Here is a 72,089-nt window from a genome sequence, read left to right on the forward strand (position 1 = left end):
GGATAAAATGTGAGATTCACCCTGCATGAGATAGATGTCGAGTTTACTCTTATATCTTTCATTGCTGTATCTTTCTTCAATCAAAGAGCCACAATAATACATTAAACATGATTACAGTAGTAGCCCTAACAGCTCATGAGTACCTCATAAATGTTTTTATTGCAAAGGCACACTCAGAAATTATACTCATTACGACTCCTTTTCACCAGCCAGGGCCTCAAATGAATGGTTGTAGCGACTATAAAAAGCAAGAATAACAGGGCCTGTATCATTAAGGGAGGAAGCTGCGATCATTAAACATTTTGATGTAATTACCACATATTTAGAGATTTGGCAATTAAAGCTATTATAACACCATAAACTTATGAAAAAAAAAACACTTTTCAATCCATGTACTCATCTAACTAACCTGTCATTGGCTACAGTTTATTTTGTCAGACACTTTACTCGTATTCAAAGGATGAGAGTGGCATTAAAAGGGAACTACGCCCATTTTCGTAATTCTTTTCATTTTCAAGATGCTCTAAACTGTCCAAACATATTAGCAAACATTAAAATCTCTCTCCCAAATCCAAAAACTAGAGTGCTAAAACTTAAATCTGTGATGTCATCAAGTATAAATTGTGGAATTGCTTCATAGAAAATGACTTGGGAAGGATGTTATAGGTGACACTGCGGCTCTTTCCCTCTCACAGACACACTGAAATCATGAAGGTTTCAGTTCCTCATAAATACTGCTGTAGTGGAGGCGGTGTGTCTAAGAATATGGACAGTAAACAACAGCAAGATGCTTCATTTTCTCAGAAAGGCCAATGAAAGACATGCTGAATGAGGGATTGCATTGAGTTACAGAAGCTGGAATACATGGTTGATATTTTGAGAGATATTTAAAGACGGCAAATATTCCTACCAGCTCCAGAAACATTCTTAGCAGTGGCAGCCTTGAAGGAAAATCAGTCAAGCCCCAATGTTTAACAGTACCACAGTAGACATCAGTCATGATAAAGCCCAGTAATCATAATTGTTTCTTGATTTACAACATGTTATCTGTAACAATTTGATGTATTATATTATAGTCAGATATCTTATAGTCCACACTTATCAGCCATCAAGCCACCAGCCAATCAAGCTATTACTGTTCCTACCTGCCATTTTGCTATTTTAAGGTCATTAAGTCCTCATTCATTCATACGTAAAGTGTGAGGTTGGTGAAACCTGTTAAACTTGACCGGATGAATTTGACTTACGTGAATCTACAGGACGTCCAAGGAGGCACCATGCCCTCTTTTTTCCAGTTCTGGACTCCTTTCATGTCTTCCTGTAGGAGCGGGTGAGCCAAACACGCACACACACACACACACACACTCTTATGTTTTTGGTTTGCATGTATGTGGGCAGATAGAAATGTCTGGATTGATGGAAATTGAATGACGTGTGAACCCAAAACGAATATTAGGTTATTCAAAGTTAAACAAAGTCCCTTCACTCTGTTTCCCAAACAAGTGAGACTAAATATCGATGTTATATAACCTTTAGTTACAGTAATCAGGTGATGTAATTGAGATCAAAATATATTTTGCAAGGGAGAGTACAGCAGAGACACAAACAGCCAGATAAAACAAAAGGACAAATACTGTACATACAAAGGACACAAGCAGAGAAACAAAAACTCACACAACATCAGACAATCACAGACATGATTAAATAGATTCAAAGTTAAGCGTTTAAAAATGAATTGCAAAGTAGTGGAGGTCTGTCTAAGTTCAGAATTTGCCCGAGGGGTAACCAGAGTTAAACAGGCCTGAGATCTGCTCTGGTGAGCATGCAGGAGTTTTAAATGTGAGAAGAGAAGTGATATTCTGATGGAGCTTTGCTGGAGACCTTTTTAAATAAATAGGAAATTGAAAATGAGAAAAAGAATTGTAGCGTTTGTGACATCTCCCATAGTTTATGGACATTTTGAAAGCCTGAATTTGGATTTCATTATTTCATTTAGAAAATATTAAGCTTCTAAATAAAACAAATATGTTGTTCAAAATGCCACAAAGACACGCTCTGGAAAACAAAACTACTGTCTTTGTTTTTAAAGGGAGATGATTCACTTCAATGCAGTCAGTGGTGGAAAGCATATCAATTTGATGCTACTTTATACTTCTACTCAACTACATTTCAAATTGAAATATTGTTCTTTTTACACCACTATATTTTTGGTAGCTGTAGTTACTATTTACTTTGCAGATTCAGATTTTGACATGCAAACATAACTGTAGTTTAACTACCTGACAGTATATCAAATACATTCATTTCGCTCTATACGCAGTATACCTATACCTATACCCGCTCTGCAGGTGGCCACTTTGTAGGGCTAAAGATGCCAGAGAAAGCCAGGAAGCAATGGGGACATTTGGAGAAACACCTCCACTAATAACACCGTGGGTGTGAGACACAGTATCATAATTAGGTTTTTAGAATCACAGAGCAAAAGTGAATCATTTAAACTGACAACAGTAATCGTGAAGACACACTGACAGCCGGATGTCCCAGCATTCACTGTCAGACAACAAGCCACCCCTCTGAGAGTCCAGCAGCACAGAGCTGAAGAGATCAGGGTGAGGAGACTGTCTAGCCTTTAGCCTTTACCGAGCCACAGCAAATCTAAACAATACAAGAATGGATAGATGCACATTTTTGTGACCCGGATTCAAAGTAGATGTAAAAAATGTGGGACAATATGAATACAGGAGCAAAACCCACTGTTGACGCTAGGAAAAACATGGTATTCAGTCAAAAAAGAAAATAAATAATCCAATAATGCAAACCAGCATTGCATGACTACTTCAAAAACTGTTACTACCACTAAAATGTAATGCTCTTTTGGTTGTGGTAGGCTGACACTGAGTTATTCCTTGTGTGATTTTCCAACCCGGTCTCACTCCCAACTCATCAAATACTGCAGATTGGGCAGCGCCCCTCAGGATCGGATACCGACTCACAGATGCACCCTTTAGCGACGGTACGTGACAAACCGGGCTTTTAGCTAACTCCAATGTAAACCCACCCATGGCGTTATTCGAAGGTCGGAGCAAGTGTCGTAGTATTAATAGTGTGAGAGTCCACTAAGGGCTGGCTGGGGGAGAAATGTTAAAAGAAATGTTAAATGTTACTCCAGTTCACTCTCCCTGTGAATAACGTCATCTCGACATGCGTCATCAGAGCATCTCAGAAAGACGAAAACAAAACGGAGCAGGCTGATAGCGAGGAAGCGCCAGACAAGCGAGAGATTTTCAGGGTTGCGTTTGAGGTCTAGGATGTGCAAACATTTTGGCTTTGGCAAAAAAAGGGAGTTGTCCTTGATAAATCGCTCGCTGTTCGCAGAATATGAAAAGGCCAGATGAAATACAACAGCAACACGACCAATATTTCCATGCACCTACTGAGACCATGCACTTTATTTTTTGAGAATAAAGTGCATGTCAGCATTCACCCACTGACAGGATCTGATCTAAATACTCATTCACACAATGCTTTTGGGGTTAAGTTTCTTGCTCAAGGACACATCGAGATGTGACCAGAGCAGCCGGGGATCGAACCACCGACCTACTGATTGGTGGACGACCTGCTCTACCATCTGAGCCACAGCCACCAATAAGAGCCTTCATGGACGACCTGACTGTCACTACTACATCTGTCCCGGGCAGCAGGTGCATACTCCAAGGCCTACAGAAGCTCATAAATATTTATGTTCATATATTCTTTTTTAACTAAGTTGTTAAGGTCATATTGAATATTGTTAAACGCTACACAGGCACTGTATTGTCGGGGTTGATGAATAAAAGGGTTAAGCTTTTAACATGCAAAACACATGATATTATAAAGTCTAGCATACTGTAGGTTCTCAGATACTGTGATTTGCATAATACAACATCGCTGAATTCACCATTAACTATTCACCTGAACAGTTTATGATATTGTGTATGGTATCATTGTCAAGGTTGGCCATTATTCAAACACACACACACACACACACACACACACACACACACACACACACACACACACACACACACACACACACACACACAATCAAACATAGAAGTAGACATCACCTCTTCTGTGTTACCATGTTTGGTTAAGGATATATGATGCAAAATACATAATTTGGTTATGGTGGAAAGTAATGCAGGAGGACAACCGCTCCACCTGTCTTAATCATTGCTAAGGTGCTGGAAACATCAATGAGTCCAAAAGATGATAGAAAAGACATCCACACACTTAGCGCTATGCAGTATTTCACTTTTATTCTAAGCTTTCGGTCTGTCAGACCTTCATCAGAGCATACATGATTCAACAATGGACAGGCTGGTAGAAATAACCAACCCCATTGTAATCACTGGCAGTATGCAGTGCACCTGTGCACACCCTGCTGGTAGAAGAAGAGAACTGTGAGGCATACAAATAGATGCCATATTTGTTTTATAATACAAAAAGGGGTGGAACATAGTGGATATAGAAAAAAACATATATAATCATGAAGCACCTAATAGTAATATCATACATTTTCATCACATAGTAAATGGGGCTTTGAGAAGGATCAGGCTAAAGCTATCATAAATCAGATCAATCCCCAGATCTATAAGAAAAAACAAAACTCTCTTGGATGCTCTTTTCACCTACATGATTCTAATGTTTAATTTAAAGTGAGACTTAATTTGACACGTGAATTAACTGCAATTAAAAATATTACTGGATGAATTTTTTCTTGTCCCTCCCTAATACCTCCAGGTCGACAAGAGACAGGGTGGTTCTGACAAAACCAGGCGCCGAGGTCTGGTTATGTCACGTATTACCTGGAAGGAGTCCATACCACAGCCAGCATGCAGACCTGTGTTACTGGTTCAGACAGGAAACCTCGCAGAGGGACCAGACGTATGAGAACACTAACAACACTGCGATTTAACTCAACAGCCAACATGAACAGACATTATAGGGTTTGAACATGTAAAACCTTAACTGACAGACACATGTTAACAAATTAATGAATTCCTCTTAACCTGATTTGAAATCTTATACAGTCTCACTTAAAGTAAAGCCTTTCTCTTGTTTCCCTGTGCTGCTGTTCTCTGCAGCTCACCACAGCATCAGTGTGTGTGTGTGTGTGTGTGCAGCACATGTTGGCCCACTGCAGAGAAAAAAACAGAGCATTTGGCAGGGCCTGAATGCAACAGAAACAATAAATCACCACCATCGCCATCTGGTGAGCAGCTAGGTGAGTCACAGCCTGCATGGTGTTCTCCTGCATCATTACCGCCCTCCAGTGGATCAGCCAGAGAAAAGAGCTGCAGTCAGTTGGCCTCTGCTGGATCACTCAGCTCCAGCAGCAGGATCCCTCCTCAGTTCACTGAGCTCCCAGCCAGACAGCCTGAAAGAGTTGGGCCACGTCTCTGTGCTGGTGACTGGCAGCCTGCACCAGGTGGGGGAGGAATGCTGAAACATCTGAAACATTCACTCCACTCCTAGAGGATCAGAAATCATCATCACTGTTGATCACTGTAATCAGTCCAGGTACATATGTCTGTATGAGTTTATAGTGACTGTCTCCTTGTAAGGTTTTGTTCAAACTTGACATATTTTATGATTTTTTTTATTGTATTTTCTCCTCAGTAGTTATTTATTGTGGCCTTTTTGCACTACAGTTTATGATATTTCTATATTGCTATATGGAGACATGAGCTGTTAAACTCAACAGTCAGTATAGTAAGAGTAAAGTTATGTTATTTTAGAGAAAACATGGAATATTATATATATTTTTTGAGACATTATGTATAAGCCATATCGCCCAGCCCTAGTGAGGATGACATCTGAGCAAAGCGAACAACGTTACCACGGTTTTGCACTTGGCGGCGCTCAAGTCTGTCCTTTATGACAATTACAACTCAGACTCCGAATGAATGTTAACTGTTTATTCTGCGACTGTAGCACGTTTCAAAGCAGCATGGCTGACAACAAAAAAACGGAGCATGAAGGTTACCCATAATCCCTTTGCGCTCCTAACTGCGGAAGTCAAATTAGCCTGAAATACACAACACAGTTGGTTGCAATCTGCAACCACGCCGCTAGATGCTGCTAAATCCTACACTCTGTACCTTTAAGTTAACTTTTATAAACTTCATTCTCATTTATGTAGTGTTGCATGTTAGACATGTCGCGTTCTCTTATGACAGATATATAGCAACTACCATAAAGAGCCCTGTAATAGAGTAAAATTGCTGCACCCAAACAACAAAAACACGTCTGTCTAGCCTGTCCTGCTCCCCTGCTGTGAATTCCTAGTAGTAATGTCAAAGCTAAGCTGACAGACGGACACAATCTTAAAAGCCAAATGGAATGCAATGTTGCTCTATTATATATTGCCTTCCAAATATTACTGGAGGATGTTTGCTTTGATCCTTTCCATCTCTGTTCAAATCCCTTTCATTACTTGAGCATTTGAGTTGGCATACTTCAGACCAGGTTTTGGGTGATGAAGGGTTAAAGTAGGATGTTTTCGAAGGTCGCGGGACCCACTGGGGGGGCCACTGCAGGGAGCAGATGTCTTTCTGGCTTATTAGCCCCTCATCAAGATTACTGCAGGCAGGGGGACGGGACAACAGATTGAGGCCTGACAATCTCTTTATACCATACAGAGAAAATATCATTAGAGGAGAGGTCAGCTGTTTTTCTGAGCTGCAGACATTCTCATGTTGAACTTGGAGATCTAGCTATACACCCGCCTAGTTTATTGGAAACAAAGCAGATAGTAGTACAGTATGTTGCAGACTGCTGTCGAGCGTGGATGACATCTTAATAAGAGCCCAAAGAGAACAAAGACCCTCACGTATAGACAGGTAGCGAGAAAAGGCCCCAGTTGGCGTGTAAATCACTTTATTGTGCTAATCAGGTATTAGAGACAGCCGGAGCAATTAGTGAAGTCACAATCTCAACAGAGATTTGTTTTATGCAATCCACTGTCGGGCAACAACGTTTCTCCCTCAATGAGAAACCTCAGGGATTTGGTCATGTATCTTGTGCCTTTGCTCTTTAAGATGCTTGAACAGACCAGAATCCTCTTACAGGGACTCCCACTATCCACACTAATTCCCAGTGGAGGAGGTGGACCGCTGTGTTGGAGTTATCACCGCCTCTTATCATTCAGCTGTCAGACCGCTACAGTGAAACTCGCTTTCATTTAACCTGTGTTTGCACGGGGAGGCTTTGGTGAGTAACATGCCCCTTTTAAAGTGACGTTCATACAGATACCTGCAGTCACAGCTGCAGGTAATTTCTATTGGAATAACTATTCAATAACTTCACTGTTATAAAGTGTAGTGCCACCAAAATGTCGTCACACATTAATGGTCTCTTCCTGGTTATGCTACAATACTTATTTTGGAAAAAAAAAGTGCTTTTGCATGGATTTTGTGAATTTTTAATGAGAATAATATTCAAAAAATACACTGTTATAAAATAGTGCTATCGTAAAATTAAAATAAAAGTAGAATGGACATCCCCATTTAAATCAACATAGCAGGATGGTCAGATCATCCTTATGTGTACCGTTGCCATAGAGACCATTGTAGCGGGCAGACTTCCGTATAAACTGGTTCAAATCTGGCTTGGGGCCCTTCTGTGTGGAGTTTGCATGTTCTCCCCGTGTTAGCGTGGCTTTTCTCCGGGTTCTTCGGCTTTGCCCCGCAGTCCAAAGACATGCAGGTTAGGTTAATTGTTGACTCTAATTGCCCGTAGGTTCGAATGTGAGCGTGAATGGTTGTCTGTCTCAATGTGTCCTCCCTCTCACATTTCTGAGACCCCAGGACTTTTCTTGCAGCGTCACCATTTGATCAAAGATTCCACTTGAACACAAGAAATAACAAACTTAATATGAAAAAAAACACAGAGATCAGAAAAATGTACTGATACTACTGAGCACATTCATGCTCTTCAGAAGATGGACCCTGGAGACTCACTGAGCTAATCATAGGACAAAATTTAAAGTCTGTCAATAACATATTATTTCAGGCAGTTAGATTCAACCATAGGCCAGTACGCAGGCTTTCTCATAATGATTTTTAGTCTCCAAGTCCAAGCCAAGACAGCCCTGATGACATCTCTTCTTGGTATCGCCACCCTTAGTGCAATCAATGTGCTGTTTGTTGTTTTGCAACTTTGGGTAGGTGGTGTTTTCATTGCCTATTTAGCCACAGTGGATGTCACTATACATCCTGTGTATTTTTCAGCATTCATAGTGATATGGTGATATACCAAAACAAACCACTTTCTTTGCACCACATGATTTTTTTGGGGTCGGAAAAACTCTATGAACAACATATAAAAACACTTTCATGAACTGTACAAAGGAAGTTTATCACACTTATATTTACTACGACATCACTGGTGAATTTATTTTCAACCAGGCAACTTTTTCCAAATGCATCAAAAGAAACACTTACATTTAGTTTAATACAGAGCTGAGTGAGGAGTCGTGGACAAGTGAACATGGACGTGAGTAATGGTGGATTGGTTGTTAAATGGAGTTTGAATGCCTCCCCATCTGAGCTTTAGCAGCATTCTTTGTTGGCAGAGTTTAGAAGAGGGGGAGTGAGGGGGTGAAGTTAAGGGTCACAAGGCAATTGGAGCTCTTTTGAGATGCCATTGTTGAGGAGGGTCAGACAGGAATGGATGTTAAGATGTGCAGGGGAGGGAAACGTGTGTGTGTGTGTGTGTGTGTGTGTGTGTGTGTGTGTGTGTGTGTGTGTGTGTGTGTGTGTGTGTGTGTGTGTGTGTGTGTACGCAGGGGAAAGAGAGAGAGAGAGAGAGAGAGAGGATGAGATGGAGTACCCACAGCAAATCCCCTGTCTGGAACTTTAGAAGGAACCACATAAACAGCCCTGTCGCTCTTCTCTCAAGAGAAGGTGGGAAATGTTAGCTGAGATTTTTCTTGAAGAAAACACAGAATGAGAGGCATGACACCTTTTGAACTATTAACCTTTCATTCCAGGTGCTTTACATTGCTTAAAAACTTCAGAAATTAAGTTTGTCAGAGTGTTATTTGGACTTCAGCATACCGCTGTGGTCGGTGTGTTAATGGATGCAATGATTGACTGTCATAAACCTCTATTACCATTCAATAGCAAAATTAGCATTGGCTGCCCATTAGCAGACAGCTGCTGCTCCTCACACTGCTTGTAAAATACCACCAACAGTGTTTTCTCTTTATCTGCCTTGTACCAGTGGAAACTTGAACAGACAGAGATACAGACTCAGGAGCAAGTGCATTGTTCATCTCAGGGATTATACACAGTTTAACAGAATGTGAATATATATGTATATATATATATATATATATATATCTCAACAGTTCATATACCCATTGTACAACACAGTTTTAGATGTTTGTGAAGTTGTTAATCTGTGAACTAAACCATCCTGTTGCACTCTCTGTGAATCTCTCTGTATTACCATACAGTACAGGTGTAAAAGAGGAGGGCGCGTGTTGGCATCCTGTTAGTAGCTGTATTTTTCCAGGCGTGAAGTTTATAATTGCCTGCGACTGTATTGTGTATTGTAAGCATGCTTGCTTACCCATACAGACCACTTATAGCTTCCAGCAGATCCTCCAGACCCCTACTGCTCCATATGGTACCATGGGTAAATAAGCTGCAAATACGGACTCGGAGGGACGGATTGGGGTGTTGTCTGTTACTTCGGACTGTATTTTTTGATAGAGATGATGACCCCCCCTGTCGTGGTTTGTCTGCATCCTGGATGAAACTGGATTTATCTGTACAACTGCTCTGAAAGGAATATACCAATGGGTTGAATTGTCACCCAGGTGGTTAAGTGATGAGAACATGCACACCTAATTCATCCTCATGTCACCTGTAGATCATTAGATTATCCTTAATAATTAATGATCTTATTAAAATTGTTTTACATAAGAAGGAAGTGAAGTCAACCTGGAAGATTTTATCACTTGATTCTTAAAAAAAAAAATCTAATAATAGGCTACTCAGGATTGGATAACTGACATCAGAAAGAGAGTGTTTCATAATTATGATTATGATTTAGTGTCTAATAATTATGAGGCACTAGATCATATTGATGCCATTCTTACTTACTCTACTAGCTCATAATGATGACATTTTTTCCCTCATAATATAGCATTATCATTATATGAGACACTAATTATGATATTATCTCTCTATGAGATAGCATTATGAAATTTTCCCCACAATATGAGAATGATTCATTTCTATTATTTTGATTCCCCAAATATATATTTACAGACATTTTACAAAATTATTTCAATTAACAAAAGTCCTTGAACTGTGAGATCAGTAAATAAGGTCATGGGTGTTTAGAAAAACTGGGAATTGTATTACAAATGTTACATAATTTGTGGTATTTTGGGCACGAGTCTCCTGTGATATGTATGTTGAATATTCTGGTATTTAATCTCCCTACTTTTTGTTTAATCTGTGTTGTCAGTTGTGCATAGGTTATGTTAATAAGGATTTTAGTAAAGCAATTAAAAAAAAAATCATTGGAAACCATTTTAATCAATGATTCAATGAAGCAACTTATTCTTGTGCTCCAATTAGGGAATATACCTTATCATTTTAACAAATAACTGTTCATTTAGCATCAACATAGTGCTACGTGAAAACTTAATTTTTGAAAGTAAAATATTGTTCTCTTGTGGATGTTATTTAAGTATTATATTATGTGACTATTCATTGAACGGTAAAAAAAGAAAAGGGTCTCAGGTAGTGTTGGCTTGTTTAACTGTCGTAGGACAGAATTTTCCCTCAAATTCTTTAAAGCTAAAAGTTGGAAACTTTGAGAAAATATGATAAAAAAAAGTTATTTTTATAAAACGGTCACTATATCAAACTGTCAAACTTGAGAGCGCCGAGAACGTTTTTTGACCCGGCCATATTGAGATCTCTTCAGGGAATACCAAGCACCGGTCACATGACTGGAGCACAGCCAATAGGAACGCTTTCTCTCTGAAATGACCTGTGATTGGTCAAAGTCTTCCATTAGAGGCTAGATTTTTTAAAGCCTGAAAACAGAACCGCGAGGAGGTACAGAAGTCTAGTTTTCTCTCAGAACACTTGAATTACAATATGCTGAAAGGTTATTATGGAATTTTAGCCCAATGATGCCAAAAATATTCTACCGACTGCCACTTTAAGAGGTCTTGGAACTCTGTTTACAATGGAAACACAATGACTAGTGGGGAGCCACAAATAATAAAGCAATTAGACTTTACAATTCAGGGAAAACATGACAGCACAGTATATATTAAATACATTTGTATATCTCACTTTCCCTTGACAGAAAGACAGACCTATAGACAAGCAGAAAGACTGTCAGCATCCTCAGGCCTGGCTGAGACTCCACGTCAGCCTGCTGTCTGTTTCTCTATTGTGTTGCTGCTTTAATGCTCAGCAGCCAGTCACTGAGGAATGTGAAGCCGTGGAGCTGCTGTGACTCACTACTTCACACATTTGCATGTCGCTTGTTGAAGGCCACCCGTACCCCCCCCTCGACTGCCCCTCCTCCTCCTGCCCCACCCCGCGCCGGAGTGTTTAATTAAACTTTTTTTGTTGTTGTGAACGCAGCAGGTTGGAGTTTAAGCCCGACGCTGGGATCATGGCCAGGAGATGTGGTTGGGGGTGGGAGTGTGTGTGTGGGAGTGGGGGTGAGTAAGGCATTCGTCTACCTACCATAGAGGCCTCCTCCAACCAGATAGGTGCTGGGTAAGCTCCCTCTAACCCTGCTCCCAAAGGTGGGGGTGGAAGTTGAGGGAACTGGGGAGCAACAATCCACAACCTACACTTGAAAGTGCAAATTTAGGGTACTTCATGAGAAAGTTGTCTTAGTTAAACACTGAAAAGTCGATAACACGGTGTGTTTACTTTCTCAATATTTAGCCTAAACTAAAGTGTTAGTGTGGTCAGCCTAAACCCAGTCTCAAACCCATCGGCTATCGGTCTGCCGACGGATAAGCCTCTAGGGGCAAGGGGCTATATTTCTGGGGTTCTGGTGTAGCCAGTGGATATCCACACCAAGAGTTCCTTTTCTGTGCCCCAGCTCATTGTTTAGAGTCTGCTTACAACTTGAGAGGCAAGACTAGGAGTTTCGAAAAAGAAAAAAATACCTGTAAAGTGCCTAAAATGGCGTATTGTCACATGACCTATGACATCATCGTTTGAGGTATCGACTATTCCTTCGCAATTTAGCGTTACATCAGTCGGAGGGTTATACCTGCCGAATTTGAAACAAATCTAATAAACCCTCTGGGAGGAGTTTGAAAAAGATTGCACAAATGTTTTAAAATAAAAAAATTATAATTTTATAGACAACACTTCTGGTTGGGGGAAGCTAATGAAAGTCAAGGGAAATATGTCCAAAATGATGAGCGCAATGTAGGTACCAAATTTTGCGAATATCGGAGAAACTATGTCCCAACTAAGGCCTTTCACCCGTTAGGGGGCGCTATGGAGCTAAACACGCATGAACCCAATCGCTGTACAATATATTCTCCCAAGGTTCACAGGTTTTGGTGTGTGTGCTAAGTTTCGTGAGTTTTCGAGTATACCAAGGGTGTCAAAAATGTGTTCATAGGCTAAAAGTGATTAGGGGGCGTGCCACGCTCAAGCCCAATTGTGTCATCAAATTGAAATAACTACTGGTTTGAACATGGGTGCAAAGTTTCATAAGTTTTTGTGCATCCTAAAGTCCTCAAACGTGTTTGTCAAATGAAAATTAATGCATGAAATCCAACATGGCTGACTTCCTGTTGGGCGAAAAAAAAATGTTAATGTGTTCTTAAAGATGAGAGCAATGATCCCACTGAATTTCATAAACATTGAACAAACTTAATCCCAACACTGGCGTGCGTTCGGAGAGCTATGGAGCCTGCTGGCCAGGCCCGAGCCCAATCACCTCAGACCTGTGCAATTTTCACCCGTACTGAAGTGTGTGCCAATTTTTGTGAGTTTTCGAGCATCCCGAGCCCCTCAAAAATGTGATTGTGCAGCAGAATAATAATCTCTACAAAAACAATAGGTTCCTCGGCAATAGGTTCCTTCTTTCAGGGCCATGAACCGTTGGGCCCCAGGCACTTTCGTGTTCGGTCCCTAAATATAGAAATAATGGCAGTGATCAGTGAGTCCAGTTCTCAACATGGTGAAGAGAGAAACAGATAAGCAGTGGTGGAGTCCAATCCAGTATTCCAGCTCATGTCTTCATCCCCTCACTCTCTTGCCGGGGCGATTACTCTGCTTTACTCCAGCCCCGCTTGGTCTCCAGAGAGACTCACACACACTCCATAACACACATTCACACACACACACACTCAGTCCAGTCAGTCCCAGGGGTCAGGCATGTAGGTGCCGGAGCTCTACTCTTTAGCGGCAAACTTGGAGCAGCCTGGATGGAGCGCTGCAGTGTGCTGGATGGAGAACCTGTGGAATGACAGCATCCTTGTATACACTGACTGTTTGTGACCCTGTTTTACCATGGAATTTGGACGAGCTTGGTCCAGATATCAGAGGACGGTGCTGATCACTATGATGATGTTCAAACTGGGTAAGGCTTCAGCATGTGCAGTTTACTACTACTACTGCAGAAATGTAAACACATCACCTTAATATCTACATTCATGCCATACATACACGAGTAGGAACTTTTAGGCAGTTTTTAGGGGAACAATTCACAATTCCATCCACAATTGTAACTGTATCCTTTGCTTCTGTGTGAAGTTCACAACATTACAGCAGTAATACAGCAGTATACAACATTGTGTTCAGTATGTGTGCACATGTATGACCATGATGTGTGTGTTTAGAGCCACTACAGGGCCATCCCGTAGAAGTAAATGGTTTGGTAGGTTTGGTAACCTTTTATTTTATGGGTCTGTACTTTAATAATTTCTAAGAAGTTTCCTGGAAAGAATCATGTATTTTTAAATATAGGGAACATATAGTCAATGTTCAATTGGTACACATCAATAATAATAATGTTCTCTAATGAATTGCTAGCATAACCTGGTGGGTCTTTTAGTCGTATAACATACAAATATGTGAAATTTGTCAACCATTGCACATATGGAGAAAAATACAATTAGTAATAAATAAAGAACTCAATCATAAACGATCAATGAAATACATATTTTGCCTGTAATTAGTATTACAAAGTTCTTTCCAGGCAACTTCCTAAGAAATTATCAGGATTTTTTTCTAGGAAATTCACAGGTAGTTTTACTTATTTATTAAATAAAAGCATCAAAGTTTACTTTTAATTGCAAAGCAAGAAATCCATGTTTTAACACCAGTTTAAGCAGTATCATTGGTTTTGTATACACTATAGTGTAATGATAACAGTGTGTGTATGGAAGTGATGTAATCAATAAAGCTATGATTTCTAAAGATATTTGTTTTTATGTGTAGGTTAGTCAGTTCTCGACACAAATCACAACTCCCTGATTCCTAACAGATAACGAACTAATTTAACAGGATCTAATTAGTTTCGTTATGACTCTCTCATGTGTGATGAATCTGCAGCTAGTCCTGGGGTGTGTGTGTGTGTGTGTGTGGGAGGGGGTGTGGTTCGGGGGGGTTCTTGGTCGACCCCACCACCTTATGAAACCCTGTTGACCTATTTTTCCCGCGACCTTCATTTGTGTGAAGCGTCTGAAGCTCGTTTAAACGGTGGCGGGATTGGCTGAGGGTGGCATTGTTGGAGATCTCCATGGTAACGAGCTGAGCGTCCGGCTGCACTGCTACACAGCTTTTTTTGTCTTTGCTTTGAATGGAAGGAGTGATGGGTATTAAGGAGCATGGCAAGAGACCTGGCACTCTGAGCTCTTGAGAATTTAAAGAAAAAGATGAAAACACTAACGGGAAGCAGAGTACATGTGATGATGAAGACGAGGTGAACAGGAATTTTAAGATGCAGGGTTTGCCTAGTACTTTATTCAAGACTTCCTTTTAAAGAAAAGTACACAAAAGAACATCCATAGCATTTGCCAAACAATTTACTGAAAGGAAACTGCTTAAAAAGTTACGGATTTAAGTGGAAAAGGTCCAAAAAATGCAGGACCTTTATAGCTTCAATCAAACCAAGCCTGAACAACAGCAGTTTTAGGAAAGAGAAATGATTTGATTTAAAACTGCAAGTAGTAGTTCTAACAAGAGTTGGGAACTAGTGACCCAAAAACATTAAACATATGGGAGTACAAGCATCCACACTAAATGTATGCAAAAGCTAAACCTAGTACTTAAGTATTCCCCTTTTTAAGGAAACAAGTTTTAAAATCAGTGAAGAGCCAAACTCCTCATTAGGCCTACTCTTAATACCAGAAAAAGCACACTGTGATTTTGAGATCATCGTAATTTTAATGACTGGTCCTATGACTCTATAATTTGTCAAATACAAGTTAAAAAGAATCACGTATTTTACCCCCAAACTAGACAAAAACATTGTGTTGGAAATGAAGCAGTCTTTGAGGCAGCTCACACAGGAGACAAAAGGATGTGCGTCTCTGACTCAGTGTGTAACTGTGACTGATTCAGAGAGGATTTGTGCATTTTTTTGTATAAAGCAAAGCAGCCACCTGCTGTGGAGCCTCCGGAGCACAAAGATGAACTCAGGCAGAGCTGCTAGTCTCTTGTGGTGATTCAATAAAATTCCTCTGAGCCCAACTTGTGCGTTAGGCAGGGGCTTCCCTTTCTCTGTGATTCATAGCGCTGCTGCTTCCTCTGCCCTTTAGCGAGTCTCTCTGTTGACTTTGTGTCGCTGTTTTCGTGACTCGGGGTAAACACTTTCTCTGGCTCTGGCCCTGCTTTTTGCACCTGCCAAGAATGAAAGAAGTCCTATCTTATTTAAGAATGTCTTTATCTCATTTGATATGGTATTTTAAGACATGCGGAAGCTCTTAAAAACTCTTTAAAAGCACAACTCTCACCACCAAGCCCTTTGATTTCTACTGAATCATTAAAAACGGTTCACAAATATAAAGGCTCTAACTTCCTAAAACAGCTGGTCACTGTAGTTTTTTATCACATTAATGCTCAAAAAGGAACAAATTGTGCATTTGTTGGGGACTAATTTCAGCGGTGGATTAATCCAAGTTTAGTGCTCTAGTGAGTCTTTGTGGAAGCATGACGGTGTATGCAGGACTGAGTCAAAATAAACTAAAGTCTGTGTGTTCATGGTAATGAAGGAACATGTCACCCAGGGCAACAGGTGGCTCAATGGTGTGTTTTTAATGTTTTTTGGACAACAACAGCGCTCTAATTCTTTAAAAGATTGTGTGAAGTTTAAAAGTTATTTGTGTTAGCAACATGCACCCTATCTACTGCACAAGCCTATAGCATTATCTTGAGACTCTTAACGTAATTTCTTACACATCTTGCAAATAAAAACACAAATCTTATTGAAGAGTATTTTGTTAAAGTTTAGGTTGAAGTTAAATTTGCTCAGGGTGTTCCTAAATGTTAAACAGTGTGCAGTTTATGTGCTCAAAGATGACTCAAGTGTGTGCTGCTGCACAAAATCTCCTTAACATTAGGCTGCAAACAGATAAAATAACTTGAGTTGGAGGCATGAGCCATTCAGATTGATGAACATGCAGTGTAGACTTTATTCCATAACAATGTGCTTCCTCAGATCTGAAGATTAGAGTAGCAACTGAATGTACAAAATAATCCATATAAATATGTCGAATGCTCGGGTTGACCCTGTTAATGCTTAGCTTAAATTTATGTCTGTCCTACTTTTACTAGTAAGGCAAATTAACCCCAGAATGTCCTTTGTTACCACTGTTACTAATGTATTGCATAATATGAATTGTTTGTATTTTTATTCAACATACACGTTTATCTATATGGATTATAGTTCTACATATTTTTTGCTCCAGAAGAGATAAATAAGATGTCACAGTGCTTCCATTTAAAGCTTTGGAGATGGTGTGTTGTCAGTAAAATGTCAGTCAGTGCTATGTATCCTGCTTCCTTTTCAAGTTATCATACTTATGTGCTGTTGAATGTAAATATATATATATATATATATATATATATATATATATATTAATACCAAAAACGTTACATAAAGTTGGGGTTAATGTTCCTAAACTTTGGTAGTTTCTTGGCCTGTTCATACTAGTGAAGATGAACAGTTTTTATTTGGAATCAGGTTGGTTTTCCTGCTTTTCAACTGGTTTTAAGATTCATTTTAGGATTTGATTTTTCCAAACCTGCGTATACATTTCACATAGCAAGTAGACTTCATCAAAGAGGGATGAAGCAACAGGATTACATGTGAATTGACTCCCTCCTTTGCATCAGAGGGAGTAGTGATATGTCTATGTTAATGTTCTGAAGAGACTCTGTGAGGTCTCTGGAGCTCTGGAGTCCCTTCAACCTGCCAAGAGTCAGTGTCTCTGCTCAGTGTTATTGTTAAACTGTGATGCTGGTACCAGTCAGTGCCAGGGATCGACCCTGTCTGGCCATAACCATGATCTATGAAGTGCTGAGTAACGGGGAGGAGGGGTTAGGAGGAGCTGTTATCAGCGCCCTGGAATGTGTGAAGGGTTGATTGGGTTTAGATGCAGGGGTGAAGAGTGAGGAGACGCTCACTGTCTCCGTCAGCCCTCTCCTATACAGGATTCATGAGATTACAGGTAGTGCAGGTTAAAGTGCACGGTTTCCGACTGAGTTCAGCTTTAAATCCCAGGCCAGGGAAAGATCTCGGCTCTCTTTGACAAGGGAGGCGAAAAGAGAACAATAATGAGGAGATAGTAAAAGATGATCTCAGTACATGTGAGAGCCAAGAGAGGGAGGGAAAGGAGGGAGGTGATGCAAGACAGAGGAAATGACACTTCTGAAAAAGACATCACAGCTTAGGTTGAGATAAGGAGGAAGAAACAGGCAAAAACATACCATCAAACCTGTGTCAATTAACACATTCTGTAGCATTTGGCTGTGAAAATAGTAGATTGAAGGATTTACTGCATTAACATCCTTTATAAAAGAAAAAAAGAGTCATCCTATCGCTGTGTAAACTTTCATAGTTCTTAGAAAAAACACAGTTTGCAATGTTATTGTCAAATGCATGTTCACACTTCCATATAAATTCATGTTGAAGTTTCATAGCGGTTCTCTGTTGGTCAGAAGTGTCACATGCTTTACAGTTTACATGAATAAAAAGCAACACTTACATTTGTTGGCAGCAGGAATAATTGCAGGTAATGTGTTATACTAATTTTTTATTGGTGACCTGTTGACAACCCATTCCAATTTATCCCACCCATCTAAGTGGGTAGATATGGAGTCTCGAGTGTGTCACTGCAATAATCATAGACTTCCTCAGTGTTTCATTATTATCAAATATATTGAGGAATAAATAAATAAAAAAATAAATAAAATTATATATATACATCATTTATCACCAAACATCAGCATGTTAGTATACAGGGTGGCTGTAGACTTTTAGTCGTGTTTGGTGGCACACTGCTTATATGTCTTTAAATCAAAGACAGACAAACTAATTGTGAAATCGAATAACATACATTTGTAAATGGAATAACAAAAAGTAACCATTAAAAGCCTTTTGAGATTTTGTAGAGTAACTCAGCATTTAAAGATAGAATAAGGAATCATCATCATCCTTTGACTGCAACCGTTCAATGCAAATGTGATTTATTAGTTAAATGCAAATTACTTTTGATAAATGTAGCAATTTTTCAATTGATTTCAATTCAACTGAAAAATGTCTACAATTATTCCAGCGGCACACTTTAAACTCTAGTCTATAGATTGGGAGTTAGCAATTCAAAAAACATTTCCACTCCTCATAAATTCCCTTACTGAGGCCTGATTGCACTTCACTGCTACTCATTCTGACAGTGTAAACATCAGCTTTTAGGTTATGAACAATGGGGCTTATTACCAGCATTCAAATTAAAACAGAGGAAGCACAAACAACGGATTTATCAGGTATGAGGATGGTGGGAGGAGAAGTGAGAGGCTGATGTGAGGAGGAAGACTTGGTGTTAGAGCAGAAGAAGGAAGGAAGTGTTAGCAGATGCATGTGAGAGGAACTGGAGGGTGTTAAAGTGGATGCAGTGGGAAATGAGAAATGTAGGTGTTGCAGTGAAGGTATAAACACATTGTTACTCGCATGTTTTTGTTGATGACTTGCTAGCTGATTCCATGCATTTCTGATTATGGATGCTTGTGGCACCTTGTTACGAGACACAGGGGGAAAAGGTGTCAGAATTGGCCTAGTTGACATACCTGTGATTCATCTTCCTTAGAGTGGATATAGAAGATTTTGTAGCAGTACTATGCAACTTTTGAAAGAAATACTTGCACAATTTACCTCTTACAAGTGAAAAGCTGAATTCATAAGAGATATAATGCACCCTAGCCTAATAATACACTCAGGAGTTTTGCTGCCACGGCCTTACTTGGTCTGGTATGATCATTATCTCATGGTGGTCGTACCTCTCCAGGAAGCATGTTTGGTGTTTCCTGCTCGTGGTCCACTTGCTCTCATACCATCATGTAATTTCCACTTTTGGCAATAGTCTTAGGCAATAAATAAGTAAATAAATAAATAAAATGAGTGAGGCTAAACTTTTGACCACATAATGGTGCTACACCACAGGCTATTGAAATATTCAAGAAGGTTCTCCACCTGTGGAACATGAATGCATTTAGCGAGTGCATTGTGTGAAGTCAGAACTTTAGTGTAATAAAGATGCAAATGCCAGGCCATGTCAGTATGATCCATTCTCTATGGGCCACGATTAACCAGAAATAATTCCCTAGCAATTCAACCATCAGATACCTTGAGTGCAAAGTTAACAATTTGGCATGGGGACAGCTCAAGAAGAGAGTTCATAGAGTTTCCAGGAGGGTTCATCCTCTGGAGACCATGACGTGTTAAGTCAGATCTCTTATGTGTACAAGTAGATACAAGTGGTGATAAAGAATGGTCAGATAGTTGTGAACCAGGGGGAGCATGAACATCCACTACACCTAGGCCAGTAGTTGTTAATCTATCTTGCTCTGAACCAACATGTTGGACAGATGGACCAACTGGTGGTCAGACTGGAAGCAACTATGCGGTTCATGTTTTGTGTGATTCTCAGATAATCATTGCATTTATCAGGTTAGTAATATCCCTATTGTTCTACACATCACAGTCTGAAGTCACAAACTGTGTACAAACAGCAATGAGTGAAACTCTCATTGATGACACTGACAGCTGTTAGCTTATTCTCATAATACGTTTACTTTTAACACCATCTGCTGTGACCTTAAGTCCAGAGGAAATATAGGGTCCTTTCACCTTCAGCACCTAAAGGTCAGCGTTATAGGTAGACCACTGTATAAGCCGCAGGGTAATGCAGATAAAGCTTACAAGGGAAGGGCACTGTATACTTGTGGGCTCATCACAATGAGCAGCCTGTGTCACATTATACATAGTCATTTTATCAATTTAAAAAAAAATCAAAATATTGATTGGAGCAATTAGAAAGCTTCATTCTGTTGTACATTTAGATGCACATCAGCAACCATCAGAAATGGTCCACCTTGAATGGTCTTGACCTTCGTGTGGCAGTGGGGAATCAAGGCTCTGCATCAAAGAATGAAGCTTTAAACATATCACAGCCAATTTCATTTGCATATAAATAAAAGCACACAACATTATTAAACAACTATAAGGGAATAAAATGACTCATGCGTAATATACACACCAGATGTTTTGGGCAGTATGATGCATGTCAATCATTTTTAATTGTGTACATTTACCTTACACAAAAAATTGGCACCTTACCTCTCTCTATCCCCTGTCTTGTAAGAAAGACATATTTTTTTTATAGAAAAATGTTGCCTATTCCATCTTTAATTGCAATTCTCTCTTCCATTCCAGGTCTACTGTGCACAGCAGCAGCAGACAAGTGTTTGTCATTTCCTTGCAACAATAATGCCACATGTGTTGACCACCACGGTGACTATGCGTGCCTGTGCCCCAAAGGACCGGTGTGGTACATGGGCAAAAACTGCGATGAGCTGTATGACGCCTGTATCATGACGTCACCTTGCACCAACTGTACTAGCGAACCTGGCACAGACAATTTTACCTGCCACTGCCCGGACGGCTTCACGGGGCTCAACTGCACCCTGGATGTAGATGAATGTCAGAGCAACCCCTGCGAAGGTATCCATTCCAATTGTGTCAACGGAGTCAATGGCTATTCCTGCCACTGCCCCCTGGGGTTGGGAGGGGAGGACTGCCAGGATAATGTGACCACTTGCTTAGAGGAAACATGCCAGAATGGTGGCACCTGTATGGACATCCCTGACGTTGGGCACAGGTGCCAGTGTGCAGCTGGGTACCAGGGGGTGAACTGTGAGGAGAACATTGATGAATGCCAGTCTGAGCCCTGTCAGAATGGAGCCATCTGTAAAGACGGGGTTAACGCCTACCAGTGTTTCTGTGTGCCTGGATTTCAAGGCTACCACTGTGACTTGGACATCAACGAGTGTGCCTCCCAACCATGTCAAAACAATGGCACATGCCTGGATGAGTCGGATCACTACAGGTGTGACTGCGTTCCAGGCTTCAAAGGTAAGTCACTGTGTGTAGGGTTCGATTTTTGAAAGGTGAAACGTTTGTTGTTGGATGGAGATTCTTGGCAAATTATCTTTTGATATGAATATAGTTGACCATTAAAACAGCAATCCAATTATGAGACACTTGTACTCACCATTTAAACGCAAGGCTGGATTACCAAGAGGATAATCCCCCAGACCCTCGGGGGGTTAGCGTTAAAAGGCCAATTCAATGTGTGGCAATAGATTTGTGGTAATTTTGCTGATTTGATTTAAAAACATATATTTTGGTGCTACCAATACTAACGGACACACAACAAACCTGGGATAGGATAGCGTTGCAGAATCGGAGTTCTTGTTGGATTTGCCATTGCAATCCAATTATCTTTAGGAATTAGGTCCATATTGGATGATTCAGCACCAATACTAATGTTCAGGGCCAATAAACAAAGTGGTGTGCCCATTATGCATAGACTGTATATGAGAAGTGGACACCGTGATGTCACCCATTGGTTTGTGGACTACTGTTTTGAAACCTTGAGTTCCCTGCATTCCAGTCATGTAACCACAATCTTTGTTGCATGAAAGCTGCCTAACCATAACCATACCGTAACCATACTTTATTTGCCATAACCATGATCTTTCCCTAATCTTAACCATTGGTTTGGTCATTCCTAACCTGTTTGACTTGCAACCCCAGAAAACAAAGCTAAGTCTGCTTGGGACTCCTCATTTCATAGTTTGCATAAATCAGCAGGTTTTGACCAGTTCACCCAAAGACTGATTCTGGCCTCTGAGATTGTTTTTTTTTTTAATTGAAGACATTTAAAGAAACCCAAATAAGTAAAAGTGTTCAATAATTCACAAGAAAGGCTGACAAAATTAGAAATAAATTGCAATATGTATGAGAAACATTTTTTTTTCTGCCTTCCTTTTCTGTTAAACATCTCTCAACCTGTCATATAAACCATAAACATTGGCATTGGACGTAACATTTTTTTTATTCAATAACAATGTCTTTGTCTGGTGAAAGGGCTGGCAGTCGTCTCGATTCTTAAAACTTGTTTTGAGGTTGTTTTTGGTGGGTTTGGAGTAAGATTTGATTAAAATGGTCATGGCATTACTATTATGCTGACCATGCTGTTATGCAGCATTCAGTGACTTTAAATATGAGAGTTTTCAGGAGTATGATTCAAACAAATCACTAGATCTTTGAATGAAAATCATCATTCATGTTTGGGCGCAGAGATTAGTCAGTACAGATAGTATGCTTTATTTGTATCTTTGTATAAGGGGTCAAGCTTTTATACCATTAACTACATGATAAGAGGTTGCATGGCTCTGTTTAAGTAGCATTAGTCTGTGTGTTGCTGCAGCTGAGTTCTTGGCAGCTCCCGTGTTATTGTGTTGTGTCTGTACGTGTGCTAAGATAATTAAGTGGGTTGCCAATCTCCCTCCTTGGCCCACTGCCATCCCTGCTCTGTCCCCTGCAGGGATTAATTGTGAGGTGGAGATAGACGAGTGCGAGGTGCATCCCTGCCAGAACGGCGCCACCTGCCGAGACCACGTCGCCACATACACATGTGAGTGCATGGCCGGCTTCCAGGGCCAGGACTGTGAGGTCAACATTGATGAATGTGCCAGCATTCCCTGTTTGAATCGGGGCAAGTGCATAGACGGGGTCAACAGGTAAGATCACACACACACACAACCACACATGTTTATACAGCCTGCGCATACCACACACATACAATTTTAGTGCAGTTAGAATGATTTGGGGTTTTGAAACGCAATACCTCATGGATAAACAGTTACATTGATACATACCTATGGACTGTACATTTGAGGTAGAATGCAAATCACTCATACATTGAGTTAGACTGGTGGTAGTACGTGATTATCGTTATTATATGTTTAACCATATTGGTTTAAAATTAGTGCACATTTCTATATGACTTTTCTATACGCCCTCTCATGTTGAGCCTGGTAAGGCCGACGTGTCATCCAGGGTCTTGTGACAGTCTGAGACTCCATGGCAGACATTAAAGTTGATCAGGGATAATAATTAATCCACTTACTGTCGGTAATTATGATGAGTCATTAGACGGCTAGAGGTGCTGAGAATACCTGGTAGTAACACAGATTGGAACAGCAGGGAGTGCAGATGATGAGTAGGATGTTATATTTTACACTCAGGGACAAGATAAGTGATGTAAAATGGTCCAGAAAACAGTAGATTATAGTGCAGGTTTGGACAAGAAGATGAAGTTGTTTGACGACACCCAGATCAGCTGATCATACGTCTATGCAATTTCTCTTGAGGTTTTCTGCTTTTAATCGCAGTCTTTGCAACGACGAGTGCCGTCATCTCTTTAACCATGTTTGTTTCTAAATATCATTTATCATCGTTGAAGATTCCGAGCAAGACTATGTAACTTGAAGAAGAAATTGCACATTCTTCGTTTTATAACTGAAAAGATGAATTCATAAGGAATGACCATTCTCATCCCAACTCGTCACATACTGCCGCTTTGTCACAGCCCTTGGCGTCGCTTAATTAGGTTTAGGAAAAAACAACATGGTTTGGCTTTAAACTACAACGTTTGGAAAGTGAAAATGAAACTGAACGTTGGGACACGAATGAACAGTTGATTGTAATGGGAAAGTGAAATTTTATGCACAGGACATGAACAGCGGTCTCCTGGATGAAAGCCTTGTGTTTGTTGGGCCCATCCATTTCCCCTCCCAACCGCTTTGTGTGTGCCTTTTCACTCTTTAAACTACGACAACTTTACTGTTGCCACAGATGATTTTATATTGTAGTTGATGGAAAGCCTGGTGCGTCTCATACCGGCACTAAAGTGTGTCTTGTCTGCTGACGGCCGTGACAAAGCGTTGGTTTTAAGGCTGTCAAAGTTAGCACAATAATAACACGATAATAAAACATTAACGCAACTTGCGATTTTTAGGTTGTAGCGGGCTCAGATTTAAAGCTAGAGTGAAGATACTGATATCATATGAAACTAAAAAAGCCAATGAATACATTGGTACCAACCATGTCATACCAGCTTGTCGGGAAGGAGGATAAATAACGCTCCAAACTCACACAAAATTTTGTCTGGCAAAACCGGCATGGCCATTTTCAAAGGGGTCCCTTGACCTCTGACCTCATGATATGTGAATGAAAATGGTTTCTATGGGTACCCACGAGTCTCCCCTTTACAGACATGCCCACTTTATGATAATCACATGCAGTTTTGGGCAAGTCATAGTCAAGTCAGCACACTGACACACTGACAGCTGTTTTTGCCTGTTGGGCTTAAGTTTCCCATGTTATGATTTGAGCATATTTTTATGCTAAATGCAGTACCTGTGAGGGTTTCTGGACAATATTTGTCATTGTTTTTGGTTGTTAATTAATTTCCAATAATAAATATATACATACATTTGCATAAAGCAAGCGTATTTGTCCACTCCCATGTTGATAAGAGTATTAAATACTTGACAAATCTCCCTTCAAGGTACATTTTGTATATATAAAACATATGCGATTAATTAGCGATTAATTGCAATTACGGACAATCATGCGATTAATTGCGATTAAATATTTTAACCAATTGACAGCCTTAGTTGATATTTGATGCCCTGGGAATGAGAATGGGCAGGAATAACACACCCTTGTTCATTTCAATACACTCAGGGGGTTTGTTACTACTTGGTCTGGTATGAGCAGTAACTTATGATTGCTAATGTTAGCAAAGTTTAGGTTGATAATGTTGTGTACATGAACTGACATTACATTATTATCTCTTCTCTGTTTGTTTACTGTTGTATCATGTCACAGATGAACATTTTAATGGTTTTACATAGTAAAACAAAATAACCCACCACACCTCACCAAGAGACATATTTGTTGTTTCCTGCTTGTGATGCCATTCCACTTGCTCTTAGTCAGGTCACCTAATCCTGTAATTGCCACTAGTGGCCACAATGGCTGCTGATCACCAAGATTAAATATCCTTGCAATCCATTTTTATCAACTTTACATTCCATTTGTCTTTATATGTCCTTCCTCCAGCTATGAGTGTGACTGTGAAGGAACAGGCTTTGTAGGCGACCACTGTGAAGAGGATATTCCTGAGTGTGCCTCTGACCCCTGTCAGCATGGGGCCACTTGTTCGGAGCTGATCAACCAGTACGACTGCCTCTGCTGGCCAGGTACACATGCATTACTCTTCTCTGGGCACCAACTCGACACCTGTTATAAACCAACTCTCAAACATTGAAGCAGTCACATGTTAACCCTCTGCTTTGTTATATAGCTATTACACTGAACATAAGATAACTGAAATCATAAAAGAATATGCATGTTGACATTTTTTAAGGTATAATATGCAACACTTTCACATAAAATAAAGTATAGACTTATACAAAAATAATCCTTCTCATCACTTATGCTATCACCCACTAAAAGTGTGTGGTGGTGTCTGTATCCACAGAGACCGTGCCTCTGCCTGTGTTTTATTTTTTTTGTTTTGGAGCGGCGCTTTGGCTGCATTCATTCAAAATCCGTCGATATGGCACCTTCCCGCAGGGTTGTGCGGAGGTGTGTGTGTGTGTTTATTTGTGCTTTACAACATAACCGCAGTGCAACAATCAGAAAATACCGTTTTATTTCTCAGATTCACTGCTTCGTCCTTGCTAACGCCGCTCCCTCTCTTCATTCACTCTCTAGCTCACTTGACCAATGCTGCTCTCTCTCTCTCTCTTTCGGCCCATTGAGCCGGGAGGAGGAGCCAACTTTTAATGCTGTGTATTTACAAACACCAATGTAATGATGCCTGCATATTAGACCTTTAAGAAAAAGACAAAAAAACTACCAAGAAGCTCACAGACATAAAAAGTGTCCTCAGGCTGGAGGTTTCCCACACATAAATCAAACCGAACAAAGGATGATCTGATGTTTGATTTTAGAGGCAGGAGGAGGCTAAAGAGCAGGGCTGTGCTTTGCAGCATTTATGGGAGAGCTATATAAAAAACAGCAGACTTAAATCCGTCAGGGCTGTGACGAATTATGAAAAGTGATGCATGAGCACACTGCGACAGAGAGAGATGCAGACGTCAGCGGTCTTTATCTGATTTTTGCTGTTATTGTGTTTTGTTAGTATGTGTGCGCGAGTGTTGTTGTATGCATGTCCCAAAATTACCTTGTACAGATTTCACGGGTGGATTTAAAGACTGAAAGAACAGGTTCAGATCAGATCATATTATGTATAGTATAGATATTAGTCACTGTAATACTGTCCACACTGGCTATAAGCAATTATGATCAAGCCCTTGTGCAACAAAATCCACAGTCCTTGTTAGTCTTGCCAACTATTATCAATGGAAGGTAGCTAAAGCATGCTTGGAAAGTCACAAGATGACTTCACATGCTAAAGTGCACATCAGTGCCCAAAGAGTAGCTTTTAAGAGGCTCTTAAACGTCACCAAATTTAGCTAGAAATTGTCAAGTTGATACAAAAATGCATTCCAAAGTTCAACTGAAGCAAAGATTTCAGCAGTCAAAGGTAGTTGAGGTAGTCAAATCCCTCTTTGAGTTTCTGTGAACAGCATTTCCAGCTGCAGACGGAGGGATACGTCCTGGTAGTTAAAAGACAAAATGTAAATTTTCAGCTTGCTTTATTCAGACAAATCTGACATCTGAGGTGTTTATGCAGCCCGTGTTTATTCGATTCAAATGGCCAATGCAGCTAACGGTAAATGGTAAATGGACTTGCATTTATACAGCGACTTTCTAGTCTTCAGACCACTCAGAGCGCCTTACACTACATGTCAGCATTCACCCATTCACACACACATTCATGCAGAGGCTGCCATGCAAGGTGCCAACCTGCCCATCAAGATCTAATCTAGATAGTCATTCACACACCGATGCCACAGCCTTCGGGAGCAATTTGGGGTTAAGTATCTTGCTCAAGGACACTTCGTCATGTGGACTGGAGGAGCTGGGGATCGAACCTTCCGATTGGTGGGATCACTTCATGGCCTGTATGAATAAAAGAAATGATGCGTATTTGTGTTTATGTGTGCATGTGCATGTGTCCAGGTTATGAGGGAGAAAACTGTCAGCTGGATGTAGATGAGTGTGAGCAGCAACCCTGCGAGAACGGTGGCGAGTGCTTCCAGCGCTCAGATATCGTGAACTACGGAATGCTGCCTGAATTCAGCAAAGCCAATTTCAGCTACGAAGAGGCAGCTGGGTTCATCTGCCGCTGTATGCCAGGATTCACTGGTAAGCCTGTTCACAACATAAACCCTTTAGTTTTTATAAGTACTGTATATTGCCTTATTAACTCACAATGAAGTGATGAGGACACAGATATGAATCTCATGAACATGTTCCCTTGGCAGGAGACAACTGCTCAGTTGATGTGGACGAGTGCGAGTCTGCTCCGTGTCAGCACGGAGGAACCTGTGAGGATCTGGTCAACTCTTATCAATGTGTGTGTCCAGACGGCTTCACAGGTAGGAGAAACCTCTTATCTGCTGTTCTACTGTTATCTCCTTACCTCTTCTACTGTTATCTCCTAACAACGGAGATAAAACTGAGCTGCTCTTCCTCCAGAGGCACCCCACAGATTAGTGTCCTGTCCCCGTTACTGTTAATCCTCACTGATTGCAGAAGTCAGAACACGCAAAGGCACTTCCTGAAATTACAGTTCCTGCATGTGCTTGTGGTCAGTGAACTTTTCGCCCACAGATGTGAAGCTGACTTACAGAGGCTGAACATTATTACAACTCAAGACGGCTGTCGACTTCAGACGAACATTAGATTGTTAAAATGTTGTTAAAATTCAATTCAATTCAATTTATTTTCATGTAACATCAAATCATAACAGAAGCTATCTCTGATAATAAGGTGTTGCAATAATCTAGTCTAGAAGTAAGAAATGCATGGACTAATTTTTCGGCATCGTTTTCAGACAGGATGTGCCTGATTTTTGCAATGTTATGTAGGTGAAAGAAGGCAATCCTTGAAGTTTGTTTTATGTGGGAGTTACAGGACATATCCTGATCAAAGATAACTCTTTGATCGAGATTCTTTACGCTGGAGCTGGAGTCCAGGGCAATGCCATCTAGAGTAACTTTATCATTAGATAATTTGTTTCGAAGGTGTTTGGGTATAAGTACAGTAAGTTTTGTCTGAGTTTAACATAAGGAAATTGCAGGTAATCCAGGTTTTTATGTCCTTAAGGCATGCTTGAAGTTTAGCTAACTGGTTGGTTTTGTCTGGCTTGATCAATAGATATAATTGGGTATCATCTGCATAACAATGAAAGGTGAATAGAATTGGTCCAAGCACGGAATCATGTGGAATTGTACATCCATTCATTACGCTACAGATCTAACTCCATAATGGTAAGTGTACATTGGTATATTGATGAAACTGGGCTTTGACTTGAATACTGAGGCAATAAAAGAAAGGGGAACAAAATGAAAACTGTGTCCTGACACCACTTGGTACTAATTCTAAGCAGGGCTTGCGTCTGTTGTTGTCTTTCATGCTGGACAAGTGACAAATGAAAGGAAAACTCAAATTAGTCAGTAAGCATACTAAAAATAGTGTGTTGTTGATGTACTATTATCTCCTAATGTAATGCACAAAGGATTGGAAGGGGCTTCTCAAAGATGGAAAATGTAAATTAATTGAAGGTGAGACAGCTACAGAAAGATATATGACATATAAAATATAAGTATGAAGCTGCCTGGTAAAATCACTAGTAGTGAGCAGCAGCCCTCCTTGTCAAATGTCCATTTTTGTGAACCCAGATTGCAGAAACACTTACCACTTACAAACCCCCACTAGGGTTCCTGGAAATGTTTCCAAACGTTTCTGTTAATTCCATTAGAGCTGAAGCGATTAGTCAATTAACAGAACTTTCATCAACAACAATCTGTTGGCTTATTTTTTAGGGCATTTATTCCTTTATTGGCAGACATTTTATCAACTAATTCATCAATCAATTAATCAGATAAATCAATAATGAAAATAAGGGTTAGTTACAGCTCTACATTCCATGCACAATAAACATGCTAAATTCAAATACTAGTATATTAGAAACTGCTTTTCTTTCCTCACAACTACATCTTGTTTTATTTTGTTGGACTTTTATTTTTAATCACATGGACTTCTATTTATTGCATGTTGTAGTGTATTGTTATCAGACTAGATTAGATTAAACTCTGAAATTTGTCATGTGTCACAAGCCAACTGTCTTTTACAGTAAAGACAAGTACTTGGGTAATCATTGTGTTTGTGCTGGTCTGCCTCACTGCAAAACTCCCTGTGGAGGACAAGAAAGATCTTAAGTGAACTCAATAGAAGCCATTGTCGACAGATAACCTTCACACCAGGTCTCAGAATCTACTCGGCCAAACAATAAAGGGTTAATCCTCCCTCTGCTGATCATTCCTCATGGCCAGCCAAGGTATTAATTCCTCATTAAAGGAGATTTGTCACCGCATCACTCAAAACAGGAGGAAACGCACCAAAAACTGACCTTGAAACGCACAATCTGGATTTAGAATTGAGGAATTCAGCCAGACGCTCCCATCAACAAAACGAGAGGCTAATTTAATTTGCTAACGGTATTATGGCCTATGGACGTGGAGGCCACGACAGAGCAGAAGATAGGAGGGGATGAGAGGGGCATATGGTATGGAGGAGCAGAAAACAACAAAGCCAATAAAAGGTGCCATATGTCAGGCGCCCACCTTGGGTATTAAACGGGGGTCTCCTATGAAATTTGTCATGGGGAGGGGAGATTACAGCAAAGCTGCTTAGGAGCCTAATTAAAGCCTGATGAAAAAAAAGACGATGCAAAACATTGTGGACAAAACAAGGGCCTTTTTCCAAATGATCTGCACTTCATTTTTTCGGTATGCTCCACTGTAAACATATCACTCTTGTGCAACAGCAAGCACAGATAGAGGAAAACTCAGTGTGGCTCAAGAATATGATCCTATTAACTTTTGTATGGCACGTGTGCAAGAGGTTGACTTTCCACGTGCATGAGGTGGTCGTCACTTTAACTGGCTGTTAAGCCGTTAGAGATGAACCCTACTTGTGCCCTCCTCATTGTACTTGGACCGTGCTTATAGAGTTAGCAGCTAGAGTTTTTGAAGGATGATCATGTCATCATGCAGCAACAGGTGTATGCTTTTAAAGCTTGTTTTAATCTAACAGATCACATGACAAAAACAAACAAACTGTATCATTTATATACTATACAGATTTCCAGCTCTTAGCTCTTTTTTTATGCCAAAGTATCAACTCCATAATTGCTGATGCATGTGCTGGTTCAATATCACCGCATACTGTGTAGTACTGCGTAATGCTAATATTGACGAAGATGATGTCTGAGATGAATTAAAGAATTATTGAATACATGTAGCAAATCATGAGGTTAATCTCAGATTTTTTTTCAGAATTACTGTTCAACAACTGAATAAGTAACTACGTAAACTACAAGTACATCAAAATTGTACTTCAGTAAAGTACTTGAGTAAATGTAGGCCTATACTTTGTTAAATTCCACCACTGAAAATCAGGGTTTATGCTGTTAAAAATAGGAAAATAATAACAACCGAGGGACGGCAAACATTATTGAAGTTCCAGTAACTCCTTTAAGTCTGAGAAACATATAGTGCAAACCATGGCCTAATCAAAGAAACCTTCAGTGTACTTCAGTGGCATATGTTTTTGTGAAGGAAGTGCCATCTCAGGATGGGGGAGGGAGACACCCAGTGGCTGGGATCCGCCTGCCTTTCAGCTGGAACTAAGCTGGGAGGGGAAATTCTAGGTGGCTGTAAGGAAACATATAATCCAAACATAACATTTTTAATTAACTTTTATCCCACACAGCCCCCTTCCCGACAACCCCTGGTGAGCATATAAGAAAAAATGAAATTTTTACCATAAAATTGGATTTTAAAAAATGGCGATAATTCAACATTTAGTAGGTGACATAAAGTCAAAATCTGACTGCAAGGGGTGAAAGTCAGAATAGGAATTCTGAGACAAATGTCAATACTATTTAGACAGTATTTGGCTTTTGTAATTCAGAATTCTGAGAAAAAGTGAGGATTGCGAGGATTTTAATCTGAGACTTTCCAACTTTCATCTCAAAATTGACTGATTATTCATACTTAAATCCAAGCATGATTTGTTTCTCCACTGGCACTAATCCAGTAACAACAGAGCATACTCTCACATACTAGTGTTGAATCTAATATATTGTCTTTGAATTAGTTCAGGTTCAAGTCTTTCCATTGGCAATAAAACTAATGTGATGTAATTTTGGATGAGACAGACTAGCTGCTATATGCAAACATTAATAAAAGATCAGAATGGGCTTCATGTATCGGTCCAGCCGGGGCTCAGCCCCGAGACCTTGAACCTGCAGCACCTCCTGCAGGTTCATTCTAGCGGCTCCTGCCGCTAGTGGGCATCCACAAGCCAGCCCATGGAGCAGGGAGGGGATGCAGCACTGCATTCCTCTTGTCAAACAGTGACAGGAGCCAGCTGGAGGCTGGAGGCTTACTGCTCTGCTAGGGCTGGGCTGCAGACAGGAGAGGAGCAGGGGGGTGTGAGGGAGGGATTCAGGGAGGGAGAAAGAGAGGGAGGAAAGAAAAGGTGGGTAGTGCTGCCGTGTAATCACTTCTGCCTGTCTGTCTGGTACAGAGTGGAGGAGTGGAGGCACTTCTGCTTTGTAAGCTAGAGAGAGAGAGAGAGAGAGAGAGAGAGAGAGAGAGAGAGAGAGAGCCTGGTTGTGTCACTTCTGTCATCCAGCAGTGTGAGGAGTGTGTTGGCTGTTGACTCAGTGGATCATGGGGGTAAGCAGGTTGATGCTGCTGCTGCTGCTGTGCTGCTGCTGTGGGCTCTGGTGGCTGACAGGTACAGTATGGTACAGCACTTTAATGCTACATTAACAAAGAAGAAAGTTGCGTGCTTGTGTATGAGGGCGGAGTCTTGGCACAGAGAGGACGAACAGCTTTAGGGTTCCTTGGGTGTAGAGTATTTTAAAGGCCTATGTTAATGCAAGTTGACTGCTGCTGCCAGGGCTTAATGTTGAATGCGGTTTGATTAGGTGGCTGTGACTACTGAAACCAGGCAGATAGACTGCAATTCTGTTTGTCTGACAAGCACATGGTGCATTATTTCGATGTCTAACTGATACAATCAGTATGACAGACACTGGTTTAATTGTATTAAGGAAATCTGTGCAAATGTAATTCTCTTCTAATTGTGTAATTAACGGCTATTTCCTCCAGTCATTTCCTCATCTGCAAATGCAGATGAGGAACATTAACCTGCCTGTTCATCTGTATGCATGCACAATAAGCTCTGTGCATTTTGTATTGTTGTTTGATTGATTAACCAGATTTATGTGATTAAATTATAATTAAATATGTCTTCCACTGTAATCCATGTGAAGGGTGTGTTTTGTCTGCTAAGAAAGAGCTTTTATCAGCGTTGTTAATGTAAGTCGTAGCGCTAAACGTGAGTGTCTCTCCGTGTAGGTGTACACTGTGAGGTTGACATCAACGAGTGTGACAGCAATCCCTGCCAGAATGGCGCCACGTGCGAAGACGCTGCCAACTCCTATAGGTGTCACTGCCTCGTGCCAGATCCCGGCCAGGAGCCTTGGGGTGGGCGAGACTGTGATGTCCGTCTGGTCGGCTGTCAACAGCACCAGTGTCAACACAAAGCAGGTTGCGTCCCCGTGCTGACCGAAGATGGGGACCACGGTTACACCTGCCTGTGTCCGCCTGGCTGGACCGGAGAGCGCTGCAACACCTCCACCACCTTCTCCTTCAACTCAGAGGGCTACGTCCACATGCTGCTGCCTGTTTCCCAAAACAGGACGAAACGAGAGACTAAAGACCAAGACAATCACAGGCTCCACATGCAGCTCCGATTCAAGAGCACTCTGCCCGACATGGTGCTGTACTACCGGGGCACCATGAAGCACTTTTTCTCCTTGGAGCTCGTTGGGGGCTCCCTTCATGCCAGGCTGAAGTCAGGGAAGGTAATGCAGGTCATTTACCCTGGCCGAGTCAATGACGGGGAATGGCACCAGGCCACTGTGAACATGGATGAGAGGCTGGTTCTGGTTGTAAAAGGACCCGGCTGTGAGAAGGAGTGCCTGGTGAAAAATGAGGGCTACAACCATCTGATCTTCCTCCAGCCTGGCTCCTTTCAACAGCTGTATGTCGGAGGAGCACCGCGGGAATATTTAGCCCATACGTCTAGTGGAAGTGGGTTCATTGGCTGCATGGAAGACCTTCAAGTTGACCACAAGCTGCTTCTGCCTCAGGACCTCATCAGAGAGGAGAACAAGGGCTTGGAAATAGGATGCAGCAAAAAAGATTGGTGTCAAGCAGACCCATGCATGCAACGTGGGAAGTGTGTGGACATGTGGGTTCGTCCCAGCTGTCAGTGTCATCGGCCCTACTATGGAGAAAGCTGTGAGAAAGGTGAGAGTACTTCCAGTATGCATAAATATAATATAAACTTACAGGTTTGCAGAAGTGCGCTAGACTTTTACAGGAAAAACAACACTACTTAGGGACCACTGGATAGATTACTTTTTGGCGAGTAATCAGAGCAGGGGTCTCCAAGACTATGTGTAGGAGGAACTGTTAGAACACTTAAGATAACCACAGATTCACTCAAAGTGACAGTCGTGTTTTTGGGGAGAGGGTATGGGGCTTCTTTACCTTGTATAGCTCTTACTGGGGCTGCTATCATGCCAAATCACAGAGATTGGTGCAAAAATAAGCTGCAAGCAGTGATGAACGGGCCCTCGCACCTTCCCGCGCGTCGGGGGTACTGGCAGGACGCTGATCGACGCGGCCAGGCATAAAGAAACCGGAACTCTGATGAGTTCAATGACGCCTGCGACAAACGGTTCATGAGTTATGAAAGGGGGTGTGGCAAATGTGTAAGGGGAAGGGAAAACCATACCAATGAAACAGGAACTATCTGCTGAGTGATATGACACCTCCCACAAGACTCTACGACCAATCAATCAATCAAGCTTTATTTATATAGCACCTTTCAAACAAGTCAAATGCAGTTCAAACTGCTGTACAGATGACTGACAAACATTTTGAATGTTAAAAATGAATTTAGAGACTAATGCACACCAAAACAACCAATATAAAAGTTAGTTGAATAAGAAAGCAATAAAAGATGGGTATTTAAGATAATAAAAGATAAATAAAATACAAGGAAATAAAAATAACAATAAAAATAAATAAATACAAATTATGAAACTACACAGCAGATAAAAATATCAATATTTTCAGCTCCTCTCAGTTCCTCTGGAAGGTTGTTTCAGCGACTGGGAGCGTAAAGACAGAAAACAGAATCACCAGATGTTTCTGTTCTGCTTTGCGGAACAACTAAAAGAGAAGAACCGGAGGATCTGAGAGTCCTTCCTGGTTCATAAACCAAAAGCTTTTCTGCAAGGTAGTCTGGTGCAAGGCCATGTAGTGCCTTATCAACTAATAAAATCATTTTAAAATCAATAACCAGTGTAAAGTCTTTAAAATAGGCGTAATGTGTGCTCTCCTTTTGGTCTTAGTCAGCACTGGTGCAGCAGAGTTTTGAATTAATTGTAGCTGATTTATTGTATTCTTTGGTAGACCAGAAAGGAGAGCGTTACAATAGTCAAGCCTGCTAGTTATAAAAGCGTGCATCAGTCTCTCTGTGTTGCTCAGAGAGATGGTTCATGAGTTATGAAAGGGGGCGTGGCTAATGTGTAGGGGGCAGGGATAACAATACCATTTTATCAGGAACTCTCTGCTGAGTGATATGACATCTCCGACAAGACTCGACGACAAACGGTTCATGAGTTATGAAAGGGAGCGTGGGTTACGTATTGGGGCGGGGCTATGAGTGTAAATTTGCATATAAATGTCCTCAGGACTGGACCCTTATCATGCCTGAGAAATTTGGGCCAGATCAGACTATGTACAGCAAGCCCACAGGAAGAGCTCCGGTCGTTGAACCCGACTTTCGTAGTGACGGTACTGCAACTTCCGTGTCGGTCCATGAGACACTATGACGCTTCCAATACGCTCGCAGTAAACACGTGGATAACGTTGTTAAACAAAAGCCCTTACTTAGGTTCAGGCAACAAATCCACTTAGTTAGGTTTAGGAAAAAAATATTGTGGTAGGGTGAAAATGACTATTTTTGAAAAGTGAAAGTGAAACTTAACGTTGTGAACACAAATACAAAAAACACATTGTCGGTTTCATATGGGACATGAACAGCTCCCTGGGTGAAAGTCCTGTGTTTGTTTGACCCGTATCCCACCAATCCCACCTGCCCTATGTGGGGTTTTTATACTACGTCACCAGTGTGGTGACTGGCGCACTTTCTCTGAGCATCTAATATTGATGCCGATGGGTTTACATTGTAGTTGAAAGTCTGGTGCGTCTCATACAGACACTAAAGGGTGCTTTGTGCGTCAGTATCACATGCCAAGGGCCGTGAAAAAGCATTGTTATTTAACGCCCTGGGACTGAGAACGAGCTAGTAAAATTGTAGTGCTTCTTCAAGTATACCAAAATAAAGCATTGCTGATACAGGTGTAGTATGTGCCAGTGTGTTGGGGTAAGATACTGACAACTTTGTGCTTCCCATCCCCACCTCAGAGTATCCATCCTGGACCTTCGGCCACGAGAACACCACCAGCTACGTCGGCTTCAACATCTCGGAAACTCATGGAGAAAACTTCACTATCTCTTTTTTATTGCGCTCCCTCAAACACAACGGTCTGCTCCTGCAGCTCCACCGAGACGGAAAGCCTTACCTGACGATCTATCTGAAGGAGGGCACCGTTGCTATTTACAGCCCTCACACCACACTGCTGTCAGAGGCCAAGTTCGTCACTGACGGCAACTACAATTTAGTGACTGTAAAAGTACAGTATGGCCATGTGGTCTTCCCCAAAGCGGGGAATCACCGCGCCTTAGGGAACGTGAGCGTAGAGGCAGGGGATGTGGCGTATGTGGGAGGGCTCCCTGCAGGCAACAGCATGAGTGCCTGGGGTGGAAATGTCAAGGGCTGCCTGCAGGACATTCGGCTGGACCACAAGCATCTGACTACTGATAAAGATCATCTAGAGGAGGTGGAAGTTTACGAAGCAAGCACAGAGGAGAACGTGCTGCCAGGATGCCAAAGTGATGACACATGCAAGGTAAAAGAGAAACGTATAGTCCGCTGTATGATTATTTATGGAGTACAATTATGAATCTTTAAATCTAACTATTTTTTACACTACTAAACTCTATTGCCACAACTAAATTCTATTTCATGTCAAGGTCCCTTGGTAATCCCAAACAACATTTGGACATCTGCTAAACTACTGCTCAGTTGTCATTACAACTATCTCTGTTATTTCTACTGCTATTCTGTTATTCCTGCTTCTTCTACAGTACAGGCACTACAGCTACTATTAAAGGTCCCATATTATGCAAATGTTCAGGTTCATACTTGTATTTCGTGTTTCTACTAGAACATGTTTACATGCTGTAATGTTAAAAAAAAACTTTATTTTCCTCATATTGTCGGCCTGAATATACCTGTATTTACCCTCTGTCTGAAACAGTCCGTTTTAGCACATTTCGACGGAATTGCAACAGAATTGCGTTGCTAGGCAACAGCTTGGTCCATGTTTACTTCCTGTCAGCTGATGACATTCACATACACTGCAACCAGGAATAAACTGGGACCCATTTAGAATGTTTACATTTAAAATTGTGTCAAGGGTCTAAATATTGTATATTTGTGACATCACGAATGAGCAGAAATCCTGACAGCTTGTTTCAAATGTAGAGTTTCTGAATACGTGTGTATTTCCCTGTGGATTGAGTGTTTTGATACTTTCACAGTATTTATATAGAACTTAAGCCTGCTTTATAATAAAAAAACATGAAAATCTCACTTTTTTATAATATGGGACCTGTACTGTATTGCCTCAACCCTATTAGCATTGATCTGGTTGTGAGTCCCTTTGATCTGTAAGTTACCGCTCAATCCTCTCTGCGGCTTTTACCTCTGCCCGTCGCATCAGGTGAGAGATTTTACAAAGTGATCGTCTAATCCACCCATCTGTGTTTGTCTGTGCACAGGATCAGCCCTGTTTCAACGGCGGACGGTGCCAGGTTACCTGGAACGACTTTGAGTGCAACTGTTCCATGAAGTACTCCGGCAGACTGTGCGAGACACGTTTGTGGTGCGTCGACAACCCTTGTTTTCACGGAGTGCGCTGTGTGAACCTACGGGATGGCTATGAGTGTGAGTAATCCTTTGACAGTGATTATCACTGGTTTTATCAAGGCAGGGCAAGTTAGGTCAGGGTCATGTTTATTTGTTTAGCTCTTAGTTTCTTAATTAGACTTACAGTCTATCTGAAGGGCCGTTTAAGGACACCCTGCCAACCTTAGACCCTAACTGACATCAATGGAAAAACTCCTTAGTTCAAGAGAGGGAAGAAACTCCACGACCTCAAGAGTCTGACTGCAAGAAGTCAAGAAGATTATCCTACGACATACTGAAATACAGAAACAACAAATATATAGTTTATGGTTGATTCTTTTTCTTAGTAGCAGAAATGAAATGGGAACAGGAAGCAACAGAGATACATGGGAAATATGACAACTGATTTTATAAAGGAAAATAAGTTTACTTATTGCTCATGATAATGATCATGATCACCCATCATGTGTGACTGCAATATTCTGTTACAGTAATGCCTATTTCTCGCCCCACATGTTTTCAGAGACATATTTTAGTGTACTGTTTAGCTGTAAAATGAAAAAAGTTTGTGACCTGGCTGCCCCTTTAATTGTGATACCTTAGCCCTGTTTCCACCAAGTCATTTTATTCCCGGGACTACTTTTCAAGGAACTAAAAGGTTCCTCCAGCCCATTGTTGTCTCTGTCTTTCCATAATGGTCTAAAAACCTGCAAAGATTAGGCAAATTAGTCCGCTGAGGTATGAAAAAAGAAACGTGACATGGTACGAGGTCTGCTGGTGGTTGCAGATCAGTAGTTTTCCAATCAATGCATTTATCGTGTAACATCTAGAAATTACTCTTAACATAGCCTATTAAGTTTTGAATCGGCATGTGACTTGTACAAGTTCTTGATTTGAGAAACTTTTCCAAACTGCTCACATGATCTTCTGCTCCCACAGGTTTAACTGAAGCCATTTTTCAGGACAACGCTCTTCAGTATGTCGCCAACGGCTCTCTGCTGAGCCCTGTAACCAACTTCACCATGGATATACGGACGCGGGACGACAACGGGATCTTGTTGCGGGCCGTGAGCAGATCCGAGGTCTTCTGCCTGGGTCTGCTCAACTCCTCCCTACTGGTCAAACTGGACAGCGGGTCGACTGCGGAGCTGCTGGCCTTCACGAGTGACAGGGCCATCGCAGATGGAGCGTGGCATCGAATCCAGCTGGCCATGGTCGATCCCACGCAGTTAGCGTCCCGCTGGCGCCTCACAGTCGACGGGCAGAGAGTGGGCGGCAGCTTCGCCGTTGGTGGCAACCTCGACTTCCTCAATGACACCAAAATCACGCTGGCTGAGACGTACACTGGATGTTTAGGGGAAGTAAGAGTGGGTGGAGTCTACCTACCACTCATAAATGTACCAGACGCCCCTCAGAGGAGCCGGTTCTCCAGGTTGGGTGGGCACGAGCCAATCATAGGATGCCGAGGTGCGCCGATTTGCGATTCCCAGCCCTGCCTCAACCAGGGTGAATGTCAGGACCAGTTTAATGAGTTTAACTGCAGCTGCAGCGCAGGATGGGAGGGGGAACTGTGTGAGGCGGAGGTAAATGAATGTTCTTCAGGTCCCTGTGTCCAGGGTACATGCAAAGACCTTCTGGCGGACTATGAGTGCGACTGTGAGCCCGGATACATGGGGAAAAACTGTCAGGACGAGGTGGATAACTGTCTGGAGTTCAAGTGTGTGAATGGAGGAACGTGCATGGACACGGTGGGAACTCACACGTGTTCATGTCCTCGTGGCTACGTGGGCAAACGCTGCCAGTGAGTACAGACTTTCTCTACAGTACATTTTAGGCTTTTTAGCTTTTGCTCATATTCATGAGAATTAACCATGAGTGACCTGATTATGCTGCAGTGTAATGACATCATTGTAGGCGGAAAATAAATCCTTTCTAGTATTTATTTATTGGTTTATTTGATAGGGACAGTGCATGTTAATAAACATCAGTATAAAGATACAAGATGGAAACATGCCAGAGTTAGCAAGAATTCAAATTTATGTTAGTATTTGGTTTGTAGGGAGTTTATTCAGGAGTTGGTTTAACACTGAATATTGATAGGAACAAAACAGCTTTCGTTTAGCTTTTAGAGGAATCAAAGGATACAATATTGTACTGTGCAACTCGTAACCCTCGTTCAGTCCCCTCTCCTCTCATGTGGAGATCGATGAGGGAGAACTAGACATGTGTGCACTTCCCCCCTTAACGATAATGGTTAACGATAATGATCGGTCAATGAGTGACGGCTATCGGTCAGAAAAAAAAAATATAAATTACCATCCCAATACTCTTTTTTTCTCACCGTAGTTTTAGACAGCTCATCTGTAACATCCCTCAAAGCCGAGACACAGCGTGGGGTGTTCTTTCTCAGTCACACGCCAGCTACAGCGTTCACAAACGGACACAGCCTCACGCCACCGGCTCTGTCCGCTTATGTCAGCGTGACCGTGCCGGGCGCCCACTGCCTCCTTCACCGGAGGTGGGACGGATTTTCCGGTAGCAGGAGGGCAGCGTCACTGAAGCCCTGCAGAACTTTTGCCGCTGTTAGCACCGTAAGCTCAGCTAGCACTGATCCACTCCAAAATGTAATGGGCTCTTCCTTGGCCCATGCTACACCCTTCCCCCAAGTTGTCATGAAAATTGGGCCGGTAGTTTTTGCGTAATCCTTGCCATTAAATTATATTATTACACGGCTGTGCTGAATACTCGATTGTGATTGGTCAATCACGGCGTTCTGCGTTCTGTAATTTCTTTACTACAGACCGTTGCTATGTATAACAGACCGTTGCTATGTATAACAGACCGTTGCTATGTATAACAGACTGTTGCTATGGGTGCAGTTCTGACGTCGGACTTTGGTGGACCGTTTTTGCGTGAAAATATTGATTTCTTAAGTAAGTAGCCGTGTAATAAGCGGGATAATGTACAGCTAGCGGGTCATTATTGTGAAAGAATCCCATTCAGGGCGATGAGAGACCCCAATGCGAGCAGCATCGCCCTGTTGGGGATTCTTTCACAACAATGACCGGCTCGCTGTACATTGTCCCTTACTTAGTAAATTACATACATACTCAAGTTCAAATAAAGGTGGAAGCCAAAATCAGTACTATATGATTGTGGGATTAATTCTGAAGTTCTCAGTTCCACCTACACTTCTTTTGGGTTGTAATTAAAGGTAATATATATGTATGACTACAAAATCATACATTAGAGTGTAATGAGTATGTGTGTGTGTGTCCAATAGGTGGCGTTTCCCTCCGGTGGCATGCGATGCAAACACAGAGTGTCTTAATGGAGGAGTTTGTATAGGAGGTGACTCTGGAGGAAACTGCACCTGCAAGCCGGGATACACTGGTGCCAGGTGAGAGCAGTACACTGCACATTCCTCACCACACACCTGCGGCTCAGGAGAAAGTGTGTCTGAACCACATCCAAGTGTTAAAGGTCAGGAGAGTGTGTGTGTGTATGTATGTGTGTGTGTGTGTGTGTGGGAGCCGCTGCTCTGTCAGTCAGCATTGTGTTAAAACCCTTCTGATGTGTTTCAGGTGTGAGACAGAAATAGACGAGTGTGAGTCCAGCCCCTGTCTCAACGGTGCCACCTGTCTGGACAGGCTCAACCACTTCCAGTGTGTGTGTGTGCTGAGTTTCAGCGGCACAGTGTGCGAGAGCAACGTAAGTGACAGACAGACCTTTTCGCTGACACTGGCTTTGAGTTAATTCATTTTCACAGCACATGTGCTATATTAGAACCTGAATCTTATAGTGATGTGTTTAAGATTGAAGTATACCCTTTAGCGGCCAACAGAAGCCATGATCTAGAAATAGGAAACAGCACAGACATGCAGTACATGAAGAGTATGCTTTAAAACACGAGGGACAGCAAAATAGCATTATAATTTATTCTCCTACTCCAGTGTAAACCTCTCCAAATGGGTAACAATTCAGGATTTCTAAAATAGCACTAATGGTTGTAGAAGTTTTCAAACACATACATGTAAGGGAAACATGTCAACTTTTAAATTCCAATTGATACCTGGAAATCACTGAAATGAAGTTATAGTATTGTATAACTACTAAAAGTGAATCAGTTAGAATACTTTTTGAAAAGTGTTATATTATAACGGCAAATATAACACAATAAAGAAAACTAATATATAATTCAAATTATGTGCTGTTTTTTTATATTTAATTAATTTATTAATGTATCTATTTATTTATTTATTTTGTAAGGTTTCTATCTTACTACATGAATTATATTGTTGTAGTACTTATCACCTTTAATTTTAACTAATTAACTAAATTATTTTTAAAAGATATTTGTTAAATTATTTTTTTCTGTAACTTTACCTCTTGGGATCGGAGGATGGCTGGACCTGTTTCTGTTTGGGAGTGGGAAGCGATGTGTATGTGTGTATATATGTATGTACATATTAAATGTTAAATGTAAGATATTATTTTTTGTACTATGGCACCGGTGTTATGTTTTGTTATGTTAGTCATGCTATGTTTGAAAAAAAGGAATGAAAATAATTTTCCAAAAGAAAACTAATATTAACAACAGGCATATCATACGTATGTGAGTGTATTGGATACTATAAAGTGAACATACAGTATATAATCTATATAATTGCAAAAAAATATAAAAAAATAATTTACTACTGTATTATATGTATATATAATGAGAGTAAAAACATATTCAAATATGCTATTTGTTCAGTTTAGTTCATCAGGAGGACCACTGCAAAAGTCTGCTTGACCTCTGACTTTTGCAGAGCTTCTGGACTAATATCAACAACATTAATATGTGTAACTGCTGACAGAGCGGCTCGTTACAAAATTAGTTCAGTTGTTAATAAATGGATTTTCATGAAAAGATTGTTTATTAACCATTAATAAACCCATTAGTTACAACTCATGAACATTTTCTAATTTGTGCCATATTAAAAATGGTACCAAAAATGGCATGGTCACGTATCATATATAACATTGTGTCCTGTCCTGTTGCAGAAATTGGAGCATATGGAGCGAATCCCCTGGCTGGTGGTGACCATCCCCCTGATCACCCTGTGTGTTTTACTGGGCATCCTTGCGGTGTTTTGCCTCATCATAACAGCACGGAAGAAGCGTCAGTCAGAGGGCACTTACAGCCCCAGCTCACAGGAGGTGGCAGGCGCCAGGCTGGAGATGGGCAGTGTCCTCAAAGTGCCCCCAGAGGAGAGGCTGATCTGAGGCCCGCAGCCCTGTCTCACAGCTTCGCATCCCGTTGATGTATTTATGTAAAGGGCAGACAGAACATATGCTCCGCAGTGTCACGCTGATGGGCCCTCCTGCCCTTACGAGGAAGCGAGCGATGGAGGATAAATCAATGACTGATCCTCCACCTGGGGAAACTACTGACGTTGAAGTCTGACAGATGGACAGGTAAAGACCACAGGCTGAGAGAGACAGTCTCCTGATTACTCAGGCTGTCCTGTTGGGGAGAGTGTGGTCAAAGAATGCTCTGACCATGGACGTCCCCTTGAAAAGTTCTGTCTTGAGCTTGATTCATGTGGGACCAAAATCCTGTGAGGACCACGTGTACTACAGAAAAGTCCCAAAAAGCTGTGGATATTAAAGAATGTATTCACACAGGCTGAAAACCACTGAAACTGAAACTGTCTGACTCCCTCCATACAGTCACGTAAGGGCAAATAATTCATAATTTATGGTTTAGCAAAGCAAAGCATTCAAAACCTTCCTCTGCAGATTCCACCGCTGATTCTGTTTTGCATGACCGAGGAAGAGGAATGTGTAGAGAGGGAGAAGAATACATTTGAAACCAATTCTGTCAAATTACAGAGTTTAAAATGGCATAATATTATAAAGGGCGGCCCTTTCTTCTTCAACATACTCATTGTAGTAGTACTACATTACATGTACAAGGGGGTGTCTGGTTTATTGTGACAGACACTAATTTAAATCCTGGCTTTATCTTGTTAGAGGTCCCTTGGTAATGCTAATCCTGCATGACTTCAACTCTTATGCCCCGATTTTCCCTCTCCTTTCACAGTAAATGTGTTTCTTTTTTTGTCTTTTGGACAATTGGAAGCAGCAGTTGCAAAAAATCCGTTGAAGAAGGAATGTATTTTTGATTTGAACCTCATGTTCTCCTTTGCTGAATCAGAAATTTAGAATTTGTTCAATACTGCCTTGAGCGCCGGTGATTTCAGGAGTAATTATTGTCCCATGGGATAGGAGCATTATTGAGTTTAAGGCAGTGCTCTTCTACCACGTGTCTGCAGGTTTTCATTCACTAAGTCACTGAGTCATTTCTCTAAAATCTAAGCTGCTGCAGACTGTGAAAGATGCAGACATTTCACACGACGGAACGTGATTCGATAAACCCCCAACTGACTATGCGGATGGACATCACTGCAGCCTCTGCAGGAGTCAGAGACAGTTGAAGCTGTTGAATAACTTAATATTTGCTGTATTATACTGTCAATGTGCACTGTACAGGCTAACCACTCTGCCCATTCTTTGTCACTGTGTAAGTTCGCTGTGAATGTCTTTGTGTTGTGTATATAATGTTCTGCAAAAGTTCAAGTCACTGTATTTTCCTTTTTGTAATATTTTCAAGGGGAACCGTATTTAATTGTAGGAATCCTATTGCTGCGGTCTAAGGTGTCACATCAGTATTTGTGAACATACATCACTTTCTTCATGTGTCAGACAAAAAAGAGAATTTTGCAAAGAATGTCTACTTGAATTGTCGCTTATTTAAAGGAATAATTCAACATTTTTGGAATATGTATTCGCTTTACTTTCGAAGAGTGAGATGGGAAGATATAAAGTCAAAGTGTGGAGCTAGGGGCTGGATGTGGTTAGCCTATCTTAGCATAAATACCGGAAGCAAGGGGAAAAAGCTAGCCTGACTCTGTCCAAAATTCAAAAATACACCCACCAACGCCTCTGATGCTCACTGATTAACATGTTATATTTAAATTTTTTAATCCGTGCACAAACAGACATGTAAAAATGACAATTACACTGCAAAAAAAGATTTTTTAAGAAAGTAAAAAAAGCCTTGTTTCGAGGAAATTTTTCTTATTTTTTGCCTAAAAAGAAAAATAATCTTGACAAGCAAGTTTTGCATTAGAAAAGTAATCTAATTTTAAGAAAATATATCTAACTTTTTCTTAATTTCTTAATTAAATTGTAAATTCTTAAATTAAGTAAAACAATCTTAAAGTCAGCTTAATCAAGAAAGCACAACACTCATTTTAAGTAAACATTTCTTACATAACAGTTTCTTTGCTTGTAATAAGCAAAATTCTGGCCTATTTTTCTAGTTTTAAGACACATTACAGTCTTAAAGTGTCTAGATTTATAGTCTAGTTTTAAGAATTCTAGCCAAGCAAAATTTGCTTACCCCATTGGCAGATTTTTTTGCTCAAAACAAGAAATTTGTTGAAATTTAAGAATATTTGGCTTATTTCTAGTAGGGCTGTTTTTGCAGTGTAGTAAGTGTTGGGTGAGTTAACAAAGAATGTAGGAGGGGTTAAATGCTGAAACTTCTTGGCAAACAACAGCTTTGTGCATTGCCAGGTTGCCAGGTTTGGTATTATCATGCCAGTAGAGACCTAAACTAAAACCTGTCTTCACCGATTGTTTCTGGGAACTCAAAATATCAAGTACAGCAGCTCAGCGTCTGATACCAAGGCACCGAGGCACCCTTTAACATCTGTTCTGTATGAGATGCACCAGGCTTTGAACTAACTCCAATTTAAACCCATCCGTGTCATTATTAGACGGTCAGAGCAACTGACGTAGCATGAAGAGCGAGGATGTCCACATAAGGTTGGTGGGGGCCGGATGTTGTACCAACCTGTTCTCATTCCCAGGGCGTCAAATATCAACGATTTGTCATGGCCATCGACGTTCGATACCGACGCACAAAGGCACCCTTTAGCACCTGTGTGAGACGTCCATTAACTACAATGTAAACCCATCCGCGGCAACAATAAACCCTCTGCCCAGTGCGTTAAGTTTCACTTTCACGTTACAATCAGCTGTCCATTCGTGTCACGTGTTCACAACGTCCCATGTGAAACCAAGTCAATATTGACTTATTTGACTTTAGTTTTGTCAGAAAGGAAGCAAGTACATATATTTCCCCAAATGTTGAACTATTTCTTTAAGTTGTCTCATCAATAAAACACTGTCAAGTCACAATTTTATATACTATAATCGCATGCAGTTGCCTCAGACAAACCTGCATTCTAGTTTTAGGATATTTCACAAATACTTATCAGACTGCCCAAGAAAACCTAAAAGTAATGTAAATATTTCTTAATTTGAGTTCAGAATTCTTAAACAGAGAATTAGTCCTTAAACTCTGATGCCCTGTACTCACGTTTGTACTCCAGGAAGTCCCACTGCTCACTTGCCTTTCACTCGGTGTTCACTAGTGCTGTTAACTTTATTAAACCACTTAACCGGGATGCTTTTACAGGTAACTCAAGGTGCTGGTGTGATATTAGTTCAGACTGATGCACTGTGCTGTACCAGTTTCATGTTAATGGAAATCGAACATTTGTGAAAGGGAAGTGACATGCAAGTCACAGCTGAATATGATTAAGAAAGACACTGGCCATTACTATTGAATGTAGAGTTATATGTAATATTAAAGGGGCGATAAGTAGGATTTTGATCATGATCTGTGGAGTTTTAGGTAAGGGTGGTATCAATGACAAACAACAGGTTTACTTTGACTTTATTTCATCTGACCTGGTACAACAGGCCCAATATTGCTGAAATGTGGCTGATTTTCGGTGTTTGGTCCAAGGCACCTTATTTCCAATGAAGGGAAATCTTAATGTTACAGCAGTTTGTGTCCATAAAGACATGATTTTCCCAGTTTGGTCACATACTTGTATGTATTGTATGTTGTATGCTATTCTCCTGCTGTCATTATGACGTATCCTCAGATTCATTCAGATCCACGACATATTGACACTGACCCGAGACCACTGGCTGTAAAATGAGACCCTTCCCAACCCAAGTATAATTTGGACCTGGTTCAACTCTGTTCCTGGGTCAGATCTTGAGTGGACCCGTTAAGACCTCTTCCATACATCAACCCCAACTCACCCCCCACCAGTTCATTGATGGTATTGTTTGCACCTATTTCAGACAGCAATATGACTGTAGGTATCTAGGCTTATGTCATTTATCCATGTGAACATGTGGTTTTGTTGTAAATGCAGGAATCAGATATGGTTTACAAGTCATAATAGAAATCAATGAATGAACATTCAAACCTGATCTCCCTGCATACTGCTGCTTCTCTCACTGAGTAGGAGGATGTAGGGCTTGTTGTCATTCCTATATGGGCTACCTGGAGGTCAGAAATCACTTAACGCTCCTTTAAAATGCCTGCAGGGAATGAATGTATGTGCATGATGAGATGATAGTATGTGCCTTCATATTCTCCTGCATCCAAGAAACACAATAATCCTGCCTGGTCTGTTTTTATGCTATACTTGTTCGGACAGATGAAATCCTTTACTGTATGTAGACTGTATTTCAAAGGAGAGGTCACTGACAGAAACCTCACTGTGAGCGGTGTGCAGGGACGCAGCTCTGTTCAAATATTCAAATGTCGTTATGGTACTGTACAGACATACAGTGTTAAACAGTGCTGTGACTTCATAACAGAATGTACACAGGACAGATAAGTATCTCAGCTATGTACAGAACGGTAGCGATTTTACACTGGAGTTGTTTTTACTAAAGCTGTACTATGTACAGCACACTGTAGATCTGGGCTTGAAGAGTTTTATTCCAAAATATGATGTATTCACTTTAGGAAACAAACAGGATTCAGTCTTAAGTCTTTTTTTTTTTTTTTTTTTAAGTGAATATCTCATTTTGAAATAAAAATCTTTATTTGTTCTCAGAACACTTGTCTATACGAGGAGGATTTTATGGTTTGTGGTCATTATGTGTATAGTGGGAAAAGGCGGTGTAATTGGAATCAAAGTTGGCGCGTATGATATGTGTCTTGCAGTGTTCAAGGAAAAATAAAACACAAAGGAAATGAGTAACCTTGATGGATGTTTTCATTTTGTAAAAAAAACTCACCGTTTCCACCTCCTACATAGTCCCTCATTCCCGATCTCATCTGGTATGTCAGCAACTCATACGTTCATGCATCTCCAAAATGACAAGTATTTACCTCAGAAGTAAAAGCTGCAACAAAACAGGAAACTGAATGTGATGGGGCAAAATGACAAAAAAATCATACAAAACACAATATTTTGGCTTAATTTACTAATGAAGAGTGTTACATTGAACATAATATTTAATTTGCAAATAATAACACTGTGTCTAATAAAGGTTGTATTTTATTTTTAACTTGATTCTACAATACTGTTTAGGGTTCTGCTGAACATATTTATGTGTAATATATTGCTTCACCAATAGAAATAAATACATGGATGACCAGTAATGACTGCTCCAAAAAAAAAAAAACACTGTGAAAAACTAGATTAGTCGAACTGTTGAACCCCCTCTACATTCCCTCTCCTTCCCCCTCTTTTTTAAAAGACATCTTCTTTACCTCCCCTCCCCTCTCTCTCTCTCTCTCTCTCTCTCTCTTTGAAGCTATAATGGTGCATTCCTTTGTGTCTCTGAGCAGCTCCCACCCAGGCTGGCTGCTGGCTTGGTCAGTGCTTCTCCTCCCTAATGATGGCAAGTGAAGCAGGACAAGCATCCTCCTCCTCCTCCTCCTCCTCCTCCTCCCTCATCCCACAGTGTGGGGGCGGAGGAGCCAGGAATGCTGGCATGAAACCCTGAGATCATCCTGCTACTCCAAAGCACGTTTGAAAAAAGGCTAAAGAATTGTTTTCAAAAACTAAAGAAACACATCCAGTCACCTCATCAGTGAGACTCAATGGAAATGTTTTGCTTTCATTGAAATATCTACAATTGGAAACTTGAAAATGATGATCACAACCTGGACATTGTTTGTTGGAAAGACACATTGCTGAATTGTTTTAAGTGTAACTTTGCAGTGCAGTGAGCACAACAAACTAAATTTCATTTACCTCCATTGTAATAACGTGGAGGCAGAAATCTCAGACAGATATGTGAAATAGGCTATGGAGAGATAACACACACATATCTGTATGGCTAGATACCACTGGAGGGAAAGTGGAAAAAAAATTGTTTTTTGTAATATGTTTTATTATTTGGGTGTATTGACCCTTTAAACCAAGCTCTCTCTCTCTCTCTCTCTCTCTCTCTATCTCTCTCTCTCTCTGCCGTGTGCTGTCTCACAATCTTTGTGACTCCAACTTATTAGTCTCAGTGGCTCTGCAGCAGAGGACAGTGCTCCGTCCTCACTGAGATGCAGGAAGTGACACATTGAATAGTAATAGTGACATCACATCTACCCAACACAAACACTCACTTTTTAAGACATGACATTTAGACCTTATTTATGCCTTGTATTAAAGTGGCAGTAGGCAGTATATTTTTGGCGTCATTGGGCAAAAATTCCATAATAACCTTTCAGCATATCACAGCTCATTTCATTGAGAAAGCGTTCCTATTGGCTGTGCTCCGGTCATGTGACCGGAAGTTGGCGTTCCTTCAACAGATTTCACAATGGCGGTGGCATCACAGACTTTCTCACTTTACAGCTAAATAGTACACTACAAGATGATTCTGAAAACATGTTATTTAAGAAATAAGCATTAACGTAACATAATATTGATTCATATTTGATCAGCGCTGCCCAGTTTGACTGTTTGGTCAGAGTTCGTGAGTGATTGACAGCCGGCTCTCATAGACAGCAGATGGACAGCAGATCTCAGGTCAGCTCTTACTGCTTGTTTTCCTCCGGTCTATGAAATCTTACAGATGCCATTAGGAGCACAGGAGGACACCGGAGGACAGAGAAGCACATGATTTTTTTCAGGTTAACTGTTTCATGTACTACTGTCACGATATAGCGACCGTTTTACACAAATAACTTTTTTTAATCATATTTGCTCCAATCTTGCCTACTTCAGCTTTAACATGTGATCAGATGTCAGGATAGTGACATCCAATCATGGACCATTGCATTTACATCTGGTATTAATTAGCAAGTGTTCTATATAATTACTTCCATTCTACCAAAATTGCTGCTTGCAATAGCAAGACAAGGAAGAGATAGGTGACCTTTCAACTTGTTGGTTGGATTGTTTTCTCAACAACGTGGGGAAACTGTACAGATTGCATTTATGCCTAGCTGAGACCTGATGACAAACTACCTCCAGATGTGCTCTGCTGAATCAGGCAGGCATTTCATTTCCGTGAACGGGCCCAGTGTAAACAAAAAAAGGCGGCGCCGGCACGCTGGTGTATTGATCAGGCTGATTATACAATTATAAGCACATCCTCCCAATATCTATAAATAGCATGCAAATCAGAATTTTCTAAACTTTTCTACTACATGAGCACACATTATGTGAGTTAATGCCAAATGCAAAGAATTCCGTTGTTACAACCGACCCCACTACTGGGTGAATTGTAACACTGGGGATAGATGCAAGTAAGGGATAATGTACGCTAGCTGTACATTATCCCGCTTGTTACACAGCTACTTACTCATGAAATCAGTAATTTGACAAAAAAACGGTCCGCCAGAGTCCGACATCAGAGCTGCCCCCATAGCAACGGTCTGCTTTACTTAGCAACGGTCTAATGTATATGGCAACGGCCTGTTATACAGAAATTACAGACCGCAAAACGCCGTGATTGACCAATCAGAATCGAGTATTCAACACAGCTGTGTAATAATGAATAATAAAGAATAAACGGTTATAGATAAAGTGAACAATTTAAAGTGACAAACAAACACTGAGGCCTATTTCTTTTATTTAAATTTTCCGACTTTAGAGTTGGCACAAAAACAATTGCTGTGTGTATTGGTGTGTATGTGTGTGTGTATGTATAAGGACTGTAGTCCTGTATGTGCTTGTGGCATAGAGGCCTAAGGGTTCAATCACTATCACAGTTGTGGCAAATGTAGATGGCTGCCCTGGGGATGCAGGCTTTGTTGGCCCAGAACTGACTTTTTAAGGAACTGCTAAATCATCCCACCCCTAGCAGCCATTACGTAGCTGTAACTGTTTCAGCATGTGGGTTTGAAGTTAGCATGAGTGCAAACCATAAAATTAAACAAAACAGCTACTTTAGGTTATGTAAGCTAAACTATTGTATCTACAATACAATACATGCTAGGCTGAAAAATGATCTTGATACAATTTTTTTACTTTCTTACCTGAAAATCAGATTTTTGGTCGTAAAATCCATAATGTTGTTCACAGAGACATGCCGCTTCTCCTGAGAGCTCAAAAAGTTAATGTGAATGTACAATATTGATGATGTCACCACAGCTCTTTTCTGATTGGTCAAACTGACAGTGTCACTAACCCAGTGTTACAACTACCCCCTACCATACACACAGAGTTAGTCCAGAGACCTGCATTTATTGTGGCAGCATCACATTGGCTTACATTTTGAATTATATTCAGGGCTACACTCAAAACATTCAGATTAAGCCTTGACAACATGACGGGAAGAAAGGAGAAGGAGGGCGCGACTCTAAGCTACCGGAGTTTACTCTGACCTGCAAATGACACAAAAGGTCTGAAAAGTCGCTAAGTCCAGTGAGAAAGTCGCCTAAGTTGGCAGCACTGCATATGTGCGTGTCCCACAATAAAAACATGATATTCCATACTCAAATGTTGAAAGATAGTTGAATACAAAAGACACATTTGGATAAAAGACATCCAAAAACAACAACACTACCATGAACACACGCACACTGTAGATTATTTTGACTCACTACCACATTACACTGTCCTGCTACACCAACTACTCACTAGAGCACCAAATGTGGATTAATCCACCACTGAAAATAGTCCCCAACAAATGCACTAATCTGCTGTTTGAGTAACGTTTGATAAAAACTCCAGTGATCAGCTGCTTTAGGAAATGACTGAGCCTCAGAAAAAATTTAAGCTATGTATTTGTTACCTGTTAAAGATTTGCCTCTTCAGCAGAGAGAGCAACATACAGGCTAAAGGCCTTTGCACATGAAGTCTGTTTTTTTACGTTAAAAATTGTTTGACCTTGTTGACCTCACGTTGTGTCAATCACATTGGCACACCAACTACGAAACTTTTGTCCGTCATTAAAGTTTTCAGAGCAGGTTTGATTTTCTGTGTTTTTTCACATCCGTCAAAAGAGAATTGTTTGACCACTCAGAGCAACCGTCCGTACAAAAGTCATCATCCAAAATGGAACCTGATGAACATTCACTTCATCTCCCAGCGCAAAGCACTTTACGATAAAGAAATAAAAACAATACAGAGATGCAGAATTTGAAGATAGATTGTGGCCGGTGATTGCAGAACAGCTTGGAATCGGATGGTTGCAAAACAAAGGATGTATGAAATACTAGACAGTAGTCATTATGCTCTAGGCAGCTAAACGATAGCTTCTTGCTAATCATTCATTAGCCCCGTTTTGGACTAGCGCTATCCATTGCAACCACGTAATTAATTCAGTTTTGTCTTGTACTGCGAATTTTCGCAACAGATAGAATAATAAAACGCACAGACTCAGTGTGCAAGGTCTCTGTATTTAATGTTTTCACGAAAATTATAGACTTGATTTTGGTCTTTTGCTTGACAATGAGATAAATATAAAATAACACAAACTATATTTTTAAGTTGCCTCTATGATTAACTTCCTGTGTGGCCTACCCTTACACAAATGGTTCTATTTTACTCTACTGCTGAATTCTACTTATTCATACTGTATATAGGCCTGCTCTTTTTTCAATAGCTCATTTTACACCCTTTATTATGGTGTTTTTTTTACTCAAATTTTCTACCTTGTTAAAGATAGCAACATCCAACTCCCAACAATTTGGTGAAATAGCAAAAAAGAAAGGCAAAATTCAGTAAATTGTGAGGTGTAATGTAACTTGTAGCCACTAGTACTCGCTAGAGGGGCTTCAGACTTTTGCCCTGACTACAATTAGTGTTTACCATCTATTTTTTAGTATCCCTTAATCATCTGTTTCCTTATTGCTCTACATTTGTATCATTGAGAAGGATATTTGATTGTGAATGCACCACCCTGGTTTTAAAAAAATCATTATTAGATGAACTTACACTCATGCTGTCACCACACTAAAATGTCAACCACGTCCCACATGTCCTTCAGACACTGTGACATATATTGACATTTTGCTATACAAATAAACTTCATTATAGACTCTCCCTCCCTGGCCCTCGGAGTAGGGTGCAGCCTCCCACCCTGTCTCCCTCCCTCCCACCCTCGTGCACCTCCTCCTCCACCCATCTGCTCCTCGCTCTCCCTGACTGGATGGCTGGCTGGCAAGTGACAGGACTGACAGACGAGGCCTGTTCCTGGGTTAGTATCATGTCGGCGGGGAGCGAAGCCTCCCGGCGGTGTCAGCCATCATAGTGCCAGCTCCAGGTCTAATGAGGGAGACTGCCGCCTCGGCATTCCCTCCCCGGTGTCAGGAATCGGCCGACAAATCAGCAGTGCATCACGGGCCCAGCACAAATGATATGTTGACAAATGCAGATATTTCACTTTTAATTGACACTAAGAGACAGAGATGATCCGGCTGCCAGGGCTTCTGAGGAGACAAGGACAAGACAAGATGGGAGAGAGATATGGAGAGGGAGAGAGAGAGACCAGGGACGGGTGGAGGGGGGGGGGGGGGGGGTTAAAACAGTGTTAGAGAAAAGAAGATAATGGAATAGGCCTTGGAAGATGTTTAATATTTGCGCAGGGTGTCATTTTTTCTGTGTGTTATGGTTGAGGGGGGAGAAGAAAAGGGGGAGGGGGGGGTTGAGATTAGAGGTGTGTGTTTCTGAGACTTGTCAACGCTGACAGCCACTGTATTATACGGAAGCCTCACAGCCTACTGACTCTTCTAAACCCTGACAACATTGCCTATTCATTTAGCCAGGTGGGCTTTCTCTGTAAAGTCCCCTATCTCAACTCTGCCTGACAAAGGCTGGATCAGGGAGCACTTGATATTCTACTATGTATTTGCTCTTATTGTCTGCTTGCAGATTCATTTTTGGGGCTATAAAGCCTTTTCTTTAGTAAGGCGCACCACTGTTCATAATATGCATACGATACAAAGTTTTTATTATTGTGTCATTATGCCCAGCTCGCTTGAACCTACATGACAGCACACGTTAATATACATATAATATATGTTATATACACATGTACAACTAAATTCATAGATTAGGCTAAAACATATTTTAAACAAGAGCAATTCCATGAAAAATTGTCACCTTTTAGTGATTGTATATGTACTTTCCACTTGTCCCAAATCACACATTTTACACAATCTCTTTTCCGTCTGAATATTTTTTATATCTAACAACTTCAACAGCTTAAGGAAGGATATTAGTTCTGAATAGTGCTGTAACATCTGACTCAGGGCTATATATTTGTTTAATATGCATATGTGTTCTTAATCTTGATTTTTGCACTATATTTTCTGGCCATTTTCTTCAGACAAGTTTGATGTTAACATAAACAACACACAATAAATTATTCCTGCAGATAAGGCATATTAGTCATTAATTTAAGCTCTTCAGTCACTAGGGAATTGTGTCATTTTCATGACAATGGTGAGAAAAAAGATTTTCCTTCTTCATACCCTGAGTTAGCACTTTACTATGCACAATTTAATGCAGTATACAACACTCCTGCACTAAACAATGTCTTTTTGAAACTGCTAATACAGTGTACAGTATTTTTTCTTACACTAAGATGAAGAGGTGTTGATTCAACATGATTCAGATATTATAGTGTTGTATTCGACTGCATTATATTATTTTATTATTTAACATCATAAAGAGGGCAGAAAATGACAGTTTATAATATAACGGAGTCCAATACAACACTAGCCTTTAGTAGAGAGGAAGATATGAAATGTAATGGGAGAGAAGAGAGAAGGGGATGACATGCATCAAAGGTGCCAGGGCAGATTCACAACGGGGATGCCACGGGTTACGCGGTTTGCATCTTATTCCACCCTTCAAATAGAACTTGTGACCTTGTGGTTACGACATGGCAAGTCGTGTACACGATATGCTTGCCGTTCAAGTGGTTAAGTCGTGAGAACGCTGCTGCTAGGCAACTGCATGTCGGTGTCTAGAAGCCACAGTGGTTAACAATTTAGAAAGCGAGCGGGTAACGTAATGCAGGGAATGCAAAGACATGACGGAGGTAAAAGATGAGGCCGTTGGGAATATCAACATTTTCCTCAGACATATTATAAAATGATGTAGAAAAATTCTATATGATTAAAAATTACAATATATTAACTTATTCACCAAAAAATTAACTTCCATGGCCTCCGCCATTTCTAAAAATGTCAGCAAACACGTCACATCTGGTGAACTCGGAGCTCTCAGAATTTGTCCACTTCCGAGGTCGTGAATACCACAAGGTACTAAATCTATATTGCTAGATTCAAACATATATAACCAAATTTTGATTAGATCCACTTTGTGGATAGCAGCTATTCCAACACGTTCTCATCTCAACTGACGCTGACCACAGACTGACACTTTGTCACTCTCTGGTCACAATAAACATGTGCATAATGTTGTAAATTAAACAAAAACACTTGTTTAGGATTAGGGAACAAAACCACTTAGTTAGGTTTAGGGAAAAACAACATGGTTGGGCTTAAAATGACTACATTTGTACAGTGAAAATGTGACTGAAGGTTGTGAACGTGGGACTCAAACGGGATGAAAGCCTTGTGTTTGTTGGACAGTAAGAGACAATTAATAAGAGGCGATTTTGAAAATTGAAAAAAAAACTTTTTGAAAATTATCCAAAGAATGAGACAAAATAGAATAAAAATGTTATATGTATGCTAACATTATGTTTTTTGCCACTATGTGTATTTTTCCTACTGTAACAACATACAGTAATTTCCCACTGTTAGCAACATGATAACTTCAGTCATGTCAATTTGATGGCAGTGTGGTTGTCTGAGAAGATAAGTCAATAACTTTAGTCCTCTTACCACGCAGCACTCAACATAAATCTAAATCTAGACGCACGAGACAGAGCAGTTTGCCGTGCACGTCTCTTCCACTTCTAACTCTGCAGCCTTTTAAAATCTGTGTGACAGCAAACAGCTTGGACCCCATTGTCCCCACCCATGAGTATCCTGACATTCCCGTCTGACAGGGCGTTACGCTCAGACCTGCTTGACATCTCTTTGATGTCATTTAATATTAATATGAATCGGAGGCTCCCCTATTTTTTAAACTGGCTTTCAAGTGCATCCTCGATGACTGTTTATCAATCGAATCACATTAATCCACCAAAAGATCCAGCTGTAAATTTACCCAAGATGCATTGTGGGCAGATTAAGGACTGACTGCTTACTCTTAACATCTTCAGGAGGAGGTTTAAACCAACTATGGCTTACAGTTGGAAAGTGCAGGCAAGTGCTAATGGAAATGTTTCTCCACGTCTGCCAAGTCTGTGTAAAATGGTTCAGCAGCATTTGTGTTCCAAAAAATATAATTTTTTTTAAAGTGTGCAATGCTCTTATGATTTGATCTATTCTTTATTACATAAACATGTTCTTACCTACTGCATTGCGGCAGGATGACATCACTTACTTCAAAAGGAGTTTGATCTCTTTTCTTTGTTTTGCCAGTACAAGATCAAGTCAAGTAAATTTTAGTTTGCCCAATATCACAAATTTGCCTCAAGGGGTTCACACCTGCACATCAACCGACACCCTCTGTCTTTAAAAGGTAAACAAAAATGGAAGAAACCTCAGGAAGAGGAGGGATCCTTCTCTGTGGACGGCCAGACATGCAATAGATGTCGTGTATACAGAATAAACCAACACAGTAAAAACACAGCATGACCAAATTGATTGTGAACATATATGAAGAATGGATCCGGGAGGACATTGAGCAACTTCAGGTGTTGTAAACAGATTCACACAACCTCCTCTCCACGCATGGAGACCTGGAAAGAGGACAGGCTACACAAACACACAAGAGGCAAAACTCACACACCATTCACACAGATAGGAGAAAAGAACGTATTCAGAGACAGAGAGAGAGATAAGTACAACATAGAGGGAGACAAGAGGAGAGGTTGAATCTCCTGGAGGACGAAGATCCAGATTCAAACTGGATTGAGGCACCGACAGCCAGGAGAGACAAAAGAGGAATAGGCCAAACAGGACGGCCGATGGTCCAGCACAGAGAAGCCTGAGTGAAGACAGAGGACAAGAAGGAGGAACTAGGAACAGAGAGGGAGAGAGAGGGAGGGAGAAGACAGGTTTTCAGAAAGTTTACAGTATTCTGGTCTGTAGGACAAACATGGACTGTAGTTCTAGGCTTAATGTGTCTGTATCCGTCACGTGATGCCATTGGGCCCAAAACAACTTTTTCCCATAGACTTAGATTGGGAAAGAGACGTCTGTAACTCAGTGGATAATTTTTTTTTAGGTAAATCAACTTCCAACTATGAACACGTGAGTAGCCCTTATTTAAATCATTAGGTCGTAAAAGTTGTAAAACGCACTAATAGCCGAATCCAGAGTTATTTCCCTTGATCCGTTCATGTGAATGAGACCCAGACCGAGGCTGGAGCGCAAACCGTGATGACGGCGTGACATTGGGGGCCCGTGACTGAGTCATGTGACCGAGCGGACGCTATACTGCGCATGTCCGATGGCCCAATGGATGCGGAAGATGGCTGGAAGATCTGGGTACTTTTCCAGACGGAAGTCGAGCCATTTTGGCATCATGTGCCACTGAGCAACTCTCATAGGAACGAACGGGGCCCCGCCTCCAACGCTGTATCCAGTTCTCTTAATACATCCATTGGAAAAAGTTGCTTGTCGACTGGTTACTCCCAGCCGAATGTGTCGTGGTTGCTTGTTGTGCTGGCAGCTGTGTCCTCGTAAAAGCCTTAAATTTTACGTTAATCAATTTTAAACGCATACTGTACTCATCTATGTTTATTAACTATGCCATATATAACTATGCCATATATAGGCAGAGTTAACAGCCTATCTTCATTTCCTTTCATCAGTGAAACAAACAGAACGTACGCTGCCTTTCGTATTAAATTCAATGTTATAAGTAGGCTGCAATCTTCAGAAAAATAAGAACATTCAGACTCCCTCATGTGGCTCTACAAATTTATTTGACGACCCTTATAAAATCTCCCGCAACCCACCTATGGGTCGCGACCCAGTCTTTGGGAATGACTGTTCTATACAATACCCAGAGCATTAATATAGCAGCAAACAACGATTTGCTATGTAAAGATATAGGAGGAGTAATGTCTACCTGAGCAGAGAATGAAGTCGCTCTCCCTCTGTGTGTTGTAATCTTAGCTTCTCCGCACTTTGTTGACATAGCCAGGCTGGCTGTGCGTGCTTTTAGTGTGTGTTTGTGCATGTGATTGTGCCCCATTGGCTATTACACAGTGGTAACAGCTGTTGCGGAGACATATCACCCACCCTCCGGTTCCCTCCCAGGTTAACACTGTTAGCTCCGTCAGCAGTGTTGCCGTTGTTTTCACGTTTGGCGCTGTTACGAGCCGCCGGCTCAGCCATCGCCCATGTTGTGCGGAGGCAATAGAAATGCTCTCAATCTTGCATTTAGCACCTTTAAAAAAAACAGTATAACTTTCACTTTGAGCTCAGTTCCCTGTTGGAAAATATTCTAAATTTAGCATACACTCAAACTGATATTAATTTAATTTTCTCTAGGTGACCCTTTCTTTTAGGTGTTTAAAATATGTTTTGCTCCAATGCCGGTCCTCCTTTCAGTTTCTCCAAACTGGGGGCGTGCTGAACGTCGTCTACTGTAGTTAATACACTGATGGATAAGTACCTCATACAACCTCACTTCAAAGCACCTGAACTATGGTAAATGGACATTCACACACCCATTCACACACACACACACATTCATACACTGATGGCAGAGGCTGCCATGCAAGGTGCCAACCTGCCCATCAGGAACTAATCTAAATACTCATTCACACCCCGATGGCTTGATGGGGTTAAGTAAGTATCTTGCCCAAGGACACTTTGACATGTGGACTGGATGAGCCAGGGATCAAACCCCCGACCTTCCGATTAGTGGATGACCCGCTCTACCTCTGAGCCACAGCCGCCCCAAACTATCCATTTAAGCATTAGAAATAAGTTGATTTGGCAGCAGAAAGAGCATGCTTGTAATTTGACATACTCGTGCCTTGAAACTTCCAGTTTTGATTTACATCATTTGTGTCCAGTCTCCTGCAGGCCTGCTTAAGAGCACGTGTTTCATCATTAAACTACGGTGTGTACCCCGGTTTGACTGTCTATAGTTTTAGTAATAAGAGGCGCAATTGAATCCAGAAGACTAGAAAGAGCTGTGTTTAAGTCACTGGTACAATTTTCGACAGGTCCTGTCGCTGCAGTAAAAGGAGCCAGAACCACAGGTAATCGCTCAACACCTGCTAAAGTTGACGGACCAATGTGGATAGTGGTAAATACATCAGCACCAACAATGCAAGGACGGGCTAGAGTCGAGTTGATAGAGTCTATCAAGAAATGTCAAAAGGATCATCAGCCTTATTCAGGCAAGTTATTGAAATCGCCAATAATCTCATCAGAGTGAGTAAATAAAATATCAAATTTCTTCTAAAAATTGGCAATATAAGGGCCAGGCGGTCTATAGAGTACCACAAGGGGAATCCAGATTCAACATGGGCATATTGTAGGTATAGTCAGGTGGGGAAACTTCATTTAATGGTAAGAAAACATTTGATTTCACATAAATCAATCATATCCAGGCCATGCTGAGGAATCAAATGATTGGTGGACAGTCATCTGATATTTATAAAACCACAATTGAGGGTCTTGTTGGGACCCCAGTTTTTATTAGCAGGGCAGTCAATGTCGTATTGATAATAACAATATTCCTTTTACTATTAGTAGAACATTTCGGTGGCCTGTGCACGCTACGATGTGACGGTACGGTTGTGATTACCTTAGATGTTTATTTTTGTAAGACTTTATCAGGTGCTTTGTGGGACACTTCACCATCGCCAGTGAGAGGGATGGCAATCAGATTTTTGTTGTTCGCATATTTTGGGAAAAATAGTACGGTGGTGGTGAAGGGAGTCTCAGTCTTGTAAACTGGACTTTCAGTCTGACATCCTAGGTTTGCCCTTGCTGGACACATTGACTAAGCTAGTGGACTCCAAATCCGCACTGACTATAAACCTAGCAGGCTCTTTAATCACCTGCGACCTGCCGAGCGCTAAGTCACTAATGTCCCTAAGATGCTTAAAACTGAAACAAATTGCACTCGACTCCTTTTTATTCCTGTAGCGATTGAAAGGTTAAATCTCAACACCTGCACACCTGCTCTTTATCTTACCAAGAACAGGACGGGTGAAGTGAATAACATTGATTATCTCGTTACAATGGCACCTGGCAGTGGGGGGGATATATTAGGCAAACAAGTGAACATTTTGAACTTTGAACTTTGTGTTGGAAGCAGAAAAAATGGGCCAGCGTAAGGATGTGAGCGACTTTGACAAGGGCCAAATAGTGCTGGCTAGACGACTGGGTCAGAGCATCTCCAGAACTGCAGCTCTTGTGGGATGTTCCCAGTCTGCAGCGGTCAGGACCTACCAAAAGTGGTCCAAGAAAGGAAAACCGGTGAACCGGCGACAGGGTCAGACCCAAGGCTCATTGATGCACGTGGGGAGCGAAGTCTGGCCCGTGTTGTCCGATCCAATAGAAGAGCTACTGGAGCTCAAATTGCTGATAAAGTTCATGCTGGTTCCGATAGAAAGGTGTAAGAACACACGGTGCATCGCAGTTTGTTGCGTATGGGGCTGCGTAGCCACAGACCGGTCAGGGTGCCCCATGCTGACCTAATGTTATGGCTGATCGGTGTATATCCATGTGGATATACTGTATATCTTGGATGGATATATCCTGCATAGAGATGTGGGTCAATAACTTGGTGTACCACTTTGGTCCAGACTGAAAGAAAACTTAAAAAAACTATTAACTATTATAAAAACTAAAACTATTATATAGATTATTATGAAATGTGGTATAGGCATTCATGTTCACTTCAGGATGAATCCTACTGACTGAATGAATGAGGGAGCAATCAGTGTCTCACTAGACAGGTACAAAGTTCAAATTTCAAAATCTTGCTTGGTAAACAACCTTATCTTTTCTAACTCCACTGACATTCTGGGGGTATCTGTATCTACTCAAGCCTTTAATTTGTAAATGACTTGTTAACTATCAATTATTGAAGAGATAATTACCAATTGTGTGCCATGTGCAGTGAATTCTGGTGAGACAAAAGCAAAATAATATGAAATAAACTTATTTGGAATTATTTTTATTTAAAGTGTTAACCTCCATATTTTACACGATCAATATGAGGTCACCCTCTTTACATTGAGTGTTGAAAGTACCTCCAAAAGTGACTTGTCTCTTGTCTCTTACTGATGGAAACCTCCTATATTAGCTATAGATAAAAACAGGAATGTTTCATGTGGCTTCAGGTCACATCTTCTGCCTTCAACTGCTCTTCTGTTTGTGCCCCTGGTGCAGTTCCCCGTCGTGACCAGCAGAGGGCAGACACAAGCTACAGCTTTAACTGAGTGCTGACAAGCAGAGGGAGAGAACATCCAAGTTTCAACGTGTTTATTTCACATCCTTGGGCTTTGCTCATCAGATCAGTTTAAATAACTAACCCACCGAGCTTCCACATCTCTCTCATGAATAAAGCTGTGGCCCTTAGTGGTGCCTGCACTGTCTCCTGGCAACGCTAGACTGCTCTCTGAAGCTTAATATACAGTCACTCACGCACACACACACACACACACACACACACACACACACACACACACATGAAAACCCACAAACACACACACACACACACGGCACGGGTAATAGTTGCGGGTCACAACAGAAACATCATTAGATATCCGGCTGTCAGCCACTTTCTTGGATTCTAAATTGGACGAGTGGGTGAGAGTGATACAGCACAGCCGAATAATGACTCAATTGCATATTGTCTGATCTGTTAAAAAAAAAAAACCCTGGTGTCTTCTCACCTTTAAGTGTCTGCTGGAAGTGAAGGCAGACAGACTTAAAGTACCGCAGGAATCAAGTCGAGTCTGGGCTGAATCGCTTGACTCGAGGGGGGTGGTGTGGGGGATGGGGTGGTGGTGGTGGGGGGTGCGGTTGGCGCTGAGGGCCCGCTTTCTCACGGAAGTAAGAGTTTAAGAGAGTAAGTTTCACACGAAGGCAAGAGAGAGTATTTACTCTGCTGATGAATTTGTGGTTAATTGTGAGTGTTGGTGTGTATGACTATGTGGGGGGAATGTTAATGTGTACCCTTGGGTAGGGCTGATAGAGAGGGAGACATCCCTCATTAAAGTAATTAGACCTGCAGGAGAGGATCCCCCGGCCCAGGAATAGATATGCGCACCACATCCACATCCACAGGCACACACCACACACACAACAGTGAGGACCTCTCACACTCTAGACAGTAAGACATGCATGCATCTACACAAATACACCAATGCATGCATGCACACACTAAACTACACACGTTTCTACACACCACTCATCCTAATCCAGTTCTAATTTTAAAAAATTTGGTTTTGTCTCACACGTTAATCCTTCAATATGCCTGAAAACAATATGGGAGTTTTTGGAAAAGAATATTAAACATTCAATATATTGTATGAATACTTTACGTTAGTATTAAAGGATGAATCCACTTTATTACAACTTATTATTGTTATTATTTGCGGTCTGATTGTCAGGCTGCATGTGTTTCTTGACCCCGTGGACTTCGATCAAGTGATGTCACCACTTTTCCCAAATCCATCCATCCAGTCGCAGAGGGGCTGGAGCTGATCCCAGCTGACACTGGGCGAAGGAACCGGGAGGAATCCGGAGTACTTTTCCCAAATCTCATTAATTCATTTAGTGAATACAATCTTATCATAACTGATAAGCCTGCCTGGGAGATATAGCATTATCCATCTTTTCAACAACTGCAGCAGAAATCTGTTCTTTTTATGTGCTATCTTTTAGGAAAAATAAATGGGACAAAATTCTAATTGTTAGGCTTTTCTGAGGCCGAGATTAACTGTACCGAAGGAGACACACAGACATAACTATCTCACACTTGTTTTTAACATTTTATGCATTTGAGTTTGGCATAAACAAGTCACTTTGTTTAGAGTGGCTCAAACCTAAGAAGTGGCACATTTTTCATAATGTGTCTGTGGCTCAGAGGTAAAGCGGGTTGTGCACTAATCGGAAGATGGGCGGTTTGATCACCGGCTCCTCCAGCCTGCATATCGAAGTGTCCTTGGGCAAGACACTGAACCCCGGATTACTCCCGAAGGCTGTGCCATCGGACTGTGAATGAGTATTTAGATTAGATCCTGATGGGCAGGTTGGCACCTTGCATGGCAACCTCTGCCATCAGTGAATGTATGTGTGTGTGAATGGGTGAACTTTGAGCTTTGATGTAGTCAGAAGACTAGAAAAGCACTATATAAATGCAAGTCCATTTACTTTCAATCATTTTTAACGAATGTGCACAATAATCAGGGCCATGCGAGGGATTTAGTCTGCTGCAACATCACACATTGCAAATGCTACAACTACTAAAAAAATTAGACACTACAGATGAATAAGAAGAACAAATGTATCGGTAGAATAGTTGCTTGTTTTGTGACTGCACAAAAAAAAACAAAAGAGCCAGCACAAAGCCTTTTTCATGGAAGAGTTTGAGAAAGTCTTTGAAGATGTGGACATGTTACAACAGGAAACGGACAGGTGTAAATAATGAAATGAATGATGTCTTAATTCCATTTAGTCGCTTCAGTTTCATGGTCCTGGTATCGTCGTGCTGGTTTCACAGTCACACTGCAATGCAGTTGTGAAAAAAGTCAACATTCCCACCGATGCTTGGTCAGACATGGCCCTATACGCTTCAAACTATGATGTAGGTGGCACCAGTTTTGGGCCATCTTTAATGTCAGTATTTACACCTTTGTTTTTCTAATTACAGTCTGCTGTGAAAAAGGCCTGTTGGCATAGTAGCATTATCATAATGGCTTGAGTGGATCAGAGTGCATCAGTGTTTCATAACCTCACCGATCCATGGAAAAGCTGGGAGTTTTGTTGCCAGCACATATCTTGCAAATTGCATACATCTGCATAAGCAAAGAATGTACACAATGGCTTATTTTATTATTTTTGTATTCAGATCAATGATCAACTACCCACTTGGCAGCACTAAGTGTATTGCTTATTGAAAGTTGTTTCCCCTCAGTATTGACTAAAGGCAACCTAACCTGTCTCAGTTGCACCAAAATGTGTACAGTCAACTGAGATGTTATTGAAAGATCACAGCCGAAGTTTCCCTCGAGTCTGCTGGACAGACCTGGCAGAGGGATCAACAGTTTTGGGTTGGGGTTTATAGGGGGGGCTGGATTCAGTCCGACTTTGTTCACAGCTGTATCATGGAGGAGATGGGGAGGTGATCATGAAAGTCTGGTGCTGTTTGACTGTACTTGAAACGGAGGAATCTGGGGAGGAGGAGAACAACAGAGCTAATTAGTCAAGAGGAGCTGACAGAGCCCAGCCAAGTGGCGCAGCGCCAGTCAGGGAGGGGGAGGCAGTGGTGAGGGGCACGGGCATCAGGGTTACACTCATTTATTGGTTTGCAGGTGCTTTATTAAATATCACATATTGTGCAAGCTAATCATCAACTACACTGCAGTTTGCACAGTTTAAATGTATGAACGTGCATCATTATTATCCGTATTATAATCACCCAGTGGTTTTAACATGGTAAAAGGAGATCCCTTAATAAAAATTGCCATGGAGATAGCTATAGGCACAAAATATTTGCAAAGACCATCGTCTTAGCAGCTTCATCATCCTTCAAACAAACAAGTATGACGTAATCCAACCACATCCAACAGCAAAGGTTGGTTAACTTCTAAAACCCTGTGGTGTCTGTCAGTCATAGAGAGGAAACATATTATAACCATGTTGTAGTCACAACAAAAGAACATCAGCAACAACAACAACAAAGAAATCAAAATGTACTGTCACCACAACAAGATATTGAAAGTGGTGGGGGGGAGACAGATTATCGATTACCGCACACAATATATAGTACACCCTGCTGCAGGGGTACTTTTTCCATTAAAGGTCCCATATTATAAAAAAGTGAGATGTTTTTTTATTATAAAGCAGGCTTAAGTTCTATATAAATACTGTGAAAGTATCGAAACGCTCAATCCACAGGGAAATACACACAGCCCGTATTCAGAAACTCTGCATTTGAAACAAGCTGTCAGGATTTCTGTCCATTCGTGATGTCACAAATATACAATATTTAGACCCTTTACACAGATTTAAACGTAAACATTCTAAATGTGTCCCTGTTTATTCCTGGTTGCAGTGTATGTGAATGTCATCAGCTGACAGGAAGTACCCATGGACCCAAGCTGTTGCCTTGCAACGCAATTCTGCTGCAATTTTGTCGCAATTTTGTTGCAATTCTGTCAAAATGCGCTAAAACAGAGCGTTTCAGACAGACGGTAAATACAGGTATAGTCAGGCAGACAGTATGAGGAAAATAAAGGTTTTTTTGAACATTACAGCATGTAAACATATTCTAGTAGAAACACAAAATACAAGTATGAACCTGAACATGAGCATAATATGGGACCTTTAAAGGTCCACATAGGAATTCTACATAAGGCCAGAGGTCCATAACTATGCAATGATATCTCAAAACTACCTGTTCTCCGTGCCTTGAATTGTACTGTATAATTTAACTAAAACTGTACACATTCAACAAGGCAGCACTTAGTGGGAGAAATGGCACAGTTTGCCTGTTCGTTCCCTGACACATGTGGCTGCCCAACCCTGTCTCCTAGAAACTCGTGCATTAAAACGGTTGTGGCATTCACAGCACTTGGTTAAGGTCAGTGGGAAAGATCATGATACTTCCTCATTTGAAAAATCATTAAAAAAAGTAATCGGTGACTTGAAGCACGAAACCCAACATGTTTAGGCTACTTAACCGAAACCACAATCTTTCACTTACCTTACCTAAGCTGTGTGTGGTCAGTGCTGCAACCCTGTGTCTTACAAAATGAAGTTTATGCGGATGTTCAGTCAGGAAGACCCTCTTTACTCTCTCATTCATTCACAATCTTTCTGTCTCTCACTCTCACTGGCACCTACAGTACTCTTATCAGCTGACTTTGGGCGTTTCACTCTTAGTTAACCAACCAGATTCTGCAAATTGATTGAGATTGAGATTGAGATTGAGCAAATCATATCATTGCTGTCAAATTTTAAAACTGTTCTCCTCTCTGCTGTTGTCATTTCAGTACGAACCGATGCAACCTGCCTCCACCCGATCACCTCCAGTCTTCATCATATTCAGTGCCCAGTCCTGCTCTACATCCCTTCATTGGATCCTCAGCAACTCCCTTCACCACCACCAGTGTCTCGACTCTGGGGGGAGTATACCTAATCTCACCACGGCATCACTATCCCCTTTACTACATCCCGATGGAGTCTAATCTCCAAAGACTTTGCACTATTCATTTTATCATGCACCATGTAATAAGTTATTGTTCATTCGATTTGCGGTCTCTCCTGATTGAAATTACGTTCCCATACAACTAAACTGCATCCTCAATTACCTTTAGAAGGAAACGTTTTTTTTTATCTGTGGGATTACGGTTGCGGTCTTAAACAGTTTTAAACATGTGGTTAACATTGTAAATTGAAACAAAACAAAACAAAAAAAAAATGCAACCAAACTACTTGGTTAGGTTCAGGCAACACAACTACTTGGGTATGTTTGGTAAAAAAACAACGTCATTTGGCTTTTCAATAAGTGTCAGTGTAATAATGTGTGTTATGTAAATTAGTTGACTTTTGGTTTCACAGGGGACACAAACCACGTCCCCCTGGGTGAAAGTCCTGTGTTTGTTTGTTTTTCTGTATGTCTGTCTCTTCTTCGATTTTCTCAACAACCGTTCATCCGATTGACTTCACACTTGATGGGTGTATTGCTAAGGACCAAAGATGCAGTGCTCTTGAGATATATATGTCTACATCTACATTATACATATTTAGTAGTAGTGTGTTATTTACACGCTGTGTAGTGTATTGATAGGGAGCCCTATTCACTGTTACACCGCCAAAAGGCATGCACTGCACTAGTTCATACAAAATGTAATAAGCTACACATGGTCCAGTCCAGGATGATTTACATTGTGGTCCGGATCGATGACCTGATCTATTACCTCTACCGTTAAAGTTTGGTTAAGGTTAGGCCACATACACTACTTGTTTAAAGTTAGGGAAAGATGCTGGTCATGCTAAAAAACAACTAATGATGACCGTTGGGTAGGAGACAAGATGTGAACTGTAGTCTCTAGAGACAAAGTCAGACACTTTGTCAACCCATCAGCCTTCTGAGTTTAAAATTATAGAAGTGCAAACTCAGATGAACCGTTTTCCTGAAAACCACAACAGATGATTCAACTGAACAAAACAAATAAAACAAGTTATGTGAAGAATGAACACTTAAACTCTGCCAATTTTCACACCAGGCCAAACAAAAGTAGGTACAGATGACATATTGCAAAAGTACATAAAAATTGCAGATGCAGGACTTGTAAATCCACACGTCAGAAATGAGATCTCTGTCAAATGTTTCAGACAGCACTTTATTTAAGACAGGCAGCAGCCTTCAAAGTGACAGAGAGAGAACAGACTGGCAGGGAGGAGTGAAAGCTTGTTTGATTAAGCAGAAGCTGAAAGGGCCACTGTAGACCAGCCTGTCAAATAAACTGGCTTTCTGTTACTTGTAGCTGTTATTCACCCTGGAAGCATTTGCTTATGTACTGTTCTTCTGCTACAGAACACATTAGTGATGCGCTGGTCGACCCACAACCAGTGAGTCCCGGTGCCATGACATTGTTCCAACGGCTAAAATTGAACCTTATTTTTCTATTCCAATTATCATTCTGTCATTTCTGTGATAACAGACTTATATGTGTTCATATGATTGTGGTGGTGTATTAGAAAATGAATATAATTTCTGATTAACTAGTACTCCACAACAGTAATAAACATGACCTCTCAAATGAACAATAATAATTCTTTGAACCGAGCACAGGGCTAAAAGATATCAACCCGTGTGGCAGCCTTTCACCAATGTTAGAAGTGCTGCCTGATCCTCACCTGCTGCGGCAGATAAAGGAGTGGGCTTGGTGCATATGAAAAGATTCATACATATTGAAACCACAGCAGGTCTGATCCCGCCCTCATTCATAATCCATATTCCTTAAGAGCCCCTACAACAAAATACCTCTTATAGTGCTCAGCTTTGGCATGCATTACAATACATTCTCCCACTGTTGCCTAGTTTGGTTTTGAGGAATGAAGCTGTGTGGCCCAGATACAATGTGTTTATACATGCAAGGCATAATGCATTTGTTGCCAGGGTGGCTTTTTTAAGTGGGTAGATAGATAAGGTCAGACGACAAAGGAGAAGGATTGGCAGATTGTGAATAGAGGCACCACAGTTAGGTTATCTGGCTCTGCTGCAACATGCAAAGTATGGCTGATGTTGATGATGGAGGAAGTTGCTAGCACTCCAAAATAAGATGACACGCAACTTGGAAAAGTTCTTGCCTATAACGTTCTTATAACCAGTGTGATAGCACACAGTTGTCTATTTACACATATAGCAAAGGCAGAGCATATGGATTTTAAGCTGCTAAACATTTGACTTTCTTAGGATGTTTTCTTAAGAAGTCATGTGATACCGTGCCATCGCATCCCTCACTTACCATCAGAACTGGTCTTTTGGGATTTGCTTTTGGAAACATAACACACATTTTATTCTGGTACATAAGCTAAAGCCATTGGCTCCCTGACCAGGAGAACCTGAAATACACTGACAAGATAGCAAGATGGTCTCTAGTTGTTCCTGTACAGGTCAAGCTCGCTGGAAGATCCAGCTAATTTTATCACTAGGCATTCGAGCCATTTTGGCTTCATGCGCCACTGAGCAACTTTCATAGGAATGAACGGGAGCCCGCCTCCAACACTGTATCCAGTAACTTTATACATTCATGGGCTAACCCCCTTAACTTTAATCAGTTGGTGACAGGCAAGACACAGGAACTTGGTTTAGGTCTTGAGGAGTTGTAGCGTTTATTCACCAACAAATAAACTGTACACACACTGCAATGCTACATTCACATGTATAACATTACTACTACTCGCCGTCACACATGCTCTCTTTATCTCTCTCTCCTCTCTCACTAACACCTCTAGCACCAGTCCCTATCACCGCTAGCTTCACTCGCTAATGGTACTAGCACTGCTAGCTCACTAACTGTTAGCTCTGTTTTGGATGTTTAGGAAGGAGGTGCGCTTGGACGGAAATGGTGAAACAGATGTGCCATGGGAATTTCAAAATAAAAGCGTATCTTAAAGATGACATGTTTTTACTTCGCATCGATGATATTGGAACGTCGATGATTGAATTGATACATTGATCCAGATTGATGAATCGTTACGGCTCTAGTTAGTACGCAATTGAACTGGGTAGTGCAGGAGTAGGGTAAGTACATCCTGCCCAGAAGGGAATCAGGTGCAACACAACTGACACACTCCATCCTTTTCACCAGTTCTGTGTCTTTCCAGTGAGCACAGACCCTGAAAAGGAGCCTAGCATGTCCAAGAGATAGAATCGTATGAACGGACAGGGCGTCAACCACGCTGCTGCCATATGTCCTCAACAATCACCCCACCGAACGAGGCCGCCGACACTGCCGCGCTGTGTGTTGAGTGTGAGCGAACCACAGTGGGAGGGTCTCTTTCCGCCTGCCTATAGGCTCGGGAGATGCACTCACAAAGCCATCCTGCCAGGCATTTCTTAGTTAGCAAACAAACAGCTGTTCTGTGCATCTGATAGAGGCTGTGCATCCAACGTACGAACTGGGCAAAGCAGATGTAACTTTGCCTCCCTAAACCCTCCATGGGACAAAAAGCATCCAGCTGTATAACCCTCGACCTGAAAGAACTGCTTAAGTTCTTGGTAACAAAGGAGGGATTTGGTCTAAGGGTTGTGAGGTCACCACAAAGCAGCAAGCAACTGGGGTGCACCAACAGGGCAGTTAATTCACACACTCTCTTAGCTGAGGTCAGTAAAAGCAGCAAAGCTGTCTTGAATGACAACATTTTCAGAGAGGAGCGCTCCAGAGGCTCAAAGGGACCCTACACACCAAGGCCTTGAGCGCCAATAGCAGTTCCTACTGCAGGGACTAGGCACGCATCACTGGGCGTAGTCTCCTGACCCCCTGCAAGAACCGCTTCATGAGAGGGTGGTGAAAGACTGGTCTTTTGCCAAAACCCTCGTGGCTGGAAGAAATGACTGCTGCATACACTTTAACAGTGGCATGAGACAGACTTGATCCCACACCGTCAAGATGCTCTCTCCCATAGACACGCATCTCTGCCCTGTCGTTATGCTCCAAGCAGGAGCCTTCTGTTGGAATGCCTCCGTCGTCGAGGCAGCCTGGGAAGAGAGGGCGGCGAGTGAGCGCCGATGGCGGCTCAGCTGTGATTTCTCTTCATCCAGATCAAATCAAAATCATCCTCGGGGCGCGGTGAGACCCAGCCACACATGACGGGAGCCTACTGCGGCTAGAGACATCACACGGCCTGTGACCATTGCAACACCTTGAATCTGATTAGCAATATGGCCGATGCTGTGGTCCAAAATGTCTGTCTGAGACGGTGAAGGAGAGAGCATTTGGACGGAGAAATGCAAGCAAAACGCACAACACACCAGCTGAATTATCTTGTCAAAATATTCCAGCGTCAATTCTGTTACGTAGCAGTGGCGGCAAAGGCTTCCTGCTCTCTGACCAGCCAGCTGACCGCAGAAGCAGGTGGGCCGTGAGGCCGTTGTCGAGGGCGGGGACGCCGGGATAAGATGTCTCCATTCAAACCTACAGCCTGAGACAGCTCACAGGCTTGTTCTTTGTGATTTGTTCTTTTTGTTCTTGTTCAAATTGCCGTTCGCTGAAGAGAAAAAGGATGCCTGTGGGGTCCACATGAATTCGGGTAGGCACTTCCTGACTGGGGCCAAATGCGTGCTCGTGATTGGGGGAGAGTATTACTCATAGAGTCAAGTAGAGGACTGAGCCTGTGTGATTTAGAACAGTCCTAATGCTAATAACTCTCAGATTTTTTGCAGCTGAGTCTGGAGTTCTGCTACTCTAGCCGCAAGGCTCTGCGGTGTCGGTCCGTCCACCACTTTGGTCCAGACTCAAATATCTCAACAACTTATGGCTTGCCCAGAGGATGAATCCTACTGACTTTGGTGATCCCCTGATTTTTCATCTAGCAACACCATGGGGTAAAAATGTATATTTGTCCAATGCTTATAGGTTTATGGCCAGTTATCTGAAAAACGAATTGCATTTGGATAAGCCTCAGCTGTGCTGCTAATTAGCAAATGTTAGCATTATCATTGTGAGCATGTTATCATGCTAAAAATAGCATTTAGTACAGTAGATATAGACTTTAAGTCTTGTTAAAACAAGGACAGTATCAGTTTAATTTATCAGCTAAATGTTCCAGTCTGTATTTCCTCCTCCAACTCTATTTTTCTCCTTCTTGTTACTGTCAGGTACTGTAACAACCATCCCCAACAGCTCCTTATGCAGTTGTATGTCCAGTATATGCATGTATACTGTACAGTATATATGAGACTGTATATGTGTGTGTGTGTGTGTGTGTGTGTGTGGGTGCACATTTCTTCATATGAGTG

At 41.3% G+C, this 72,089-nt stretch overlaps 1 protein-coding gene across 1 annotated transcript; it reads left to right on the forward strand.

The window, feature by feature from the left end:
* Window positions 1-13,371: 13,371 nt before the first annotated feature.
* LOC141768934 (protein crumbs homolog 2-like) lies at window positions 13,372-47,687 on the forward strand. Its single transcript, XM_074637465.1, has 13 exons — window positions 13,372-13,635; window positions 20,989-21,687; window positions 23,165-23,360; window positions 25,750-25,889; window positions 27,781-27,966; window positions 28,086-28,199; window positions 33,258-34,214; window positions 36,405-36,949; window positions 37,884-38,049; window positions 38,950-39,811; window positions 41,294-41,410; window positions 41,595-41,721; window positions 43,057-47,687. The coding sequence occupies exons 1-13, from the start codon at window positions 13,566-13,568 to the stop codon at window positions 43,276-43,278; spliced, it is 4,401 nt and encodes a 1,466-aa protein (XP_074493566.1). The 5' UTR covers window positions 13,372-13,565; the 3' UTR covers window positions 43,279-47,687.
* Window positions 47,688-72,089: the final 24,402 nt, after the last annotated feature.

The sequence above is a fragment of the Sebastes fasciatus genome, chromosome 6 (genome assembly GCF_043250625.1).
Source record: "Sebastes fasciatus isolate fSebFas1 chromosome 6, fSebFas1.pri, whole genome shotgun sequence".
Classification (NCBI taxonomy): Eukaryota; Metazoa; Chordata; class Actinopteri; order Perciformes; family Sebastidae; genus Sebastes; species Sebastes fasciatus.

What these genes read in the sequence shown, in the direction of transcription:
- LOC141768934 (XM_074637465.1), top strand. Translation starts at nt 13,566, where the DNA reads ATGGAATTTGGACGAGCTTGGTCCAGATATCAGAGGACGGTGCTGATC. An exon ending in TGGAGAAAGCTGTGAGAAAG is followed by an intron (nt 34,215 to 36,404) that starts GTGAGAGTACTT and finishes TCCCCACCTCAG; the next exon opens with AGTATCCATCCTGGACCTTC. An exon ending in CCGGGATACACTGGTGCCAG is followed by an intron (nt 41,411 to 41,594) that starts GTGAGAGCAGTA and finishes GATGTGTTTCAG; the next exon opens with GTGTGAGACAGAAATAGACG.